This window comes from Gigantopelta aegis, chromosome 2 (genome assembly GCF_016097555.1).
Source record: "Gigantopelta aegis isolate Gae_Host chromosome 2, Gae_host_genome, whole genome shotgun sequence".
NCBI classification, from domain to species: domain Eukaryota; kingdom Metazoa; phylum Mollusca; class Gastropoda; order Neomphalida; family Peltospiridae; genus Gigantopelta; species Gigantopelta aegis.
The window spans coordinates 40458403-40530491 of NC_054700.1; the positions used below are offsets into that span (position 1 = coordinate 40458403).

General features: G+C 37.7%; 3 protein-coding genes across 9 annotated transcripts; 1 reads left to right on the forward strand and 2 right to left on the reverse strand.

Annotated features, from left to right (window-relative positions):
• Nucleotides 1-10325: 10325 nt before the first annotated feature.
• On the reverse strand, nucleotides 10326-25343 carry LOC121385520 (protein prenyltransferase alpha subunit repeat-containing protein 1-like). Of its 6 annotated transcripts, none has more exons than XM_041516243.1 (8): nucleotides 25276-25340; nucleotides 21044-21180; nucleotides 17950-18119; nucleotides 16187-16262; nucleotides 15460-15564; nucleotides 14686-14998; nucleotides 14030-14256; nucleotides 10326-10965 (listed from the first exon to the last, which is right to left on the reverse strand). In XM_041516243.1, the coding sequence occupies exons 3-8, from the start codon at nucleotides 18092-18094 to the stop codon at nucleotides 10686-10688; spliced, it is 1146 nt and encodes a 381-aa protein (XP_041372177.1). In that variant the 5' UTR covers nucleotides 18095-18119; nucleotides 21044-21180; nucleotides 25276-25340; the 3' UTR covers nucleotides 10326-10685. The 6 variants fall into 6 exon arrangements, with proteins under 6 accessions (XP_041372177.1, XP_041372184.1, XP_041372170.1 ...); XM_041516250.1 differs by having other exon boundaries at nucleotides 17950-18136; XM_041516236.1 differs by having other exon boundaries at nucleotides 20465-21180.
• A 1305-nt stretch (nucleotides 25344-26648) lies between these two features.
• Nucleotides 26649-50138, forward strand: LOC121385557 (programmed cell death protein 7-like). Of its 2 annotated transcripts, XR_005959549.1 has the most exons (10): nucleotides 26649-27607; nucleotides 28547-28690; nucleotides 31251-31337; nucleotides 40825-40956; nucleotides 41616-41754; nucleotides 42984-43096; nucleotides 44424-44547; nucleotides 46706-46793; nucleotides 47526-47703; nucleotides 47773-50138. XR_005959549.1 is itself a non-coding variant. In XM_041516276.1 (9 exons), exons 1-9 carry the CDS (start codon nucleotides 26657-26659, stop codon nucleotides 47644-47646), a joined length of 1899 nt encoding a protein of 632 aa, XP_041372210.1. In that variant the 5' UTR covers nucleotides 26649-26656; the 3' UTR covers nucleotides 47647-50138. The 2 variants fall into 2 exon arrangements, 1 of the variants encoding a protein (XP_041372210.1); XM_041516276.1 differs by having other exon boundaries at nucleotides 47526-50138.
• Nucleotides 50139-64307: 14169 nt separating this feature from the next.
• On the reverse strand, nucleotides 64308-64856 carry LOC121388558 (cold-shock protein CS120-like). Its single transcript, XM_041519944.1, has one exon. It carries the CDS (start codon nucleotides 64854-64856, stop codon nucleotides 64308-64310), a length of 549 nt encoding a protein of 182 aa, XP_041375878.1.
• Between the last annotated feature and the right edge of the window lie 7233 nt (nucleotides 64857-72089).

Sequence of the window (72089 nt, forward strand, 5' to 3'; positions counted from 1 at the left end):
AATGTCTAACAGATAATTGTGTTGGTATATCACATGGGCAAGTTATACTTATCTGCGAGTACTAATACATGCTTCCAATTATGGAAAATCTTTTCGAGTTACTTTTAAATGTTTAAACATTTATTAGTTGGAACAACACGCAATGAATAAAGACCTTGGTTTTGTTCGTGTAATAAGGTAATAAATGTGTACATACTCTTGTAAATGATATAAATGGAAAATATTGGAATAAATTGAAAATATTTAAATAAGAAGAGGTGCCAGTATTCCAAGTTAATTAAATAAACCAGAAAGGAAACTGCTTTTCATTTTGTTTACATTTATAATTTATGTTTTATATGTACCACCGGACTTAAATTTTGATTGTCCAGGAATGCAAGTCCGACCCGGACTTAATATCCTGGCAGTCAGACCAGTATTCCTAAGGAACGTAAGTCATAGGACTTGCATTCCTAGGTATATTAGACCTAGGACCTGCATTCCTAGGAGACTAAGTCCGGCCAGACAACTATTCCTACGGACTTGCATTCCGTTTACACCGGCTTAACCCTGTTGGTGATGATATAGACCGTTTGTGCTTACTGGTAATACGGTTAATTGGAGCAGTCTTACGAAGTAAAATGAAAGGTGATTGCTACAATGTCATGCAGAAGCACATGACTACAAACACATTTTGGATATACACACACTGGTATTGTAAACAAGAAAAGCTATTGACTATGTAATTGTAGTCGCCGAAAAGGTTCTGTTGGACGCAAACATCTTACAATGGTAAAGCGTACGCATGATTCGCTGTCGGTCTAGGATCGATCCCCGTCGGTGGACCCATTTGGCTATATCTCTTACCAGCCAGTGCTCCACAACTGGTGTAACAAAGACCGTGGTATGTACTATCCTGTCTGTGGGATGGTGCATATAAAAGATCCCTTGCTGCTAATCGAAGAGTAGCCATTGAAGTGGCGACAGTGGGTTTCCTCTCTCAATATCTGTGTGGTCCTTAACCATATGTCTGACGCCATATAACCGTAAATAAAATGTGTTGAGTGCGTCGTTAAATAAAACATTTCCTTCCTTCTTTCTTTTAATAACGAATGAGGTTATTTGACGCAATCTCCTTTTATTTATTTTCTAAATGGAAGGAAGGAAGGAAATGTTTTATTTAAATACGCAATCAACTCATTTTATTTACGGTTATATGGTCATGTGCTACTCTTTTCGATTAGCAGCAAGGGATCCTTATATGCACCATCCCACAGACAGGGTAATACATACCACGGCTTTTGACATGTCAGTCATTGTGCACTGGCTGGAACGAGAAATAGCGCAATGGCCCCATCGGCGTGGATCGATCCAATGGGTCCACCGACGCACATCGGGCGAGCGCTTTACCACTGGGCTACGTCCTGCCCCCTTTCCAAATGGAAGGCAAGATTCAATCTTGATGGTGCAGATATAACCAGTTCCGTGTGTGTGTGTGTGTGTGTGTGTGTGTGTGTATATATATATATATATATATATATACACCCACAAAGTTCATTTATACACACATGGACGCACACACACACACAATATATATATATATATATATATATATATATATATATATATATATATATATATATAGTCAAACCTGTCCTAGCGGCCACCTGTACTCAGCGGTCACTTGCCTTCCGAACGATTTATAATGTAAATGCACCTGTAATAAGTGGTCACCTGTCTAACGCGGCTAGCGGCCACCTAAATCGGATCCCAAATCGTTAAAATACCTGTATTGAGCGGCCACAGTAAAGTTTTACTATTATATAAAAGGGTTATTTTAACAACAGCGAAAAGGTGCAGAAAATAACCGATCTTCACACTTTCAGGGATACTAGTACCCATTCAGTCCCGACATCTCCACTGTGTATTAATTAAGAAAGTATGACTCTGCAACACATCTAATTAGCTCTGGGCAGGCTGTGCTTGACATTTGTAGATTCACTTACTATGACAATACACCGCATGGAGTAGGAATTAAATAATTAAATGGAAAAAGAAAATAAACTTGTTGAGAACGGTTAATTTAATGCATTCCATTTGCATGTCAAATGTTGATTTATAGTCAACTGTGAAGCACACATTCGTTGATTAGCAGTACAGACGATAAAACAAGAAACAACAAATGTTTTAAAGACTATATATGTGGCAACCTGTACTCAGCGGCCATCTGTCTTCAGCGGCCACTTTTTCCTACTCCCTTATATGACCGTTTAAGACAGGTTTGACTATATATATATATATATATATATATATATATATATATATATATATATATATATATATATATATAGACACACACGCACGCACGCACGCACGCACGCACAGTGGGCTCTTTCCAAACCGGCATCTATCTAAACCGGCATTATGTGTAAACCGGCACAGTTTTAAAGGCATACTGTCACGGATTTAAGGACCTTATTTCTCTAAAAATGGATAATAAATAAAAATTACATTAATTGTTGGAAACCAGATCTAGCTATCGCATCTCCTTAACTGAACCATGATGGAATGAAATCCATGTCAACCCTCTTAGGAATTTTAGTTTTTGAATTATGAACCATTGCCATAATTCAGTTATTTTCACAAAATATCATTAATAAATAGAGTATGGTGGTTATGATGATGGTTGAATAAAGTACATTTAGGAACAAATCAAATAATTTTTGTTCAGGTAATACTTTGTTAGACCATTAAATAGGTCACTAGTCTGTGACATTATGCCTTTAAAGTCCCGTTCAGCTACCGTTAATTTATTAGGAAACAAAAAATCTGTCGACACCGGATGCCTTCTATTCCGGACTTCGGATGCAAATTCAAGAACAAAAGAAACTTTCATGTAGTAATTAGCTCTGTCTACACCGGCATGCAATCATACCTACTGTCTGCCAGTGGTCACATTTTAACAATGACGGCAGGTTCCCAGTAATTAGGATACCTCAGAAAGTGTCATGAAATAATCGCGCCTCTTTGAAAGCTTAACAAACAATGAACAACACCTGTAGTAACGGGTGTAGGTAGCAAGATAAATCGTATTATTATTTATATGTGTTCATACCTATATTGCCTCATACCGATCTGTCTAAGACACTAAATTCAGATCTCTATTTTATGTGATATTAATCAATAAAATAATGTTATTTATTCTGCTTGTTGTTTTAAAATGCGTTCTGACCTGAACACATATTTTCTTTACAGTCAAATGTTAATATCCCACTTTCAAAAGTCGGGACAGAACGTGTGTCCTGTTGTTCACAGGTAGGTAGGTAACTAGGTTAACGTGCTTACAAACCACTTACTCGCCAATCGAGGTACCATTAGAGTAGATGTACAAATGTGTTAAGACCAAAATGTCTAAACTAGCGTCTGTTAAGAATCAGCTGTTTTTCGAACAATCATTTTCTGCTGTCGTGTCGGCATGTTGACCTACTAACTGAACGCCTGATGCTACGTCACAGGTCTGATGCAGGACAAATCGACTGAGCAGTGGGGTTTTTCCCCAAGCGTTTTACAAAAAGTCACTTTATTAATAACTGGGATGATATTTTTGTTTTTTTATTGTTAATACTGTAATATTTATGTGGGTTTTTTTAATATACTGTGTATTAATAATGTGCCATAACTGTGGACCTGCAATGGTACCCAATGCATGAAAACAGTATTAAATAGTTGACAATTTGTATGCTAAATGTCAATTTTGGACTAATATCTTGTTTCTGGTTAGGACACCTAATGTGTGAATATCTGGCTCAAAACTAATAGCGTTGGGGACTCTAGCGTCATGGCAACGCCATACAAAAATTCGACCGGCCTCGGTGGCGCAGTGGTTATGCCATCGGACTACAGGCTGGTAGGTACAGGGTTCGCAACCCGGTACCGGCTCCAATCCAGAGTGAGTTATTAAGGGCTCAATGGGTAGGTGTAAGGCCACTACACCCTCTTCGCTCTCATTAACCACTAACCAATTAACCCACTGTCCTGGACAGACAGCCCAGATAGCTGAGGTGTGTGTCAAGGACAGCGTGCTTGAACCTTAATTGGATATAAGCACGAAAATAAGTTGAAATGAAATGAAATAAAAATTGGAATCTAAACTGAAAGAGCCCACCAAAAACAGACCTTAGACATAAAATCAGAACTTAAACGTTGTGTTGTTTAAAGGAACATACCCTAGTTTGAACCCATGAAAATTAACACTAAGTTTAGTTAATCTACAAACCTCTAACACATTTGGATAAAGTTACAATTGAGTAAAACATGAGTCTGTGACTGTGAAATGGTGAAATACCCTCTAAAAATAAACTAAAACTCGACTCCATAACTGTTTCGTGATATTAAAATCACCAGTATGACAAAAAACACTCCAAATGTACAAAAACGGATGATCCAAACAATAAAATCTAAACAAAGTATGATTTCAGTTAACAAAAGAGGCTCTAATGGTCAAAACTATGCCTTGGTGTTTAAAAACTAGGGTATGTCCCTTTAACGACACCTCTACAGCACACTGCTTTATTAATCATCCGCTGTTGGATGAACAAACATCTGGGCTTATTATAACTGCATACAGCAAAAATAAATAAACACTGGTTTAGATTGTGGTAAATCTATACAAAGTAAAACTTTATTATACTTTCCAATTAAAGACATGTCTTCACTGAAGAAACAATATATTGCATATGTTGAACATAACACAAAAGTAGGACTGGCAAGTTATTTCTTCGTTCGACAAGGGCATGTCCCGACCATGGCATGATCACGTGGTGGTTAAGGGTTGGTGGGAAGGTGTGAGAGGTTGTACCTAAAGGGATGACATTTTTGAGGGATTTTTTTTCTTCAAATTATTTTATATAATGGTGGATGGTAGGGTCAGATTCAGCATTTTGTAAGGGATGCATGTGTGTGTGTGTGTGTGGGGGGGGGGGGGGGGGGGTCTGTGTGTCTGTCCACAAAATTCTAAAAATTGTTTTAGCAATTTGAGTTTGTCAAAAACAAACGGGGTGAGATTTGTAGAGGGTTCGAGAGCATGCTCCCCCGAAAATGTTGAAATAAAGATGTTCAGAGAAGAGTTTTCAGGGCAATTTAGTTTCATTGTGGACGATGAATTTTTTAAAAATCATAAAAAGGGCACTTCAAAAGGGCTGGTGGTGGCGGGGGGGGGGGGGGGGGGGGGGGGGTCACAGGACCCCTCTGGATCCGCCAATGGCTGGGATTAAAAACGTTTTCCGACAGCCACCCAAATCCATCAGGTGTTATTGGTGGAACAACCACAGGTTTTTATAAAAGTGTCGGTACATTGTAAAAACATCATATATTTGGCACGCAAAAGTGCATCCATGTTATAAACAGTGTGTCATTCATGTGAAGCATACTCGTTTAATCTGTGTTACGAAGTCGGAAAACCAATTAGAGAATAAAATGATAATAGCTAAAATAACAACATATTTTATTTATTAAGAATCCATCCGAGATCGTCAAAAACTACCAATACTACAGAGCAATGGATGCCGTGTTTGTTTGTTGAAAACAACAGACTTGACAACTACAGGCTGTGCTCATGATGTGTGACGCCAGTGAAAAAGTTAAAAGTTTGTTTTATGTAACCACACCACTAGACTACAATACTTTATTAATCATCGCCTTCTGGATGTCAAAACATTCGGTAATTGTGACTTGTAGTCTTTAGAGGAAACATGCTACTGATGGAAAGAAACGAGGAATCGCGCCAACACAAACAGGAAAGAAAGAAAGAAATGTTTTATTTAACGACGCACTCAACACATTTTATTTACGGTTATATGGCGTCAGACATTATGGTTAGGGACCACACAGATTTTGCGAGGAAACCCGCTGTCGCCACTTCATGGGCTACTCTTTTCGATTTGCAGCAAGGGATCTTTTATTTGCGCTTCCCACAGGCAGGATAGTACAAACCATGGCCTTTGTTGAACCAGTTATGGATCACTGGTCGGTGCAAGTAGTTTACACCTACCCATTGAGCCTTGCGGAGCACTCACTCAGGGTTTAGAGTCGGTATCTGGATTAAAAATCCCATGCCTCGACTGGGATCCGAACCCAGTACCTACCAGCCTGTTGACCGATGGCCTAACCACAACGCCACCGAGGCCGGTAAACAGGAAAGAATGACTGCGACCAGAAGCCTCATTTATACAGTCTGGAAGTTAACCTCGTTACTTACATTGAATCTCACATTAATGACAATGAAGCCCATGTTACGTCTTTGTACTCTTATTTAAACATTACGACGTTAATGGTGACTAAAATTTGGTCTAAAATACAAAGTGTTCCCTTGTTTCTTTTTCTCTGTATATTTCCAGTAACAGAAAGGGGGTGTTTCATATGCAATTTCCCACAGACAGGACGTAGCACATACCATGATCTTTGATGTACCAATCGCAGGTCACTGGTTATAATGGGAAAAACTGAATCAGAGAATGTGTCTACCTAAGAGGTTTGATACTGTGACCAATGTATCTCAGATGAGCGCTCTACCAATTGAGCAAGATCCTGCCAAACATATTATGATCGCCATTTTGACAGTGACTCATACATGCATGCATGTAATACTTTATTGAAACACCATATATACTGATTGAAAGAAATAAGGGAACGCATGGTATTTGAGACTAAATGTAATTCGCTGCTAGTGTTAAGTCTGTACAAAATACAGAGATATATTGTGGCACTGCATGTCAGTACTGTGGGGTTGACGTCCAGTAACACCGTTAATTTCCTGATACTTGTGAGCGAGGATTTTGGTGGTAGTCAATATTTGATGTTCCTACTCGCGTGTTCTTTTATTTCTTTCTATCAGTATATTATGTGCACATAAGGATTTGATCGGGGATACTAGTTTCTTAATGAATAATATGACTGGGTCCATAACCTTTTTTTATCAACCATTTTTTGTTTGGTTTGGTGTTTTTTGTCATGAGGTATTTAGATTTTCAAGGGGTTTAGGGTTTTGTTGGGTGTTTTGTTGGGGGTGGGGGGTTGTGACCTACCTGTACTGTATAAACTAATAATAGTATAAAGTTCTGATGTACATTACCAATCTCTTCTTTTGTTGTATACTTAATGGGAAAATTATTAATTATTGACCTACATATAGTCGAACATTCCCTATAGTTTCAATCCTGCAAAATTACATTTGCAAATGCCACGACGTTCCCAGATATTCGTAACCTGTATGAAATATCGTTTATTCGTACTCATAAACTTGAGGGGGGGGGGGGGGGGGGGGGGGGGGGGGGGGTTGACTGCACTATAAATATATGTCAAAACTAGTAAATCATAAGAAATACATGGAAACACCTCTCAACCAAACACCAAGTAAAAAGTCTGGTTTTTAGAGGTTCTGGGGCCCATTTCACTAAAAGTCGTAAGTTTACGTCTGCTACTAGCAGTTGTACCGGTCTATTTCACGCAGAAAATTACATCATTACGTAAGCTGGAGTATTTAAGGCCAAGAGACAACAAAATATGTGTTCTTCAAACCATATTTGTTCAAGTATGATAGTAATAAGAATTCTGGTTTGGTCGTAGATTTACGTTTACGTGCAAAACTAGGCTTACGATCTTTTGTGAAATTGGGCTCTGTTCTGTACTGATATTTATAAAGGAATTATGCAAAACAACAGCTCTTGAGAAAATTCCAGTTTACTGAGGGTCCGGTTTGTTGGGGTTTCATTGTATTAAGAAAGAAACCAATATTACAAATGACATAAACTTTAAAATCCATATGGTCATATATTGTAATATAATAAAGTTATGTAATTATTAACCACTTAAATATTGTTGGATTGGACAACTGCAATACTATTCTGACACTTTTAAAATTTCCTTTCTATTTGCCCTGAGACCATTATCTACCACTTAAGCTGATATTAACGCTAAGATCGCTTTGTGGAACGGAGCCCAGGTTTGGTGTTTATAAAACTTTTAGAGTCTAGACTCGAGACTAATAGTCTGAGACAGTAATGTCATGGCAACGCCATACAAACTATGTGCGTGACGTCATTAGAGATTCAGTCTGGATTCTTAAAAGTTTTATAAGCACGGGCCCAGGGCCCATATTTCCAAACCCACCTTAGCGCTACAAAATCGTGAAACCATCGTAGGGTATGACGTCACCACAGCACACGCCACAGTGACGTCAGAGCCTACGATGGTTTTACGATTTCGTAGCGCTAAGATTGCTTCGAAAATATGGGCCCAGTAAACTAAAATTAAACTACTTACTTGTCCATGCTGCAAACTAATATAAAACAACTACATTAAGTCAGTGGTGTAAACTAAAATACGTGTAAAACTAAATATGTTGAAGTCTTGTGTTGTGAAATAAAACAAATTGCTATGAGGTATGTGATGTAAAGTAAAATAAAACAAACATTTGTGGAGTCTGACTGACAAGATAATAGTAGTGCCCAAGTTCGTTGTTTCTTTTACTCAAGAAACAAACTAGATATAACTCCAACTATAACTCTTAAATACATTTTCAACTTTCATACAAAACCAATCTTAAGTCGAACAGAATAGATGTTTAACAACACCCCAGCACGAAAAATACATCGGCTATTGGATCTTAAGTGGATTGCAGACAATTTTTGCACCATAGTTTTTGCTTCATACACAATTAAAAAAATAACAAATCTTACCGTAATTTCACTTCATATACATAGTTTGTAAATGATAACAAAATTTAAATGACAGTATTTTCTTCATCATGGATACAAAGTTATTAACTAGGATAACAAAAAATCTCAAATAATTTTTTTGCAATGAAACTTTTTCAGCTTTCTGAAAATGTAAGCATCATTATTATTGTAGGGAGTTGCAAAATGGCATCATTAAAATTCAGCATGTTGAGCTATGGAATGTGGTTCTTATAAGTTAGCTCCATAAGTTAACAATTGTCAGTACCATACTAAGAAAAGAATGCTGTTTACGTGTTGGTATGTTTTTATTTTCCATGTGTAGAAAAAATATTAAGTATAAGTTTTGAAAGATTAAAGAAACAAATTGTACTATTTGTCAAATACATAATAATATAACATATCAAAATAAATTATAGATGGATATCTTGTATTTAGTCTGTATGGAAAAAAACCGATGGTGCAGAAATAGTGTCATCAACCGTAATATTATGCCACAAAATTCAATTCAAATCCCATTTACCAATCACAATGGCTTTGTCATCACAACAATGCATAAACTCTTTGGTGTTATCTCATAAATATGGAGACAATCATAAGCAGATTGCAATAAAGGATTATGGTTCAAATCACAACACACTCCCCCCCCCCCCCCCCTCTCTCGCTCTCTCTCTCACAGGAAATCTACCTATTCAAGAATTCATACTAAAATGTCTTTTATAAATCCTCCCTACCCTCCCTCCCCCTCCCCCTCCCCCTCTCCCTCTCTCTCTCTCTCTCTGGAAATCTACCTATTCCAGAATTCACACTAACAGTACAGTACAGACTCTAAATTCTGTATTCTGTTTTTTCTAAACTGGGTTCATGATTGTCACAATAGACTGGCAACTGGCAAATTTCATTAGTTATTTAACTTCCACACCATCTTTGTTTTACAGTACAATGTTCTGACTACAAGAGAGATACAGTGTTTACGAACAAGCTTAACACACAGCTACCCATTTTGAGCAAGCAGCCATCTGCTCTGAAACACAATGTACACTCTTTGGGTCCGGAACATATTTCTGATTGTGAATCTTTTTGTCTGTAAAGCATGGCTTGAGACTGTAATTAGCAGTGACTCTTTAACATACACACATGTACATTATGAAGTTTTCTGTTGATTGTAATGGTGGGGAGCTCAATATCGTTCATCGAAGAGCTTCATAACAAAAGTCATATTTGGACTAAGGCTTTTTTTTGTTACCATGACAAAAGGGTAAATTCGTCGGATGGGTAAACCTGTCACAAAACTGTTGATGCATCCAGTCATTAGGCTTTATTGCTGGGACAACAGGACTTGCTTGTCATCAGACACATTTATGCATCCATCCTTTGTACTTTATTGCCATAACAACAGGAACCACAGTTTTTTTTTATATATTATTGTCATATATTATTGTCATGACAAAACGAGAGGGTTTATCAGAAGAAATTTTTTTCTGTCCAACCATTGAATTTTGTTTGCCATGACAACAGGAAAGATGGGTTAGAAAACACATTCCTGTATTCATAACATTCATTGTATATTGCTGCCATGACAACCAGAGGTTTTATAAACAACACTATTCTCAATTCAGTCTCTTGTTTATTGCCATGATGATATAAAGGGATTTTTATAAATTACATCAATTTCTGTCTCCAGTCTCTTATTGCTCTTACTTCAAGAGAGATTCGTCATAAAACACATTTCTGTATCCAGTCTTTGTATGTTTTAGCCATGTTGGCAGCCTGCCCTGTTGCTCCCTTAGGAGAGATTCGTCATAAAACACATTTCTGTATCCAGTATTTGTATGTTTTAGCCATGTTGGCAGCCTGCCCTGTTGCTCCCTTAGGAGAGATTCGTCATAAAACACATTTCTGTATCCAGTATTTGTATGTTTTACTTTTAGCCATGTTGGCAGCCTGCCAAGTTGCTCCCTTAGGAGAGATTCGTCATAAAACACATTTCTGTATCCAGTCTTTGTATGTTTTTGCCATGTTGGCAGCCTGCCCTGTTGCTCCTTTAGGAAGGAAATTGAGCTGTACTGAAGTAACCTCCTCCAGAATCAATGTCTGTCGATCGTTCTCATACTTAATTTTTTTCAGCTTAACATGGTCATTTGAAGCAAAATATTCGTGGTCATCATTTTGACCAGTGTTGGAGTTGAGTGATGTATTGCTGGAGGGACTCGATACACGTTTTAACGATACCAACGTGTGGAATACAAATCTCCTGAAAAACAAAACAAGATAATACATAAACATTATAAAATTTATTAAAAATATTCGTAATGCATAAAAATTATAAAAGTTATTAAAAAATATTCTACAGATGTCCAGCAGCTTTAATTCAAATAATGAATATTTAATTTTTAAAAAGAGGAAAATCAATAACTACTGATACTGCATTTTTAATATAGCAAACATTTTAATTTAAAGAAAGAGTGTAAACTGATGCAATGAATACATGCCCCCCCCCCCCCCCCCCCCACACAACCAGGTCCAACAAATGTTTGTATCTCCTAAATTCAAGGGCCAAAACTCTGTGAAAACAAGTTGGTAAATCATGATTAAACTCAAACTTGATCTGTAAAAGGAGATGATAAAGCTATACACAAACTTTCAGCTCATTATTCTGAGGCATTGCAAAAGACAAGTCTGGAAAACAAGTTTCCATATCTCCTAAGTTCAAGGGTCATAACTCTGTTAAAAATGGGTAAATCATCATTAAAATCAAACTTGATCAGTACATAATAAAGTTATAAACATAATTATAGCTCAATATTTTGAGGCAAACAAAATAGTCTGAAAAACTATAAACAGTAAGACAGATGGATTAATAATATCAGCAAATTTAGTGTCATCATTAGAAAGATGGGCATGCAAAGTTAACCATTCAAGAGTCTATGGTTAGATTGTAGACAGGTTTTTTTTAAAGAAATACAAGACATTCAGTTGGTAATATAATATAAATTTCTGTGGAAAAACGCTTCAGTGATCAATGGACTTGTGAAAATATTACACTGAATATGGGGCAATCGCAAACATGGACTTCAGATACTGAATGTCTTAATTCATTTTAAGGGACATAACTCTGAATAATGCTGAATATACATTGTCTTGGTGTTTTTTGTCAAAGGGAAATTATATTAAAGGGATATAACTCTGAATAACACTGAATATCCATTGTTTTGGGTTATTTTGGCAAAGGATAACATATTTGAAAATGATATTAAATGGACATAACTCATTCAATAAAATGTTTTTTCACTAGCTAAATGAGATTAGCATACATGACATACACACAAGATTTTGTTCAAACTTAACTGTCTTTCTTATTCAATCTGTGCCTACGTGTTACTGAAAACTAATTTCTTCTTTTTTTTAAAAGTAAACTAATTTATCATAAATGAGTAAGGAATAAAAATCATTAGTAATTCTTCCCAAATGTTTAACTTTAAAACTTTTTTTTAATGATTAATGCAAGATAATGTACAACAAGCTTTCTGAGAATACTGCTAAAGCAATACATGTCCCTTACTGGACCAACAAATGATTGTAGTTTCTAAGTTCAAGGGCCATAACTCTGTAAAAAAAAAAAGAGGGTATATTTGATCTGTAACACTAACAGTATATAATAAAGCTATACAAAACATTTCAGCACAATATTTCGAGGCATTGAAAAAAAAACCCATAAAAAAAACCCACCAATATGTGGTACACACCAGTGTTCTCGCTGCTCCATTTAAGCGGGGCGGCCCACCCTGCTATTGCATTTTGCCGCCCTCCTTTCACGTTCTCCGCCCTCCTTTATTTTTCTGCGCCCCTCTTTATTTTCCAGCACCATACTATATTTTACAGCACCTATCTCCACTATTTCCAAATGCACACATTTTTTCACACATAAAAAAACAACGATCAGTCTGCACACTTGACATCAAAGGAAACAATCTGCGTTGTATACGAAAAAGCAACTGACGAAACATTTACGACAGTTACCGTAACGTAATTTATCAATATCTTTAACAACCTCTATTTTGCCCCATACCTGTATCCATTTGTATGTTTTTATACACACAATAAAAGTTATATTTTATTTGAGCAATGAAAACATTTTTATTTTTGACGGATTCGGCAATCTCCGATTGAAAACCCCCCCACTTATTTGGCGGCAAATTTGTCACATGATCAGAACGGTCATTCTGTCTTTTGTTTCCACTAATTACCATCTGATATTTTGTACCCAAATGCAGATATAATTGGTTGTAACTGATTTTTTCCAGCACCTATCTCCACTATTTCCAAATGCACACTTTTTTCCACACATAAAAAAACCACAACGATCAGTGGGCACACTGGACATCAAAGGAAACAAGCTGCATTTTGTACGAAAAAGCAACTGACGAAACATTTAAGACAGTTACCGTAACGTAATTTAAAAGTATTTTTAACAGCCTCTATTTTGTCCCATACCTGTATCCATTTGTATTTTTAATACAAACAATAAAAGTTATATTTTATTTGAGCAATGGAAACATTTTTGTTTTTTATGGATTCGGCAATCTCCGACTGAAACCTCCCGCCCCACTTATTTGGCACCAAATTTGTCATGTGATCAGAACGGTCACTCTATCTTTTGTTTCCACTAACTGTCGTCTGATATTTTGTCCTCAGTTACAGATATAATTGATTGTAACTGATGATTTTTACTTTCTGTCATTATGTTTATTCAGCAGTTCTTATAACATATTGTAAACTTTTCATTTTGGGGGGATATCACCGCTTATAAAATCAACGGAAGTGGTAGTGTTTAGTATTAAAATCATTCATCTTGGTTGCCAAATAATATATACACCGCCACTACAAAAACGAAACTATGTTTTCGACATTAGGGGATCACACAATTGTCTGTTTTGTTTTTCGTATATCTTGAAATCTTTATTAAAATAATAATATTAAAACTTTGATCGGTTCAGCAAAACCGGAACTGCCAGTGAATATCAGACCGATAACATCTTCAGTTCAATTAAAAGATGAGTCTGCTTGTATTTCGTATACACTTTTTGTAATCAAAATAAGGAGTATGTCTTTCCACAAAGTCTATCAACACACAACAACATGGTAACCACGAAACTCCCCCCCCCCCTTTTTTTTTTGGTTTCGTTCTTTTTTTTCCGTTTTTTTTTTTTTTTTTTTTAAAGAACGAGAATACTGCACACAGACAGACATTAACCCAACTGTCCCCTCCTGTTGGACTGGTAAGGGACTAATAAGAAAGTGAAAGTGAAAGTACGGACCTATGATACCACAGAGTCTCGTGTTCTGGAAAACAGCTGAGGAGGTCAATGATAAAACACATTTCTTTCTGTAGGATGTCTGCAAACTTGATGGAGAACTTGGAACTCAGTGTGCTGGTCTGCTTGCGAAGCTGGGACAGCAGAAACTGGCGGTACTGGAAACCGCTGTGATCTGAGACGTGACTCGACGCCCATGACTGAGTCAAGTGCAGCTCTGAGAGAAGAATCTGCAACACACAGGTAAAGAAATTTTATGTTATAAATAATACTTTATTACCGCAAAAAGGAATTTCTCTAACATTGATAAAAAAAAAATTCCAAAGCATTAACCTTCTGACTACTGGGTTAATTTTTGACAAAAATCATGTTGGTACAAGTTTATAACTTTTACTCACAAATTTTCAGTTGAGTGCTCACTTCACATGCTTGCAACGCAGGATCGAACCACCTCGGAGGATCCATTCCAACCAGTGTACTTTGCTGTCTGTGGGAAAGTGCATATAAAAGATCCCTTGCTGCTTCAAAAAAAATGTAGCGGGTTTTCTTCGACGACTACAGGTCAAAATTACCAAATGTTTGACATCCAATAGCTGATGATTAATTAATCAATGTGCTCTAGTGGTTTGGTTAAACAAAACCAACTTTAACCAACTTACCGACACACGACAATTAAAGCAGGACTGCAGGACCCAGATTCGATGACTCCAGGCATAGTAATTACAGGCATATTTTGTGGCCGACTCAAGACACACTGTCATTTCTTCCATGAAGTGTTCGCAGGCCCCAGAGTCCGGGTGAGGTATGACGATCTTGTTACTGGGAGGGACGGAATTCGATGTGGGTAAGAAGTTCACGTTGATAAAGTCGAGGTTCACCAAATCCTCCCGTGGTTCGAGGCTGCTGTTACTGGCGTTACTGTCGTTACTCGAGACCAGGCTCTGACCGATCAGCTTCTGTAGCAGCCACCGCCTGCATAAATAGCAAAAATCAGTAAAGTAAAAACAGGAAGAAGTTTGCGTTGTTTAACGACACCAATAAAGCTAAATGATTTATTAATTATCGAGTATTGGGTGTCAAACATTTTGTAATTCTGACTCATAGTCATCAGAGGAAACCCGCTACATTTTTACATTAGCAGCAAGGGATCTTTTATATGCACTTCCCCACAGACAGGAAAGCACATACCATGGCCTTTGACCAGTTGTGGTGCACTGCTTGAAACGAGAAAGAACTCAATCAGTTGAATGGATCCACTGAGGTGGTTTGATCCTGCAACACAAGCACCTCAGGTGAGCGCTTAACCGACTGAGCTAAATCTGGCCCACGGCAGGAAGGAAGAATGAACGAAAGAGGAACAAAGAGTTTAATAATGAATGGTTCCTTATTATCAGTATATTTTGACAACCCTGGGTATATATGTACCACAATACCTGTGAATAAAAGTCTCTGCACTTTTCGGGTGTTTAGAGAGAATCAGTGCCCCAAACTTGAGGTCGTCTGTCAGAGTGAGGTTGTCTGCTTCTACCATCTCTTTCCTGAACGTAAAGTCAAAATGCTTTTTAATAGAGCTATTAATTGGAGATATACAAATAGTATTATAAATTATTTGAACAAAAACATTTCTTCTTCTTATATTTGTTCAAATAATGTAAAAAAACCCAAAAACATTGTCAGTATAATTTATAAAAATCTTCTTTTTTTTTATCACTGGTCTCAAAAGCTCTAAAAATAGTTAAACAATTATGTTAAGAGACTGGCGATTTGTATAGATCTTTAAGGTGTGTACATGTAATGAAGAGGCAATGAAGTGAATATGGAACCAATCAGATGTTACCATGGAGTGTTAGGAAATAGAAAAATAGCACAGGAAAATTTCACCAGTTAACTTAAATATATTGAATTCCAAATGAAATGTAAATCAGGGTTATAATTAGTATGTCATTGGAATATATTTACTTGATTACAAACGCTCAGTTTGGTGAAAAGATAAATGGTGCATAAACCTGTAATTCTCTTAAATCTAAACATATGTGTTAATCTCTTTTTAAAAAACTCCACTAAAATTAATGTTACAGCTGAAAAGTATATTGGTGTTTTCTTTTGTACCTATATATATATATATTAGATGATTATCAAGTATTATAACACAAGATTCACCTGATGTTCCATGCTGTATAACATTCTGGGTTAACTAACAGAACAGCTCTTGTTAGCTTAACTACATCTTCTGGTTCTGCAAAAAGAAAAGAAAATAATAATTTAAAAAAATATATATACATGTATATATGCACAATGATATAATATTAAACAAACTCATGGTATTATGCTGTCAGATTACTACTTAAAAAAAAAAACCAGTAATACCATATAGACTCCTTTATTGTTACCTTACAATATCTGTATTAAAACCATTTAACTTGACACTAGTCCAGTTCAGTTATAAACAAGTGATTGATAGCAAAAATAAAGAAGAGATGAAAGTCAACAGTGTGTATTACATTAGGTTAACCTTGTTATCAAACAGATTTTTATTTTCAATGTCAGTTAATGAAGATAACACTTTAAATACCATCACCTAAATTTCCAGGGGGGCGAGACGTAGCAACAGTGGTAAAGCACTTGCTTGGTGCACAGTCGGTTTGGGATTGATCCACAACTGGTACACCAAAGGCTGTGGTATGTGCTATCCTGTCTATGGGATGGTGCATATAAAAGATCCCTTGCTGCTAATCGAAAAGAGTAGCCCATGAAGTGGCAACAGCGAGTTTCCTCCCTCAATATCTGTGGTCGTTAACCATATGTCTGACACCATATAACCATAAATAAAATGTGTTGAGTGCGTCATTAAATAAAACATTTCCTTCCTAAATTTCCAAAAAATGGTGAGGGTGCTTTTCATTATTCATTATTTCTGTAGATGTACATGATTGGAGCAATTGTATCATGCGGTGTTATTGGCTGATACTGACCCTTTGTGGTCAATTAGAGGTGCCCAACTAATCACATCATATAGGATCATTCCTTGATTACAATTAAGGCCCGTTTCCTTGCAAACTTTTAACAGAAAATAACAACATGTAGTATATATATGTCTATCAAACACTTTGGCAGATAATGAAAAAATTATGAAATAATGAAAATTTCATACGACTGCTAGTGAACCATGTGGGTGAGTGATGGTAAACAAGGGACAATATATTAAACAAAATCTTAGGTAACTGCAAGTCAGTTTATGTGATTTTTACCTACAATGTTTAGTCCTTCGTACAGGGAACTCTTTTTTCATATTATGCAATTTAGTACAAGTTATTTATTTCGGAACCGATTGTTTTCTAAATTGCAAACAGAAATGGTATATTTTTGTTATTTTCAAAACACTTTTACTTTTCTTCTTATGTCAAACCACATTTTTGTAGGCAGATGGGATGGACTATAGGTAACCGATTGTTCAGTTGTAATGTTAATTACATTTGTGAAACCTATTCAATTAACTCAAACATGCTTTGAGCATACACTTTAATGACAGGATTTTAAACAGATACTGTAAATTTAAGCAAAATAAAATAAAAATATTTTATTGCATTTCATTAAAGAACAGTTTCTTTAGCACGTAGTAAAGTGACTTTCAGAATGTGTGACAGTTTACCACATAACTAGGGCCTAAATCACAAAGGTCTCTTAGGCTCTGCTAGACAACAAAACATCCTTTTTGCTAGTCTTTTAGCACTGTACTGCGAGATCGCAAAGTTGCGAGAGTTTAGTGAATTAGGCTCCTGATTGGCAGTTCAAGTGAATTTAAATAAGCATAACCGACATGCAAACAGAACAATGGTTCGTGTGAAATATTGTGTCCTGGTAAACTGACACCTCAATTTCACATGCCTAAAACAGTGAACACATAATATAGTTAAATGTCAAACCAATGAATTTCACAGCTCCATCTTTGTGATGCCAGTCGAGCAGCTTATCGTAGACGTGTTTGTAGAGTATTGGAATGCACCACATCTCAAATCCCAGTTTGTGATGCAAGAGAATCAGCGGGCTCTTGTTTTGACTTGGCTCCATCACAGCAATGAAGTCAAACTCATCTCTAATTAAAAAGAAAAACTAAATGTATTAAAGTTAGCTGCCATTGTGAAGATGTTGTCGAGTAACAGAGACTTTATAACGACGATAATAACATAATAAATATATGTTTCTGCATAACATATCAGTGGCTGTATGCTACAAGTGGTCATAACATACGGTAGGCTTAAGCCTGTTAACCATTCTCTACCGCTATGAAAAAAATGGATTAAATATTGCTTAAAACAAATGTGTTTCTGATCGTCTTTAGAGTTTGTACAGTGTTTCTGCCAGAAAGATATTTCTGGGTATGGCGCTATGGAATTGAATACAACCACACTCAACAGGGGGTATGGGGACCCTCCCCCAGAATGAAAATGTGTTAAGTTTAGGGTTAGGGTTAAGAAAATCATACAGTAATTATAAGAGTAATTAATTTTGTCAAAAGGTTAACTTAAAAAAACAAATCTGCAAAAATATTTGGGTTTGGCGCAATACCCATTTTACCCTCTGGCAGAAACCCTGGTCAAACGTCAATTTTATTTACTAATATATATATATATATATTTTTTTTTTTTTGTGTTTGTTTGTTGTTGTTGTATATACATACATGTAGGACAATCAGAAACACACTGAATATACAGACACTGATAATCTAAACACAAATCTATATTTAATGTGTAATTTTGGTTGTTACAAAATGTAATTAGTCAAAAATATTTTACAATTTGGTAGAAAACTCAGGAGAGTCCCGTTACAGTATTTAAATCCTTCAATACTGTAATAATTCAGGTATTGAAATTAGCATTGTGTCTGGTAACCCAGAACAGATTACACGTAATGCAGGAGTTGACATCACTTCCAACCAAAGAGAAATCAAAGATGAAGGCAATAATTACTTTAGAATAACAAGACTCATTAAGTAAGTAAACAATTCATGAAGTAAATGATTACACTTCTGAAATGAGGACAAAACATAATACATCACTGAACGATTGCTTCATTTTCTTTTCTTTTTATTTATGTTTTTGAGATGATAATAACAGTGTTCTCGCTGCTCCATTTAAGCGGGACGGCCCGCCCCACTATTGCATTTTGCCACCCTCCTTTCACGTTCTCCGCCGTCCTTTATTTTCCAGCACCATACTATATTTTCCAGCACCTATCTCCACTATTTCCAAATGTGCACTTTCTTCCACACATAAAAAAAAAAAACTATAAGTCTGCACACTGGACATCAAAGGAAACAATCTGCGTTGTATATGAAAAAGCAATTGATGAAACATTTACGACAGTTACCGTAACGTAATTTATCAGTATCTTTAACAACCTCTATTTTTCCCCATACCTGTATCCATTTGTATGTTTTTATACACACAATAAAAGTTATATTTTATTTGAGCAATGAAAACATTTTTATTTTTGACGGATTTGGCAATCTCCGATTGAAAACCCCCCCACTTATTTGGCGGCAAATTTGTCACGTGATCAGAACGGTCATTCTGTCTTTTGTTTCCACTAATTATCATCTGATATTTTGTCCCCAATTGCAGATATAATTGGTTGTAACTGATGATTTTTTACTTTCTGTCATTTTTTTTATTCAGCAGTTCTTTATAAAATATTGTAAACTTTTCATGTCACTGCTTATACAAATAACAGATAGTGTTTATTATTAAAATCATTTATCTTGGGTGCCAAATAATATATTCACTGCCTTTACAAAAACAAAACTGGCGATAATATTTTATCACAGCGATCAATTCATTCGATGAAGATGGAAATAACAAAAAATGTATCCGACATTAGGGGATATCACTTTACAAATATCTTTATTGTTTTTCGTATGTCTTGAAATCTTTATTAAAATAATAAAAATAATAACTTTTATCAGTTAACCAAAACCGGAACTGCCCGTGAATGTCAGACCGATATCATCTTCGGTTCAAGTAAAAGACAAGTCTGCTTATATTTTGTATAAATAAGGAGTATGTTTTACCACAAAGTCTACCAACACACAACAGTATTATAACCAAGCTCCCCCCACCCCACCCCACCCCCCTTTTTATTTTTGCTTTTCGTTTGTTTGTTGTTTTTTTGAAGGGTGTGGTACCGCGTAGCCGCCCTGCTTTAATTTTCACCCAGCAAGAACACTGTAATAATATAAACTTATTTGTGGCTTACACTTTTGTTTTTGCTTAACGACACCACTGAAGCACATTGATTAATTAATCATCGGCTACTGGATGTCAAACATTTGGTAATTCTGACTCGTAGTCATTAGAGGAAACCCACTACATTTTAAAAAATGTTGTAATGCAGCAAGGGATCTTTTATATGCACTTTCCCCACAGACATGAAAGCACATACCATGGCCTTTTGTCCAGTTGTGGTACACTGGTTGGAATGAGAAAAAAACCAGTCAGCTTAATGGATCCACCAAGGTGGCTTGATCCTGTGACGTACTCTCGAGTGCCAAATAAACATACAGCTATGGTTATTAAATTTGTGAAAAAATGTCGGTGTCTACGCTAATTCAGCACCCTATGTTTAATTACATCTGAATAAAATGTAATCCCCTACGCTAATTTGGCACCCCAACACTTATTACAATTCTTAATTTATCAAATGCTTACATATAGCCTCTATTAGAAATTAGCGAGAAAACTTAGGCAGAGTTACGTATGCATACTTTTAAGATCTTACTACAGTTGTATTCTGTTTTCATTACTAGTCAATTTTAGCTAAATTTCCCCAGACTCTATGCTAATTCCACTCTCTACTCTTATTGGGTTTTTAAAAAATTTCCACACCCTACTTTTAACTGATTTTAGAAAATTTTCCAGACCCTATGCTTATTCAGCCCCTATGTTTATTAGGCACTCGAGAGTAAGCACTTCAAGCAAGCACTCAACCGACTACGCTAAATCTCTCTCCCTTCTGGCTTACTGGGATGGATACTGTTACAAGACATTACGAGGCATGTCTGTCATATTTCTGGTGAACTGAAAATTTATCAGCAACTACTGTTTAATGTTGTGTAGAGATCTCAGAAACGTGCAATGCGATACTGAACAAAATGTTCCCTGCAACATAAAATGGAAATTTAGTAACAAATATATATATTATTCTGAATATGCTAGTAGCAAAAAGTATAATATAATATTGTTGGCGCCTACTGCTCGCACATTTCATAACAGGACCGTCACTCAGTAAACCGAAATTGTTTTTGGCAGACCCGATATTCAAATAACCCCACTTGTGACTCGATATTCAAATAACCCCACTTGTGTCCCGATATTCAAATAACCCCACTTGTGTCCCGATATTCAAGTAACCCCACTTGTGTCTCGATATTCAAATAACCCCACTTGTGTCCCGATATTCAAATAACCCCACTTGTGTCTCGATCAATCGGGATGAATGTGCTTGAACCTTCAGTGCATAAGCACATAAATAGATAGTTCACCAAGGTAAACATCTACAGTCCGGTTTTTTTACATTTTGACATTTATTGGACCTCCGATGTTTACAAGTTTAACAGCAAAAACAAGCGTGCGTTTTCCGTCCAGATTTCAGGCGGAATCGATACAATCATGGAATTAATTATTTCGTGGCGAAATATGAGATGTACCAATAAATATAAACACTTACTGTATAAAGAAAACTTCCCGAGTTACGTTTTACGCATAAATAACCAGTTTGTCCAAATAGTAATCCTGCATTAATCCAATTTTCAGTTACGAACAAAATCTCGAATATTCCCGCCAGCCATTATAAGCACATTAAAAATGTGATTGAAAACTGTTGGCGGAATAGGATTATTTTTATAATTATTCGTCTCAGGTTCACGATTTTCTTCCACAATATACAACATTTAATGGAATATCACGTTTAATAATAATAATAATATAAAATAAATAATAATAAATAAACTAATTAATTAATATTTTTAAAAAATCAATTAATAAATAATAAATTAATAATAAAAACTAAATAATATCATAAAATTAATTAATACTTAATTGATAAATAATAAAATAACAATAAATAAATTATTGATTTAATAATAATAATAATAAATTAATTAATTTAATTATTAACTAAATAAAAATGTGCTTTTTTCATTTATAAATGTTTCCTTCACACACACACACACACGCGCACACACCTTTTCCCAGAATTCAAATATTATGAAAGACTAATGAAACTATTATAATCAAAGATTTTTTAGGTTGTGGGGTTGGTTGTGCAGGTTTATTAAAAAATATTTATAATAATATATTTTTTAAATTGACTAAAAACCTTAAAATAAGTTCTAATAACCAGTAATTATAACTAAAAAAATTAAAACAAAAAAGAACAAAAATTAATAAATAAATAAATAAATAAAACCCTTAAAATAACCAATGACCTGCAATAATAATTTAAAAAAGAGAAAAAAATGGAAGAAAAACCTTTGAAACACATGTAACCAATAACCTATAATAATAATATTAAAAAAAATTCTAAAGGAAATAATATGTTTTAAAAAAGTAAATAAATGAAAGCCGTAATGACCTGTACTGAAAATAATTTTTATTTTTTTTATAATAATAAAAAAGAATAATCTCCCCCCACCCCCCCAAAAAAACCTTTAATGGTATAAATATTAATAATGCATATAATGCAACCCACACAAAGCACATATACTGAACAAAATAAGAAACTTCCGCTAACTTTGCTTGAACATAAATTGATGAAATCAAACCAGGGGAATAATTGTTATATATGCGTTTAAAGAGTGTTCCATGGTGCATTGTTTGGTGCTAAAATCATGGCCATAGGTTAACAGAAACTGGGAGAAATTTTGACCAAGTGTCGTAGGGGTTAAAAATAAAAACACCCACTTAATAACGGGTATGACCACCTCTTGAATTGACCACTGCAGTACATCGCAGGCGCATAGAATTTACTAAAGTGTTGATTTCTGCCTGTGGAATATTGTTCCATTCCTGAATGACCGCTTGACGAAGTTCGTTGACGTTAGCGGGTGGGTTGGGATGATGCCTCAGTTGTCTGTCCAGACTATCCCAGACATGCTCGATGAGGTTGAGATCAGGACTTTTAGCGGGCCAGTCATCAATGAAATCAATGTTATTTGTCCTAAGAAAATTTACAGTGTCTCTAGCTGTATGAGAGGTGGCATTATCATGCTGAAAAATCGAGATGTTGGCGTTGTTATGGAACAGAGGAATGATGTGATGAGCGAGAATGTCATCGTGGTAACGTTGAGCATTTAAATGGCCATCAATGACGATCATTTCTCCTACGGTAGACGCGCACCCTGCCATCACCATCTTGTAAAAAAATCTGGATTCGTCCGAAAAAAGAACGGTATTCCAGCATCGCCGTATCCAACGAGTGTGTACACGTGCCCAATTAAGACGATTTAGACGATGACGTTGTGTTAAAATGTATCTGACGTAAGTTGTGCATGTAAACCGTTCTCCCGCAGACGATTACGAACAGTTTGCCCACTGATTCGGTTATTATGAAGCCCAGGTGTGTTAGCAGCAGTAGCAGTTTGGAATTGATTGCGCAAATGCGTGTTCATGACATAGCGGTCTTGACCACGCGTTGTAACACACGGACGTCCACGACATGGCAAGTCGTTGGTGCTTCCTGTCATTCGAAATCTCACGCGAAGATTTCGTATCCAGTGTTCGAGATTAACAGTATCCCGATATCCCGGGGATACCAGAATTTAATTTTGGATACCAGACTTCAAGAACCCGGTATCTCACCGGGATACCATATAATACTAAATTCTCTGGTGGGATACCAGATTTTGAAATGTTAGTATCCAACTGGGATACTGGCCAAATCTTTTAATCTCAAACACTGGTATCGCTTGACTAAAACTCCCAACATGCCTTGCAATGTCTTCTGTCGACATCAAGCATGCCAATCGCCCATTCGCGTAAATTATTGGGTATTCTTGGCATACTAAAAATGCTACAATGTAAAAAACTTTATTTAGTTTTTAAAAAATTTGAAGCGTTTTCATTCACTTGACAACAATGTCAGTAAGACAAGTAAAACAAATTGACAGAATACTACACGGGACATGTCGAACCATGCATGCATGTGCAAGTTGAATTTCACGTTGTTGACGATTAACAGTGCAAAAATAATCGATAAAATTCATGAATCCTGATAATACAGCTCACGGCTAATACTACCTATATAATTTCATTACACAATGAATTCTTTAACACAACAAATACTATATGTACAAATCGGAAGTTTCTTTTTTTGTTCAGTATATGTAGAAACAAAAATAACAAAATGAATAATCAGTTCCATTCAGTTCCGAAATATTTCTTTTTATTGGCTGTACGTAAAATGTTTGATACGAATAATTGTCGTTCCGCCATATTTTCATTCCGCATTTTCGATGTGCCAGGATAAAAATAACTTTTAAACATCTAATCCTGGAAAGGTTACCAAAGGTATTGTAATTAAAATTTTAGTCTAAAATTTATTAAAATATGTTGTATGTGTTGAGGCTCTTAAATAAAGCACAAATGTCTGATTTTATTAAATCGTGATTGCAAATGGAAAATTCGATCCAATGGATAAACGTTACGGCACAGCAATAAACATCACAATAATAAATATCGTGCTGGAGACGTTTATCTTGATGAACTAATAAACAGAAAGGTGGGTTTTTAAACAGAGTTTAAACAAGTACTTGCACTCAGTATTTCTACACTTGCACTCAGTAGTTCTCAGTTGCTCTCCGTAACCCTTGGTTAAGCTCGGTAAATAAGACCTCTAGAAAATTGTAACAGTAACACTAATTTGTGACTAAACTTTCAGTAATAATACTGCATTGTAGGGCAAAATAATCCAGATTCATTGTATCCCCATGTAACATAAACAACCGTTTTTGACTTGTTTTCTACAAATCTTTGAAACTGTAACTTTCAATTAGTTTTTAGCAATTACTGTGACTTAGGAATCGGATAAATTACCCAAAATGAAATTGAATGTCAAAACTAAAAACTAAAAAAAGGTGATGCCAAATGGTTAATTGTTCGAATCAAGTATGCTTTTGCACCAAACTTTAAGTGCATGGATTATTAATGTAAAATGTTATTTTTTACGTTCAAAGTTGACAGAAAATTAACACATACATCAGTGGATCCTTTCTGAAACAGCCATTTAAATCTGCAAGAATTCTTGCTCCTCTCTGGTCAGCCATTTTATTTGTTTGTATCACGTGATAGCATATATTTCCGGGACATTTAATCACCGTTAAGTTCCGTCTAAGAAATACAAAATAAAGTTTAAATGTTTATTGTTTAGCGACACTATTAGAGAACGTTGATATATCAATCATCAGCTACTTGATTTAGTAATGTTTTACTCGTCGTCTTAGAGTACATGTATCTTTCCCTCAGCAGCAAGGTATCTTACTTGACAGGACAGCACATACCACGGTATTTCATATACCAGTCGTGGGGCACTGGTTGGAAGTAGAAAAAAAGAAAAGAAAATGGGTTCAATGAGGTGGTTCGATCCTACGACGCAAGCACATCGGCTTCCTCCAAAGATCTATCCAGTCCAGTAGTCATCTGTGCTTTCCCACATCCTCGGGTCTGTTCGTCTTTTGTCTACAGCTAACATTGTTTGGCTGTCTCACGTCACTAACAACCACCGGTAGTGAGGTTATGAGTTTTGTGAGTACTTGCATATGTCACATTAACGAGGCTAGACGTAAGTCCATTGTTAGAATGTGGAAAACATTACGATCCACTCCTTAAGGCAAAACAAAAGAGAAAAGGTGGCACAGAAAAACGTTTCACTAAATCTGAATACTATTCACTGATGAGTCAGTCTGAGAGAGAGAGAGAGAGAGAGAGAGAGAGAGAGAGAGAGAGAGAGAGAGAGAGAGAGAGAGAGAGAGAGAGAGAGAGAGAGAGAGAGAGAGGAGGGAGGGACGGACGGACAGAGGGTGTGTGTGTGCGTGTGCGTGTGCGTGTGGTGTGTGTGTGTGTGTGTGTGTGTGTGTGTGTGTGTGTGTTGTCTGTGTGTGTATGTTTAGACCCATGTATGTCTGCTATGTTCAGTTATAAATATATGGACACTGTCCTTTTCCCATTCTTTCTGGGCTTTTGACTCTGGCTGTTCAACTCTATATTCCAATCCTTGTTTGTCCAATTTTTGCTTGACAGATTTGCCAGCTCAGAAATAGAAATAAAACTACACTTATGCTTTTATAATTGTGTTTTACGTTTATATATTTGGAACTACCATATATTACATAATTTACACCTACTCAGTATTGTTAACAGCTAGTTGATTAAAGTAGACCCTAAATAGTTGTAGAAATTAGACCAAAGTTGTTCAAGCATCGTTTTTCTACATATTTATATTTTTTTCTTATCTGTATGAAAGTAATAACAATAAAATATGCTAGTAATAAAAAAAAGAAATAAAATAAGTTGAAAAACGTATTCTGTTGTGTCGATGGTGCTCCAACTAAAAAGAGGAAAGAGATTAGCAAACGAACAAATGGAGGATGAAAGACGGTTTAATCATGAGAAGCGGTTTCCAGGAATGCAAAATGCCAGAGAACAGTTTAATGAAACACATGACACTCATTTTGGTTCGCATACTTCAAGTAACACCCCATGGCCAATGAATCAAAATGTGACAAGTGGTAATTTAATGGGGCAGCAAGAGATGAATGCTCCAAATCCGAGATGGAGAAATGAGTCCCACGTAAACCCCACAACCGACCATTTTAGTCCGACAAATTCGGAGCATGTGCCTTTTCAGGCTTTTGGACTACGACCTCCTGATGTTCAAACTCCTTCCCTTGATGTCAGAATGCCAATGAATAACACAAGGCAATTAAGTTATTTTCCCAAGCAAACACATTTTGAGCCGTTCAACCTCCGTTTTCCACATAAAGCCCCGAATTCCAACTTTCCCGTTCCGCCAGAAGATAGAGGAAATGCAGCTGAATATGAACATCCATTTCCACATCAATCTCTATCCCAGACAGGTCCTCCTCCATTGGATGCCCACAGAATGAACCCTATGCAGCCACCTGTTAATTATTCATCAAGGCATTCTGGTCCAACATCTATTCAAATGATGCACGCACAACCACCTGTACGTCCCCCACCATCTCATCCACCACCTCTTCCACTACCATTTTCTTTACCACCACCAAGACAGGCATCTCAACAACCACCACCACTCCTAGTTGGCCCAAATGTTATGTGTGCGCCCCCAGCAACACAAAGTGTTGGTCACCCAGATGTGTTGTATTTTCAACATAACAAATTAGCGGGACAGTCAAATCGGACCTCTATTGATCATCATCAACATGATCAAGGGATGTTATTTTCCAATAAGCCGACTGGTCAATGTCAAAAGGACATTGATGAAAGATGGATTGCAAATTGGCTGATTGGAAGATTGGGTAAAAAAGCTACAGACGCTAAAAAGTTGAAGGTACATACACCGTGAAACCCTCAAAACTGGACCCTTTGATCAGTATAGATTTAGAATCTCTACTACATCCAGCCAGTGCACCACGATTGGTACATCAAAGGCCATGGTATGTGATATCCTGTCTATGGGATGGTGCATATAAAAGATCACTTGCTGCTAATCGAAAAGAGTAGCCCATGAAGTGGCGACAGCGGGTTTCCTCTCTCAGTATCTGTGTGGTCCTTAACCATATGTCCAACGCCATATAACTGTAAATAAAATGTGTTGAGTGCGTTGTTAAGTAAACCATTTCCTTCCTTCCTCTGTACTAGACTTACTACTTGATTACATAAATGTCCAGTTTAGAAGGGTTTCACTGTACATATAATATCTTACCATACACAATAATAAAATGTAACATATACATAAAAGACCAGAAAAAACTAAATTCAAATGATCTGGAATTGGTGTTGGTCTTTCAGACAGGACAAAACAATTTGTACAGGGTAAACAGGAATTTGTGCTGTAACTGAATAAAAAATGTAACTATCACTATACTTGGGTTTGTCAAAATAAGCCAGCAATGAAGCAGTCTTTAACATTTGGATCACCTCACACGCATAACCACCTTATGGGCTTACGGTGATCTTAATGCTTAGTGAAGCATATGATATTCAAAAACATGAAGCCCTGTATATATGGTACATGTCTTATTTGTGTGGTACATAAACTTTCTTGTACTTGTAGATCAGTGAGAAACATGAATTTCTTCAAAACAGCATGGTCTTAATATATAATGTATGCACTGGCACAGGAAGTGGGGAGGGCAAAGAGGGGTATGTAGCAGCAGCAATGTTTTTATATATATTTATATATGTGTGTGTGTGTGCCCCCTTCCCCACACTTTTTGGCACCTTCCTATGCCAGTGATATACCGGTTGTATACACATTTTTTTGTAGATATATGAGGCCCATGACATAATTCAAAACAGCATGGTTTTGCTGGCAACTCTACAGAAACAGAAGAAGCTCCTCCAGACCATTTCCGATTCAGCAGACCCAGCAACGTGGCAGCATGAAATGATGGTTGCCGAGGCAACTAAGGTGAGTCTATATATATCTAAAATTGTTTTCACTGTATAAACCGTTTTACAGGCATTGGAACAAACACATGTCAGGGCTTCTAGATTATGGTTGCCCCACTCCCGTGGCTAGTGATATTCAATGTTCGGCTAGTAAATAACTATTATTGCCATGCCCGATGGCTAGTGATTTGTTTTTAGGTCCAATATTGCAGTTAAGTCTATTTTGTAAATATGAATATCCTGCCCCCACCCCACCTCCCAATGTTGGTGGTTTTAAGCTCTACGTCCCTCTTTAGGTGACATATCTGACTATTACTATTATTTAGTAAAACTGTATTAACTAAAGTAAAGTAGGGCTAGTGAATTGTTAATCGTGGCTAGTAAATTTTTAAAAGCACTGATCCCATGGCTAGTGGATTTTATAAAAAAATTCTAGAAGCCCTGCACATCTATTGTATCATAAAACATCTACAGCACTTCATCTTGATAGACCCTCCATTTAAGGTGAGGTATAACTTTCGCTCACCATCACTCCCCTGAGACTAGTTCAAGGGGAGTAATTTTTAACTCCTCTTAGCATGTGAAATTATATTGTATCATGTCAGTATTGTAAAATATTAAATGGCTGTCCACGATCTACATGTAAGTTAGTTAATAACTCCTCAAATGTTTTTCATAGCGACGTCTGTTGTGACTACAGTATGAACAAAACATCTTTATTTTGCTCAAGGCCACCAACCGGTAGCATTAGAAGATTGTATACATACAGGGAACATTTTGTTTTCCAAATCTTGGTCAGCGATATTTCTAGTCCTGAACTGAGTTGAAAATTGATTAGCATCTACTGTTTAATGTGTTAAAATTGTATAACGATCTCTGAAACTTGTGTAGCGAATCATGACGTGATACTGAACAAAGTGTTCCCTAACATATAACTATTAAATATATATATACATACGCCAAGATTGCAATATTCATATCTCTATATTAAATATATGAACATAAATAGATACCATTTTAAAAAAATCAATAACTTAAAATAAAGGCAAATGAAATAGGTTTTCAGGAGGAAAAGTTGCTATTTATAATGTTAATAAATTCACACTGTTTTAAAGAGTACTGACACGTTTGCAGTTGAAGAGTTCGTTAATTTTAATCACGTTAGGTATCACAAATACTATTTATTGACAATATGACAGTATGTATTCTACACTATTTGGTCTAGATAATGGGGTGAGTTGTCATGATGTTGTCTTCTACCAGTGGTTTGTACAGGAAGATGCTCAGTGCTCGCAAACGACTTAACAGCTTGACTGGTACCATCATCTTGTATCATATCACATTCATCTATGCTCAAAACCCAACCTAGCAAGTGACTGATTGAATGGCGTCTTGAACATTTAGGGCTAGCTCTGGCACTCGCCAAATTCGCCAATTGTGAATTTCAAAAATAATTGGCAAATTTGATTTTAATTTGGCAAAATAGTTTCTTGTAGTAATTGCAATTTTTAAAGTTTAATACATAATTTGGCAAAATAGTTTCATGTAGTAATTGCAATTTTTAAAGTTTAATACATAATTTGGCAAAATAGTTTCTTGTAGTAATTGCAATTTTTAAAGTTTAATACATAATTTGGCAAAATAGTTTCATGTAGTAATTGCAATTTTTAAAGTTTAATACATAATTTGGCAAAATAGTTTCATGTAGTAATTGCAATTTTTAAAGTTTAATACATAATTTGGCAAAATAGTTTCTTGTAGTAATTGCAATTTTTAAAGTTTAATACATAATTTGGCAAAATAGTTTTATGTAGTAATTGCAATTTTTAAAGTTTTATACATAATTTGGCAAAATAGTTTCATGTAGTAATTGCAATTTTTAAAGTTTTATACATAATTTGGCAAAATAGTTTCTTGTAGTAATTGCAATTTTTAAAGTTTAATACATAATTTGGCAAAATAGTTTCATGTAGTAATTGCAATTTTTAAAGTTTAATACATAATTTGGCAAAATAGTTTCATGTAGTAATTGCAATTTTTAAAGTTTAATACATAATTTGGCAAAATAGTTTCTTGTAGTAATTGCAATTTTTAAAGTTTAATACATAATTTGGTAAAATAGTTTCTTGTAGTAATTGCAATTTTTAAAGTTTAATACATAATTTGGTAAAATGTTCTGCTGACCCAGAGCTAGCCCTGATTTCATGACTATTCAGGAGTTTGTCAAAGGACAAGTTATGTGTATGTGATGCCTTGTCCTTGGGAAAGTGCATATAAAAGATCCCTGGAGTTGATGATAATGGGGAAAATGTAATGGCTTTCCTGTGAATTACGGATGTATGATATCCAGTAGGCTTATTATAACTGATGATTAATAAATGTTTAGTTTGCAGACAATTATCTTAATAGATAAAAATATTAATCTCTGGTTAGGTGTTTTTCTGATGTATGTATACAGTATATGGGACAGTTGATGAGTGGATAAACTGTATTAAATAAATGTGTGTTCAAGTTACGGATGTCCTAATCAGTTAAAATAGTATAATATAGTTAAAATACTTGTTTGTTTGATGATGTAGATGCAGTTGTGTAATGAACAGAAGAAGTTAACAGACGAAGCCGTAGACAGCTTAGAACTGAAACTTCTGGCAAGATCAAAGAAAAGGGTTTGTTTCTTTCTTTCTCAGTCATTCAAAACTAGGAATTAATTGACACCTGGAAGATGTATTTTGATTAAATTATAACCATAAATCTTCTAATGCAAATTAATAAACTATGGAAAATACCTAGAGCCATGACGGAATACAGTGAATAATTAATCAAGTTGATATTCATTACAACGTCTACTGAACTTCACTGAAAACACAACACCCAATTTTAAGTTGTTATTGTATGTGTGAGATTGCTATAAAACACAATAACCGTAACACTTGTACACAATTTTAGGGTTATTTATTTCCCACCAGAATCCATCCATTCATACAAAGTCAGTTAAAGGCTCCTCTTATTATTTTCTTCTAGTATTTATTTTGCAATTGCAAACTTGACTGGTGCATTTTCAGTGGAATTCAGAATATTTTGTATAATTAACCCTTTCCAGATGATAAATGTAAATGGTCCCTGCATTTAGCATACAATTTGTACTGGTAGCATCTTCACCAGAGTTACATCCCTTTACTCAGAATTGTATCTCTTCACAAAAATCTCATATGTGTTAATGGTTATACAGTGAAAAATGTCAGGATTTTTTCCGATTGTCAATTGTGGCAAGTAAACTAAAGTTATGTAAAATTCAGGGATGTGAGAGCTACGCATAAATGTGCTTTTCCATTTCGTCTAAAACAACAAAAACATGATGTTCAATACTGTTGACCACACAAGGTTCATTTGCATGTTTTCACGGTTTCAAGTTTATGATGTGTGCCTTATATTACAGTGTTCGAACTTAACGGTCGCCCGATCGCCCCATGCGACTGAAAACGACGACGGGCGACTGAAAACCCACAGTAAGGTTGCCCGCCTGGCGACCGATTTAATTTTTTTAAATTTAAATCAATAATTAATAAATAAATAAAAGTACAGCTATGTAGCCTACTTTGCACCATGAAAAAGTGTAGGTCTGCTTTTACATATAAACATATGCCCAATATAAGAATAGGTGTACGGTAAGTTAAGTGGCATGTAAAATTGGGCACAAATTCATGTTGACAAGATTCAGCCCTGGTTATGTGTACACGTCATAGATCGTATTCACTGAACATTATATTTTAGGGGTTTTTTTAAATTATTATTTCATTGAGATGGGGGGGGGGGGGGGGGGGGGGTTATACCAGTGCTCAACATTTGGTGAACGCAAGCATCTTTGTTTGTTGGAAATTATATAATCGGAAATACCACAAATGTATTGCCAGTGACAGTGGGGAGTCACAGTGGCATGTCTGTTATTTATTTAAAGAGTGGGTTGGTTGTGCAGGAAAATACTCAAAATAAATGTTTTCTCTTATAATCTGTTGCAATATTGTTGTTTTTTTTAGAAAATATTATTCGGGCAAGTGAAAATAGATCTGGGCAAGTGAAATTGCTTTCACCACTTGCCCGGATGGCAACTCAAAAAAAAAAGTTTTAAGTGCAGACACTGATATTATATGTTATAACCAGTTTAGATTTGTTAGCATTGAATGCAATTTTTTGCAGTTCCAGGGGTTGCAAATAACAATTTTCCTTCAGGGGCCCTCCCTGGACCCCGGCCACAGTAAGCTTTTTTGTTCCAGCTCCTCTCACATCCTTGAAAATTACACCCCAAGTCTCTGTCAGGTTTTCTCAGCAGTTATATAATGAATGAAATGATGGTGAAAGGTCTGACGGTTGTTGTGAATTAACAAAGGATAAATTTGTTTGATTGCTCTGAAACACTGGTGAAATTACCAAAACTGTTAATGTATGTTAAAAGTCTTTAAATAAGCACTGTCTGGGGAAAAAAATAACTTGGTCTTGAAAGGGTTAAACAATCTTGACTTAAAGGTGCAGTCTCACCTCCCTATCCAACAACATGTACTTCACTAAATTAATTTAAACACAAAGACAACTACAGTTTTAATATACTAATCCATATGTACAAAATATATGTATGATTTAATTATCAGTGGGTATTGTCAACTACATTTGAAGGCTTATTGTCACATTTTTTGGTGTTTACTACATTTTGTGTATTTTTTGTGTTTTTGTCTTGCAACGGCAACAACATGAACATTGCTTTTATCCCCAACATTACGTTGTAAACTATAAATCCTAGCCCAACGAAACTTGATTAAACTTTATAGTTGCACATCACCTGTTTATCTTCATCTCAATGCAGGTTCATAATGCAGCTGTAATTGAATATGTAGCTGTCAGTTCATTCATGAAGGCTATTATAGGCACCACACCTTCATTTCCCAAGTTGTTACTTTGTATAGTGGCACTGGCCTAATACATGTATATAGAGAATACGACTTGAGTTATTATTTTCTATCACTTATCTTCTGAGTTGTTTTGGAAAATATTGAATGTATCTTAATGAGCTGGAATCTAAGATTGACGACAGTCAAACTTTGCACCCTTGTTTTGGCTTCGTACACAACAAATATAACCTTCAAAATTTACAGTTGGATATGTTTTATTTATTGTACACGAAGCCAAAACAAGGGTGTGAAAAGTAATTTTGTTGACCTTAGGATATGTTTTCAAAACAAGTTATATAACTTATACGATAAATTGTATTCAACAGCCATGAAGGTGTTTTGGGGTTGGGTTTTTTTTCCCCACATATCCCCAAAAACTGGTTTAAAATAAATTTGAACATTTTTTTAAATAAAATTTATTTACTGTGATTGCAGTTACAAGTAGCTTTTCATCACACCTTGCTGCCTGTTGCAAAAAGAGTAGCCTATGTGGCGACAGCGGGTTTCCTCTAAACAGTGTCAGAATGACCATATGTTTGACGTCCAATAGCCGATGATAAGATAAAAAATCAATGTGCTCTAGTGGCATCGTTAAATAAAACAAACTTTACTTTGATGAATGGTCGGTCTGGGATCAATCCCTGTCGGTGGGCCCATTGGGCTATTTCTCGTTCCAGCCAGTGCACCATGACTGGTATAACAAAGGCCTTGGTATGTGCTATCCTGTCTGGGATGGTGCATATAAAAGATCCCTTGCTGCTAATTGAAAAAGAGTAGCCCATGAAGTGGTGACAGCAGGTTTTCTCTCTCAATATCTATGTGATCCTTAACCATACATCTGACGCCATATAACTAAATAAAATGTGTTGAATGTGTCATTAAATGCTATATAAGTAATGGCTGTGATGTCCAGGTCATAGCCATGGAGCATATATCCACAGGTCTCTAAAGTGATCTCCAACATATGTTGCTATATAAGTAATGGCTGTGACGTCCAGGTTCTAGCCGTAGGGGCATATATCCACAGGTCTCTAAAGTGATCTCCAACATATGTTTCTGTATAAGTAATGGCTTTGATGTCCAGGTCATAGCCATGGAGCATATATCCACAGGTCTCTAAAGTGGACCTCTAAATGTGACATGTCATATAAAAACATATTTTATGTCAAAAGTGTGTCGGATAAGAATATACAGTATTTAAAATGGTTCAACTTAAAGGAAAGCTATGCATGTTTTTGGTCATAACCTATTTCAATCAAATGAATTACCAGTACCATAACTCATGATTCTGAGTTAAGACAATCTAACAGGTGGGATAAGTCAACTCGGACTGAGTTCCCAGCCATAAAACGGTTTGCCTTTGGTCAAGACATACGTTTCCATGGAGCAGTTATTACATCTGGTCTTGGAGGGAAAGTTAGTTTTTTTTTGGGGTGGGTAGATGGAATTACAGATTTCCAGATATTTTTACATTGAACTTCATAAAGATTTATTATAATTACGTGATGGTATATGCAAATTTTAAGCACTTTTATATATTATGTTCGATATTTTCTTGCTTTTAAAAAAACAAAATTAGTGTAATATATAGTCTTTATATAGTGTTACTAGTTCTGTAATTTGTTTAGTTCATTGTTAAACTTAAAACACTCTTAAGTTTTTCATCTATCTCTATTTAATTTATTTTAACACTAATGAATCAACCATTAGATTTTACATTACATATTTCTTCCTATTGATTTTTCAATTACATGCATTCATTTCAAAGGACCAATTACAGACGATCTTTAGATAATGGATTCCGTTTATAGATTCCTGATCTAGATAATTCAGTAATGTTCAAGGAAGTTACAAATACCAGTAATATGATGGAAATGAAGTGGAGCCTTGAAACGATATGACTTTTTCAATACAGGGGCGGGATGCAGCCCAGTGGTAAAGCACTCGCTTGATGCGTGGTCGGTTTAGGATCGATCCCCGTCGGTGGCCCCATTGGGCTATTTCTCGTTCCAGCCAGTGCTCCACAACTGGTGTAACACAGGCCGTGGTATGTACTATCCTGTCTGTGGGATGGTGCATATAAAAGATCCCTTGCAGCTAATCGAAAAGAGTAGCCCATGAAGTGGCAGCGAGTTTCCTCTCTATATCTGTGTTCCTTAACCATATGTCTGATGCCATATACCGTAACTGTAAATAAAATGTGTTGAGCACGTCGTTAAATAAAAAAATTCCTTCCTTTTCAATACAATAAAAACATCAGAGATGGCATCGTGGGAGTTTCTTGATCAGAAAAGGCATGTTGGTTACTGAATTAATAAACACTTGTATATGAATCAGTAGTTTAGTCCTTTGATTAATATTAAGGTTGTAAAAAGAAATTACCATTATGGCTTGTCAGTAAGGATGAAAAACATTTGTTCTAACCAGAAGTTTGGTTTGTTTAATCATTAATGACACCACTAGAGCACATTGATTGATTTATCAGCTATTGGATGTCAAACATGTTGTCATTTTGACGTATAGTGTTAAAGAGGAAACCTGCTACATTGTTCCATTAGTAGCGAAGGATCTTTTATATGCACCATCCCACAGACAGTATAGCACATACCACGGCCTTTGATATACCAGTTGTAGTGCACTGGTTGGAATGGGAAATAACCCAATGGGCCCACCGATGGGGATCGATCCCACACTGACCATGCATCAAGCAAGCTCTTTACTACTGGGCTATGTCAGTCCACTGCCACTAGGCTAGACATTTTTCAAAGCAGTCGAGCTGGTCACCAGATTAAACAGTTGTTGACAATAACATCATTCTTGATGAAAGAAAGAAGTGTTTTATTTAACGACGCACTCAACACATTTTATTTACGGTTATATGGCGTCACACATATGGTTAAGGACCACACATATTTTGAGAGGAAACCCGCTGTTGCCACTACATGGGCTACTCTTCCGATTAGAAGCAAGGGATCTTTTATTTGCGCTTCCCACAGGCAGGATAGCACAAACCATGGCCTTTGTTGAACCAGATATGGATCACTGGTCGGTGCAAGTGGTTTACACCTACCCATTGAGCCTTGCGGAGCACTCACTCAGGGTTTGGAGTCGGTATCTGGATTAAAAATCCCATGCCTCGACTGAGATCCGAACCCAGTACCTACCAGCCTGTAGACCGATGGCCTGCCACGACGCCACCGAAGCCACCGAAGCCGGTTCATTCTTGATGAGGAAGCTATCCAAATATTACACTCCAATTAAAACAAAGGACCCAGAATTTGCAACTGGTTACAATCATTGTCTTGTTAACACCTGTGTACCCTGTCGGGTCGAGTTGCCTAAGTCCAAGGCAAGAGGCTTTTGTGATATACAAACTGCTTTAAATAGCATAAAATGTACTGTAATAATCTATAAATGTATTAAATATATTTGTTGTTGACTGTTCAATGTTTTGTATCCAGTAACTATGAAAGACTGTAAAATTAAAAAAAAAAGTTTCAACCTTTTTTGTTGTGGGAGTTAGCAGAATACTAGTAGCTACCATACACCGGTTATTTCTAGAGCCAGTAGAGGTCAAATTCATCCAATCAGCGACGATGTTATTAATCATTTTGTCTAAACGTGTGCCAGTTCAGGCTGTCAAACACTTCAGCGGTGTCATCTTTTATTAATTTTCAGGACACAGTACTGAATACTCATACTTTTTATACATATATGGGACTTGCTAACATTTATTCCTTTTTCAATATTATTTATTCCATTAAGTAAAATATACACAATTTGTGGGTTTTTTCGCTGATGTGTTCATTGATTCAAGATAAAACATACAAACGTGCCACTATGATTTTTAAAAACACTATTTAGCAAATATCACCTTTTAAATGTTTTTATATTTGTTTAGTTTTATTCCTTTCTCCCCACCCCCACCCCAGGTAGTGATGATATCACGTGGGACCGATTGACAACTTTATTTCCACCCACCCCCCACCCCCACCCTCGGTAGTGATGACATCACGTGGGGCCGATTGACAACTTTATTTCCACCCATCCCCCACCCCCACCCTCGGTAGTGATGACATCACGTGGGCCGATTGACAACTTTATTTCCACCCACCCCTGCTGGAATTCATCAGTAATTACAACCACAATGCACATGTATTTGTTTTCTGTTTCAGTACACACAACAGGACTTACTGTTTTCGTAACTGTTTGTCAAGTTTTGCAGTGTCTGCCAGCTGCAGACATAATGCACACTTACTATATGTATCCTTGCTTTGTATCCTTTATTACTTCTTCACAGTTATACCTTGTATTGGCAAATATATATACATTCCAGGGCCGTAGCTAGGATTTTTTGTTTGGAGGGGCAACTGAGTAGTTAATAACTAATCTAAAACTCCGTAAACAGTTAATAAGAGAATTTTTCTTTAAGTTTCTATAATTTTTTCTGCTACCCCCCCCCCCCCCCACACACACACACACACACACTAGGTATGGCCCTTGGATTTCCCAGAAACTATTGTTTTCTGTACTGTGTTGGTAGCCTGTTAGTAAAATCATGGAATCAAAATTTTGTTTCTCATTATTATAATTATATCAAGTACGACTATTCAATGGAACCTTAAAACAGTTTCCGATTGGTTCCCATGATCACAAGGCACAGAACCGAAAAAAGAGTTTCCCAAGAAATTTGAAATCCTATGGTCTGACATGTACTAATTAAACATTAACAAAGATGAAAGTGGGTTAACTACGAGAGAAAAAAAATCCAGAACGTTTAATATTATCCGGTACTGAGATTTGTCCTAGGGTTAGGGTTGCATAATGGTCTACATTGGCAGCCTCCATTCAGAATGTCTTATTTGTTTGCATTACCATAGTTTGACACCCAATAGCCGATGTATTTTTCGTGCTGGAGTGTCGTTAAACATTCATTCATTCATTCCATTCAGAATGTATGCTAAGCATCAGCCAAAACCTTATCGTAAGTTTTGGACAGAATATAGAACATTTTGGACAAACACCAGAATACTGGGAAATGTTGTACAGATGATTAAAAATCCAAAATTACTGAACATCTTTCATCTGTGTTAACTTTTGGATAAAATAAAGTTAAAATCATTAAAAAAATGCCAAGCTGTAGTCAAATATCAGGAGATGACCATATATATTATGTTTTCATTTCCAATAAAAGGCTATTTCAATTTTATATAAAATTATTGAAAATCCTGCATTAAAATTGCTTTTTGGCTAAAAAAACAAAAAAACAATCCTAGAATTTAGTATTAGTGATGTAATTTGGTAGGGATTTCCTCAAGTGGAACTGTGTAATGATGTACTGTAAAATGATCAGGAATGAGGTCTTGTAATATATAACAATGTAATCTTTGTTTTCGAATAAAGTTTGGAAAGTCATGTGTCAAAGAATGTATTTGAAATATTTTTTGACAAAACACAAGAGACAAAATGTTACGAGCTAAATCAGACTTACCAGTGTTCACTCCAACTACCCTCCATATTCGCATGGAAAATTTTAGAAGAGCAGGGAATTGATTGCCTTGCAATAAAATGTTTAATAAATTTTATTAGAAACTTCAGGTGATTGCTCATCTAGCACATTTCAGGAGACTAATTTTCAGCTCACTTTGATTTTACTCATGGCAATCCAATAAATCCTGGTATGGACCAAACTGTTGAATCAAAATAGTGACCTTAAAGGCATATTGTCACAGGCCACTTACTTATTACAGCGTTGAAAATTAACATGAATACCATGGTCGCCAGCAGGGCCAGTTGAAGACAAATCTTACTGGCCCTTCTCAAATTCAACTAGCCCTTCAATTTAACTGCACAGCGAAAATCAAAACTAGAATTTTCTTTGTTGAAGAATAACCATGTATTATAATTGCCATGTATAGAGTCAGTTTGCGTCAAAAGGAAAACGATGAATTGGCATGCAACTTCATAATGAATAAAGTTCAAATTCATATTTAAAAAACAACATTAAGTTTTAAACCCATACCAACCCAAATAACATTTTTTGAAAAAGAAATCCATTATATATAGAATACTAAACGAGCTTGCCTGTCGTATCATTTTTATGAAATGAGTTTACAGTTTTGGTATCTGACAAGCGTTGCATTGTCTCTGAAGTAATCTAGAATGCAGTACAAAGAGACTAACGCCTTAAAAGATAGAAATGCCCGTGTTTTGGTAAATTAGTCTGGGAATAGCAGTCCTCTTTATGGCGGTGCAAGAGGGATGAACTTCTCAGGAGTGGCTGTCCTACAGACAAGGCACTAGATAAAGATTGATAGAATCATCCACCATTTTGTGCAGAGATACGGCCCTGATTTCGTATTATGGTTTTGTCGTTCAGATTACCATGGATGTTTCATGAATTGCCTTAAAACAGTTAACCTATGCAGTTTTATATAAAAAAAAACTAAATTTTTTTTTTTTTTATTTACATTAAACTTCAAAAAAGGTTATTTCACATGGTATGGGTTTACAATTTAATAAATTAATATGTTTGTATATGAATTTTATATTTACATGCCAATTAATTAACGTTTGGAATAATCCTTGTAGTAATTGAAATTTTCATTGTTTGTCTGAGTTAAAACTACAAGATAAATTTTGATTTTGTCCCAGACTAAAATACTAGTAAGCTAATTAAATATGATTAATTTGTGCCATAACATTTAATAATGTCAAAAAGTAGGTCTATTAGATAATTATGAGGTGTTCATTCCAATAAGCTGATATTTAAAAAACAAAAACAAATTCAAGTGTCTGCAATACGTTTTGAGCTATTGAGCTAAAATAATAGAATTTTGGCAATGATCCATAATTGAAAAACTAATATTGCCAAGATGGTTGATTTGAATGGTTCAGTTAAGATTATGTGATAACTACATTGTAGATTTGGTTTCCAAGCATTAATGTAATTTTCATTTATTATCCATTTTTAGAGATATAAGGTCCTTAAATCTGTGACAGTATGCCTTTAAGAAACCAAGTATAGGTGAGTAGTTAGTTTTGTTGTTAGGTCACATACTGTGTTCTTTATAAAGGGCTTGGTACATGGACGGTTGTTACTTCTGAGGTGATTAAATCATGGAAATAAACATAACTTAGTATCTTTTTGTTATGAATTCTTTATTTTCTTCACACCAGTACCTGTATCATGTCAACTTTCCTCCCATTGTAGGAACGGATAAAGAGGAAGAGAAAAGCGGATTATGAAAACAAACTGAGAGAGGAGGAGAATCGCGAGTTAAAACACCAGGCCATTGATAAGTGGAGAAGACAAATAATACAGAAAAACCTTGAAGAAAAGCAGGTGTGATATTTTACTTTTTTTATTACCTTATTATAATTTATAATTACCTGTTTTCTCTGTTTTATTATATTTCAGTTTTGGACCAGGTTAAAGTGTTTTTTTCAGCACCATTTCTTTTTTAAATTACATGATTAAAACTTATTATTCAGTTGCTGTGTCTAACTACATGTAATGAACTGGAAGAAACTTTTTTTTTTGTGTCTGTCCCTCTCTTTGTCTGTCCCATATAAATATTTTTGACTTTTTTTGGTAATGGCTCTTTTTTTGGTAATGGCTCTAAGATATTCAGCAGAAATTTTGTGTATAGTTACAAATCAGGTTTGACTTCAGTGTTCGAGATTAACGGTATCCCGATATGCCGGGGATACCAGAATTTAATTTTGGATACCAGACTTCAAGAACCCAGTATCCCACCGGGATGCCATATAATACTAAATTCTCAGGTAGGATACCAGATTTTGAAATGTCAGTATCCAACTGGGATACTGCCCAAAATTTTTAATCTCGAACACTGGACTTTCATAGCAATTTACTCCTTTAGCACAAAGTTATGGCACTTGAACTTGGGAGATAAAAAGGTTTTTGGGCCTGGTAGGGGACATGTATTGCTTTAGCAATAGTCTCAGAATGCTTGTTAATTTAATACAATTATTTTGTAGAACAAGGAGATTAAAGCGTCAGCCGATGTGTTCTTGAGTGAAGTGCGGAAGAAGTTATCAGATGTTAAGAAGTCAACAGATCTGTTACACACACTTCAGAAGTTGAGGAAGATTCGAAAAGATTTTGCAGAAAAACAAGGTGAGCTGTTTTAACTTGATATAAACATTGAGCATTCAGTTGTGACAATTGATAAGAGAATTGGTTACATCAGTGTGCATTTCATTTTAATTGGGGGGGGGGGCGAGATGTAGCCCAGTGGTAAAGCGCTCACTTGATGCACGGTCGGTTTGGGATCAATTCCCATTAGTGGGCTTATTGGGCTATTTTTAGGTCCAGCCGTGGTATGTGTTATCCTGTATATTGGATGGTGCATATAAAAGAATCCTTGCTGCTAATCAAAAAGAGTAGCCCATGAAGTGGCAACAGCAGGTTTCCACCCTCAATATCTGTGTAGTCCTTAACAATATGTCCGACACCAATTAACCATAAATCAAATGTGTTGAGTGCGTCGTTAAATAAACCATTTCCTTCCTTCATTTTAACTTGATGAGTGTTACACCCACCAGTTAAGGTTCAACAGGCTATCGTGGGCATCAACATCTCAGCTCTCTTTGTTAATTGTTACTTGTGAACAAAAAATGTATGTGGTCTTGCACCTTCCATTGAGCTGTTAAAACTCACTTTGGTGAAAGAAGAAAAAATGTTTTATTTAACGATACACTCAGCACATTTTAATTATGGTTATGTGGTGTAGGATATATGGTTAAAAAAAAGGTAAAAAAAAGTTTGTTTTGTTTAATGACACCACTAGAGCACATTGATATATAGTTAAGAACCAGACAGATATTGAGAGAGGAAACCTGCTGCTGCCACATCATGAACTACTGTGTTCAGTTATATACAACATGCCACTGACAGGACATACCACAACCTTTGTTACACCAGTTGTGGAGCAGTCACTGCACACAAAGAAACTGCAAGAAAATAAATCTGGTTATATTAAAATACACTGTATATAGCTGTGTTCCTAAGACAACAGTATTTATATGATATTTCGATTAATAAGTTTATCTCCTTTTCTGCACCAACAGTGTTCTGGTTTGTTTGTTAGTTAGTTGCTTTCCTTGCTGAAGTCTTCAGTTTTTCTAACAAGACTAAGTCCATTCATTTTAAATATTACTGCAGATATAAGTAAATATTGATGTTTATATTGTATAATTAGCATACAAAACAAAAATGTACATGCATACCCTTGAATGCATACAGCCATGACAGATGTCACTTTGCATGTTTGCCATCCTTGTAAAGTAAAATGTCTGACGTCGACACTGATTGTCACTGACTGACTTTTATACAATGTATTCCAGGTCGCTATTCCTCGGTAGTCTATGATGAAGATTTTCACAAGACAGTTGACAATTTGACAAAACTGCTGAAGAAACAACAAGACTTGTATCTGGAAGAGGAGAAGACACTGAAGGTGAACATATCTGTGTTATAGAGAGGTGGACTGTAGCTCAGTATAGGGCTCTGTGTTATAGAGGGGTGGACTGTAGCTCAGTATAGGGCTCTGTGTTATAGAGGGGTGGACTGTAGCTCTGTATAGGGCTCTGTGTTATAGAGGGGTGGACTGTAGCTCAGTATAGGGCTCTGTGTTATAGAGGGGTGGACTGTAGCTCCGTATAGGGTTCTGTGTTATAGAGGGGTGGACTGTAGCTCCGTATAGGGCTCTGTGTTATAGAGGGGTTGACTGTAGCTCCGTATAGGGCTCTGTGTTATAGAGGGGTTGACTGTAGCTCCGTATAGGGCTCTTCTGGGAGGCAGTGGGTCTCGAAGAAAACACCCTTGGGTTTTTCTCCTGTTTTATGCAGTGCTTCAGGACTGGAACATCAAAGGCCATGAAGTGTGCTATCCTGCTTATGGAAAAGTTCATATTAGATTCATTAGGTAGTTTTTTTCGGTAGAGTAGTTATATACTAGCAGTGGGTTTCTCTCCCCCCCCCCCCCCTCCCCCTCTCTATCTCTGTCTCTCTCTCTCTCTCTCTCTCTCTGTATTTTGTCTTTCTGTCTGTCTCTCTCTCTTTTATCTCTCTCCCTTCTCTGTGTTTTTGTGTCTGGCTCTCTCTCTCTCTCTCTGTGTGTGTGTATGTATTGCTTTATAAATATATCCCAATGGTAATGCATTCTACTATTCAAGCACCAATCTAGCAGAAGAAAGGCAGGGGGTGGGGTCTCAATAAATTGCCTCATGAAGTTTCAGTAATATTTTAGAACTAATTCAATTAGACAGAATGTCACAAAAGCTGTCAAGAAACCAATTTGTTTATGGCCAGCACTTGATCAGTCAATCTTTGTTTGGTTTTCAGCTGGCTTTATTTTACTAATGCCAGAAAATATTTATTATTGCTTTAATTTTGATATAACAATAACACGCGAGTGTTTGGGACAGTGTGTGTGGTAAACTAGGACCTCTGAGATTTATTTTAGAGCATTATAAAATTAAAATATAACATATATAATATGGCCTGTATGAAATAATACAGCACGGGGTGAGTGGAAGGTTTGGGACAATGTGTGGGGAAAACTAGGACATCTGAGATGTATTTTAGAGCATTATAAAATTAAAATATAACAGAATCACGAGCTCAGCCTCAACTAAGTGGAAAATGAGATGATCGTACATACGTCTGTCTCTTGAAAAATAATGTGCGATATTTTGGTAATTTTATAGGTGTATTTTTATTTAATCTGCAGGCTGCTATTTCCAGTCCTGAAAGTGACTTGTGATTATTATTTGTGTTTTTCAGATTATGTTAGAAAACGACTGGGTTGAAGCTCTCGAGAAGGAGAAAGAAGAAAAGGAATACATTGATTTGGAGAAGCAGAGGAGAGAACGGAAGAAACATCAACAGATGTTATTTGGAAAACAAGGTCAGTATAGTTTTACCGGTTACAGTGTTACCTGTTACAGTGGCTGGTCAAATGTTTGAACTAATCATGTGACCATTTTACATCAACAGTGACTGGGAAAATATGCGAAAGTAATCATGTGACCATTTTACATCAACAGTGACTGGGAAAATGTGCGAAAGTAATCATGTGACCATTTTACATCAACAGTGACTGGTAAAATGCATGAAACTAATCATGTGACCACTTTACATCAACAGTGACTGGTGAAATGTATGAAACTAATCATGTGACCACTTTACATCAACAGTGGCTGGTGAAATGTACGAAACTAATCATGTGACCACTTTACATCAACAGTGACTGGTAAAAGTATGAAACTAATCATGTGACCACTTTACATCAACAGTGACTGACTGGCCTCGGTGGCGTAGTGGTTAGGCCATCGGTCTACAGGCTGGTAGGTACTGGGTTCGGATCTCAGTCGAGGCATGGGATTTTTAATCCAGATACAGACTCCAAACCCTTGAGTGAGTGCTCCGCAAGGCTCAGTGGGTAGGTGTAAACCACTTGCACCGACCAGTGATCCATAACTGGTTCAACAAAGGCCATGGTTTGTACTATCCTGCCTGTGGGAAGCGCAAATAAAAGATCCCTTGCTGCTAATCGGAAAGAGTAGCCCATGTAGTGGCAACAGCGGGTTTCCTCTCAAAATCTGTGTGGTCCTTAACCATATGTCTGATACCATATAACCGTAAATAAAATGTGTTGAGTGCGTCGTTAAATCAAACACTTCTTTCTTTTTTTTCAACAGTGACTGGTAAAAGTATGAAACTAATCATGTGACCACTTTACATCAACAGTGACTGCTAAAATATACGAAACAATCATGTGACCACTTTACATCAACAGTGACTGGTAAAATGTAGGAAACTAATCATGTGACCACTTTATATCAACCGTGACTGGTAATATGTAGGAAACTAATCATGTGACCACTTTACATCAAGTGGCTGGTAAAATGTACAAAACTAATCATGTTACCTCTTTACATCAACAGTGACTGGTAAAATGCATGAAACTAATGTGACCACTTTATATCAACAGTGACTGGGAAAATGTAGGAAACTTAATCATGTGACCACTTTATATCAACAGTGGCTGGTAAAATGTATGAACTAATCATGTGACCACTTTACTTCAACAGTGACTGGTAAAATGTATGAAACTAATCATGTGACCACTTTACATCAACAGTGACTGGTAAAATGTACGAAACTAATCATGTGACCACTTTATATCAACAGTGATTGGTAAAATGCATGAAACTAATGTGACCACTTTATATCAACAGTGACTGGGAAAATTTAGGAAACTTAATCATGTGACCACTTTATATCAACAGTGGCTGGTAAAATGTATGAACTAATCATGTGACCACTTTACTTCAACAGTGACTGGTAAAATGTATGAAACTAATCATGTGACCACTTTATATCAACAGTGATTGGTAAAATGTACAAAACTAATCATGTGACCTCTTTACATCAACAGTGACTGGTAAAATGTACAAAATATACAAAAATCACTATTGTATGGCTTGTGGGTTTGAAATGTTTTGAAATTGGAAATTGATTTCCCTGCACATTAACAAATTGTAAACAGTGGTTCTCTTACTATAGTCTACAGGGCCGTAGCTAGCGGGGGGGGGGGGGGGGGGGGTGTTATCCGGAAAGCATTATAGAAACTTAAAGAAAATTATTTTCTGAACTGTTTAAGGAGTTTTAGACTATTAACTACTTAGTTACCCACCTCAAACAAAAAGCCTAGCTACGGCCCTGGTCTATCTAAACATTACAAAAATGTATCTTTTAAGTTAATGTTTTTAGGGTAAGTAATTTTACTCTCCAAACTCTAAGGCAAAAACCCTGTACAATTTCAATACTTATTCTTACTTTTAATATCTGAATGTAAATTTAAATTCCTATTTTGTAAAGATTTGTTTTCTAAAATATCGACAATCATAATGATTAGAACACATAAAAACTAATTAAAAGCAACTCATATGGGCTTACTACATGGCAAAGAACTTTATTAATTATTAACTATCATTAATTTCAGCATTCAATAAAAGCAATATATTTACACATTAATACTTATTTTTGTCTTTATGTTGCAGAAGTCCCATCACCCAGCGATGATCTGTATCCATTTTATCAGTATTATACTCAAGCCAAAAAGAACTTTGATGCCCTAGTTCAAATCAGGTTGGTCAACTTTTTTTATAGTTGTATTTATCAATTTTATGTGTAAATAAACAAGAAAGTGATTCTTTTTCATATATTAATTTTATGCATTGTCACCTCCTAAGTCATAAGCTATTTCTCATTCCAGCCAGTGCACCACGACTGGTATATCAAAGGCTGTGGTATGTACTACCCTGTCTGTGAGATGGTGCATATAAAAGATTCCTTGCTGCTAATCGAAAAGAGTAGCCCATGAAGTGGCGACAGCGGGTTTCCTCTCTCTATCTGTGTGGTCCTTAACCATACATCTGACCTAATATAACCATAAATAAAATGTGTTGAGTGCATTGTTAAATAAAACATTTTTCTTTCTTTCATCTTGATCTGACCCTACTTTGACTCCAGGGTTAGAATTTGAATTGGATGTGTCTGCATGTGCGTGTACATGTGAGTGTAAAATGATATAAGATAAGAGGTCATGATAATTGTTTTTTAAGAGAGAAAACTCAGTTTCTTTCATATTGAGCAGTTCTAACATACAGTAGAGTTTTTAAACACATTCACATTCCAATAATATTTTCATTGAATATTATAACATTTATTTGTGACACGAAATTTACAAAATATAATAAAATTAGTTTCATACGGTTTTTTTTTTTACTACACACAGTTTTAGGTAATGTGTTAATAGTTGTTTAACGTTCATTTTGCAGTCATTGTGTTAATTGTTTTGTGATATTGTTTGTTTTACAGACATGGCTGGGATATGTACCTGGTTCCAGAATCATTCCCAGGACGTAGCAGGATCCCAGATGGCTGGGTGTTACCATGTGACCCTTCCAGTGACACATGGGCGTCGGCTGTCAAACACTGATAGTACTAAACATTGAGTGACATTACAGTCTACTTTCACTTTCATATTGATAATAAAATTTCAGTGATTGTGAACACTGATATTAGTGACACTACAGTCTACTTTCACTTTCATGTTGATAATAAAGTTTCAGTGATTGTGAACACTGATATTAGTGACACTACAGTCTACTTTCACTTTCATGTTGATAATAAAGTTTCAGTGATTGTGAACACTGATATTAGTAACACTACAGACTACTTTCACTTTCATATTGATAATGACAATGTTTCAGTGATTGTGAACACAGATATTAGTGACACTACAGACTACTTTCACTTTCATGTTGATAATGACAATGTTTCAGTGATTGTGAACACTGATATTAGTGACACTACAGACTACTTTCACTTTCATGTTGATAATGACAATGTTTCAATGATTGTGAACACTGATATTAGTGACACTACAGACTACTTTCACTTTCATGTTGATAATGACAATGTTTCAATGATTGTGAACACTGATATCAGTGACACTACAGACTACTTTCACTTTCATGTTGATAGTGACAAAGTTTCAGTGATTGTGAACACTGATATCAGTGACACTACAGACTACTTTCACTTTCATGTTGATAGTGACAAAGTTTCAGTGATTGTGAACACTGATATCAGTGACACTACAGACTACTTTCACTTTCATGTTGATAATGACAAAGTTTCAGTGATTGTGAACACTGATATCAGTGACACTACAGACTATTTCACTTTCATGTTGATAATGACTAAGTTTCAGTGATTGTGAACACTTGATATCAGTGACACTACAGACTACTTTCACTTTCATGTTGATAATGACAAAGTTTCAGTGATTGTGAACACTGATATCAGTGACACTACAGACTATTTTCACTTTCATATTGATAATGACAGTGTTTCAGTGATTGTGAACACTGATATTAGTGACACTACAGACTACTTTCACTTTCATATTGATGATAAAGTTTCAATGATTGTGAACACTGATATTAGTGACACTACAGACTACTTTCACTTTCATATTGATAATGACAATGTTTCAGTGATTGTGAACACTGATATTAGTGACACTACAGACTACCTTTCACTTTCATGTTGATAATGACAATGTTTCAGTGATTGTGAACAATGATTTTAGTGACACTACAGACTACTTTCACTTTCATGTTGATAATGACAATGTTTCATTGATTGTGAACACTGATATTAGTGACACTACAGTCTACTTTCACTTTCATGTTCATAATGACAAGTGTTTGTGATCGTCAGTTAAACATTGATATTAGTGACACTACAGACTACTTTCAGTTTAATATTGATAATAAAATGCAAGTGATTAGTTGTCAGACACTAATTAAATATTAGGTGAAACTACTTTCACTTTTATATTGATGTAATGAAGTGATACTGAGGTGTCATGTTATAAAGCATGTGGCATGCACCAATTTCGAATATGAAAAGGGTGTACATTGCAGACTAATTTCACTTCAATATCAATATACTCCAGTGTCAAAAACTGATGATAATGAACACAGGCAATGGATTGACATCTCTCGTGTTACGGAGGGTGAAGGTCACCTCTACATTACATGTACTTTATTACAGCCCACCACTCACCCTATGCCACCACACTCTCACCATACACCCACCACTCAACATTCACCACACACACCACTCGCCACACATCCTACCCCACCCCCTGTTATTATTAATGTGCTCCGAGCACTGATAATATATTATTTGAACACTTGAAATTCAGAATATTCTAGAGGGAAGCATGCTCCTAAACCCCCGTAACATCTTCAGGCTCTCAAATTGCCATCCTCTGGCCAATTCCACTGGCATTGCTCCCACCCCACCCACCCCCACTTATCAATAAACTCTGAGGCCCCTGAACTGATCGGGTGATCTCTCCCCATGTATCATAGTGCATGCATTGTTTTTGATAATTAAAAACAAAAAATGTCATACCCTACAAAGGCATGCATTACGTAGGAAGTAGGAAACTGTTTTTCTCAAAGTACGTTAAGTGTCCATTATAAACTTGCTTCCTAAACAATACATTAATTTCATGTGGAAAAAAAGAAGAAAAAAAGTACGTACTTTGGTAACTAGGGTGTGTGGCTTTAACCAGGCGTGGATTGAGAGAGCCCAAAACCCGTTGTTTTTGAAAGGTCCATGACAGGTGGACGGGATAAGCGTCTTACAACGAGTTTTAAAAATATCTAACTAGCGAAAGCGATTTGATACGTTTTTAAACAACGAGTTGTAAGATAAATGGTATTTAACGGACACGAATGTTGTATTCTATTTCTTGCACTACATATCCAGATAAAACGATTTTAAAATAAATTTAAATGCCATTTCCAACGAAAACCTATTTACGACCCTTGCGCTTATAGCTAACTTGAGCATGCGTCACAAACAAGTAAATTTACGGTTATCGTGTACGTCACGAAGTCGTCGATTCGACCGGTTTTTTGTTTTGGTTTTTTTCATTGGATGGTATGGCATTGCTGATCTGGTCATCACCGGGAGCAACCAGTCGTATGTCTTTAAAATGTTAGCGCACGTATATATATGTCAACAAGTATGTGTTATCAAAAATAAAGACAACGGGTGTGTAAGGAATATTGTTTAACCACAAATAGGAGAGGGGAGCATGGCCCCCGCCTCAATCAGCACCTGTTAAGCTTGCTAATTAATCCATACGAAACCATCAAAAGGCTATTTTACCAGACGTGCATAGCTCTTGTCACTTTTCATCAAAGCTGGTTTTGTCAAAATCACGATCTACCATAGTTGCTTGTGAGTGAGTGTGTGGTTCGATATTTTAATAAAATATTCGTGAAACAGTGTGGTACCATGTATATATTTCATGGTATATTATTAGACCGGGAGCCAGGTGAGATTTAATTGTTGCGAGAGTTCCAAAAGGTCTGAGGGTGGTTGAGGTGTAGAGGGACTCCAACTGACTACAGAAACCCAATTCTTAAGTAAATATAGTGCGGGAGTAAATCAGGGGACGCTACTGAAATTGCCCCCAAAATGGGATTTAATTGTTGTGAAAGTTCCATCCAAAATTTCTTTGCTACTTATTAGAGGACATCTCACTGAGCCCAAATCCACAATTTAAGTAACAAATATTTTGCGGGAAAGGCTACCTAAGAAAGACTCTAATTAGGGATTTAATTGTTGTGAAAGTTCCATCCTTGGAACCAAATGTAAAATGTAGAATATGCTCACCCGATTCAGAATTACCAATTTAAGAAAAAAAATATTTCGGGAAAGTGCACTTAAGAAGAGGTCAAATGCTAATTAGTGCTAATTAGGGATTTAATTGTGAAAGTTCCATCCGAAATTCCTTTGCTATTTGGTAGAGAACATGTCACTGGGTCCAAATCCACTGCTTAAGAGAAAATAGTTCGCGGGAAAGGTTACTTAAGAAAGACTCTAATTAGTGCTAATTAGGGATTTAATTGTTGTGAAAGTTCCATCCTTGGAACCAAATGTAAAATGTAGAGTATGCTCACCCGATTCAGAATTACCAATTTAAGAAAAATATATTGCAAGAAAGACAAAATAATGACTTATAGCATCAATGTGAAAGGTGTTTTATTTTCTTTAGAACGTGGACATGTAGTATATCAATGGATAGCTTGTGGTGAGTATTGTACAGCTAAGTCAATATTATGTTTGAAATAGCAACATTGGAGATTTATTCGGTGATTGTTGTGGCAGCCATTTTCAAAATGGTCCATTTTGGCTGCAATGGAAGCCAGTGTAGGTGTCAGAATTGAACATACGAGTATGTATTGCTATATACACACTTAATAACACAGATTTACATATATAAGTCCGTTACACATCTTGTAGATTACTGCTTAATGACAATTTCATGTTGTTTTTTCGTTAAATAGCTAACATAGTTTATACTACATTTGTATTTAAAGGGCAGGATCAGAATTAATGACACTATTTATTGAAGAACACCTCTTGGTCAATACTGATACACTTCAGAAACAATCTATGGGGAACCAAATGTGCACTGATCAACACCACACAATTCATCGGGAACATACAAATCCTGATCTAAATTAAGAGCCGTAACCAACAGTGTTTGAACACAGAAGAAGAAGAAGAAGAGAAGGGTTATGTCCACCATATCTCTGGGGAAAGTGACTTACATATTTAATTATGTTGCGAACATGAGGAGAATAATGCTTCTATGAAAGGTGATAGCAGAGCTGGAGTCATCTATGAAGACTGGTCATAAGTTGAAATATTTCAGACACCATGAATAGACCAAATACACATTGAAGACATTTCTGAGAAATATCAGATTGGGACATATGGAAAATATATTTAAAGAAAGCGGCAAATAGATGAGGCATTGAAGTCCAAGCTTTCAATGATATGATGAACAGACTTATTAAGATGGGAAATGGCAAGTATGGTATATTTATGAAGGAATGGCTTGTTTCTTAGATCGTTTCGAGATGAATAATCTTTTTTTCAAATGACTTCTAGTTTATAATAAATCCAAAGAACAACAGCATCTGTCTTGAAGGAAGACTGTTCCAGGCTTTATTACATTTCTTGTCAAATACAGACACATTTTGCTTTAAGTAGCAGATGTCAGTGAAGGACATTCTAAAATTCAAATACACACAATGGACAGTTTTCTTGGTTCTGCGTTGGAGTAACATAGAGCTAGAAAGTTTGTTTTGTTCAATGACTGGCTAGTGGATGTCAACCATTTGGTCATATAAGCTAAGAGTAAACCGCTGTAAGTTTTTGTTTTGGGAACTAGGCGCAGGGCACTGGCTGGGGCAGGAAAAACCAATCAGAGCTTGGGTTAACCTAAGGGATTCAATCCTTCGACTCAAGCATCTCAGGCGAATGCTGTACTTACTGAGTTAGATCCTGCCCCCAAGGAGAGGTAGAAGTCAGTGTGGACAATTCTACTGTAGGCCATTAATGCATGTCAAAAAGTACATTTAAGTCGCTGCAAGAAATGGTGTTGAAATGTTTTAAGGCTTTTCTATTATGCAGATACATGTCAGTATGTTACACAAGCAGATCCTGGTGGTACAGGGGGTGTAACCACTTTTATGACATACTAGTATTTGCTGTATTGTGACAGGCTGCATGATCGAAAACTATTTGTTATTAACTCTTTTTAAAAAATCTTTAATATATTTTGCCTTGCGACAAGGGGCCGATTATAAAAGTACATTTGCCCAGAAAGGGGGGGGGGGGGGGGAGGGGGGGCATTACAAGGGGAGGGGTACATACGTCAAAATGTATTATTTTATTGGTGTCAGATGGATGCAGTCCATGCTCCTAATCCCCGATTTTGAAAAAAACAATAACACTTTATGGATGGTCTCCAATTAGCAGTCTGAAATTTTTTTTTTACAGTGACAAGATGGCGCACATCGCTCGGCAAACAAAATGGCTATTAACATGTTTTATGACTCTGTATACCATATTCATACATAATATTGACTTATCTGTACAATACTCACCAAAAGCTATCCATTGATATACTACATGTCCATGTTCTAAAGAAAAAAATCCACCTTTCACATTGATGCTATAAGTCATTATTTTGTCTTTCCCGCAATATATTTTTCTTAAATTAATAATTCTGAATCGGATGAGCATACTCTACATTTCACATTTGGTTCCAAGGATGGAACTTTCACAACCATTAAATCCCTAATTAGCACTAATTAGAGTCTTTCTTAAGTAGCCTTTCCCACTAAATATTTTCCGAAGTAGTGGATTTGGGCTCAGTGAGATGTCCTCTAACAAAGAGCAAAGGAACTTCGAATAGAACTTTCGCAACAATTAAATCCATAATTAGCACTAATTAACATTTGACCTCTTCTTAAGTGCACTTTCCCGCAATATTTGTTTTCTTAAATTGGTAATTCTGAATCGGGTGAGCATACTCTACATTTTACATTTGGTTCCAAGGATGGAACTTTCACAACAATTAAATCCCTAATTAGCACTAATTAGAGTCTTTCTTAAGTAGCCTTTCCCGCAAAATATTTTTTTTCTTAAGTTTTTGGATTTGGGCTCAGTGAGATGTCCTCTGATAAGTAGCAAAGGAATTTTGGCTGGAACTTTCACAACAATTAAATCCCATTTTGGGGGTAATTTCAGTAGCGCCCCCTATTTACTCCCGCACTATATTTACTTAAGAATTGGGTTTCTGTAGTCAGTTGGGGTCCCTCTACACCTCAACCACCTCAAACCTTTTGGAACTATCGCAACAATTAAATCTCACCTGGCTCCCGGTCTATATAGTTCAGTAATTTACTCAGTCTTAATTCGTAATCATCCCTATACGGGCTTGGTGTATTGGATAGATTACATTCTTAACTGTAAAGTGAAGATGTTTAATATGATTTGTAGATATTGTTTTTATAATCAATGTTTTTGTATCTTAACTAACAATCATGTTATGTATTTACATTAGTGAAAAGATGCGTTTGTTTTGGACTCGTTTACAAAATGAAAGTTTCTCATCTAAATTTTATATTTTGTTAGCCGCTTAATAGATAGTAAACGGATGTCATACGGATGTCATTTAACACTGAATCATTCAAATTTTTTTTTTTTTAAAGCAAATGCATTTGTATACACAATTCTGTGTTCTGGAGTCGCTTTAAAATATGTGTCCTTGCTTATTTTCTGATTCACATTCAATTCTTTTTCGCAGCTTAACAAGGTTGTAACTGAAAGTACATTATGCGATTTTTAAATTATTATTTATGTTCCCTCCACAACTCCCTCTTTTTTCAGCGAAATCAAATTGTTTAAACGTAACTTTTGATATTTTGCATAATCTTCAGCATCCCACTAATTGTTTTCTACTTTTTTTCTTCTCAGTGTTTACTTAACGTGGCGCTTGTTATAATAGTACTTGAGCTCGATGACCTTTTCCAAATAGTTTCGTCGACTATCTGCTATTATATAAATATATTGATTAATCCGAGATTCTGCCGGTTTCTGTAATACAATGTGAGGAAGGTTACCCTTCACCTTCTCTTACGACCACAAGCCTACATGTACATGTAGCTGTGTGCCAACTGCAGGAACTCCCAAGGACTAGCCTGATTGAATGACATAATAACTTTGCACTGAAACCCGTTTTAAAGACATTTGACCTGCTAAGTGGCGGGACGTAGCCCAGTGGTAAAGCGCTCGCTTGATGCGCGATCGGTCTAGGATCGATCCCCGTCGGTGGACCTATTGGGCTATTTCTCTTTCCAGCCAGTGCTCTACATCTGGTGTAACAAAGGCCGTGGTATGTACTATCCTGTTTGTGGGATGGTGCATATAAAAGATCCCTTGCTGCTAATCGAAAAGAGTAGCCCATGAAGTGGCGACAGCGGGTTTTCTCTCTCAATATCTGTGTGGTCCATGACCATATGTCTGACGCCATATAACCGTAAATAAAATGTGTTGAGTGCGTCGTTAAATAAAACATTTCTTTCTTTTCCTTTGACCTGCTAACGCCAGTCACACTTTTACGTGACTTGAAATATACACTTCCTATTCATCTAACGCTCGCTATCTTACGCATTTTTTAATTATTATTTTTTTGAATGTTTTTTTTTAACGACACCACTGGAGCACATTGATTTATATTATTCAGCATTTGATAGTTTTGACATATAGTCTTAGAGAGGAAACCCGCTACATGTTTCCATTAGTAACAGACATGATAGCACATACCACTGCTTTTGATATACCAGTCGTGGTTTATAGACTTGAACGAGAAATATCCCAATGGGCCCACGGACGGGAATCGATCATATGGATATGGGAGCTCTTTTAACGTGTCCATATCCCAAAATAGGTTCAGGCACGCTCATCTCGGATCCGACCTCTGACATCTCCAGGGACTAGATGGGGATTGATCATAGACCGACCGCGCATCAGGCGAGCGCTAAATACCACTGGGCTACTTCTCGCCCTATATTTGTTTTCAAATTACCAGCTAGAAATGAGTGAAATGATTGGTTTTGATTTTCGGCTACGTAGTCGTATATACTTAAATTCTAGACTCTCACAATCTGAACGACAAAACTGTATCTCTGCACGATGCAGAGGCAAATGGGTATTTGGAAAAATAGTTGTAGATGCTGTACTGCCCAATACATGTACATCGTTCCTGCACCACTCGAAAGAGGACTGCCACTATAAATACCATTACCGATAACTATCCATCTTCACATCGGAGATCAAGCGCCAAAGATGGTGGATTGGCCATGTCATCAGAATGCCTCAGACAACCCTACCAAGAATGGCACTGCGATGGACTCCTCCTGAAAAAGGGAAACGGGTAAGACCGAAAGAAACACGGAGGACCGTAGAGAAGGAAATCCGATAGGGCAGTCTGAGCTGGGGGCTGCTGGAGAAGCTGGCAAAAGTCCGGCGGCAGTGGCGATCTCTGGTTACAGCCATATGGGCTTTTCAGCATGAAATGGATTAAGATCCATCTTCACAAGCCATGGTACTGCATTTCGTAAATGCAATATACTATTCGGAATGGTACATTGACTTGCGAAGATGCACGACCCTTGATTCACGGCGTTTTCCTAGTAAAAGAAGAGCATTAAGCTTACATAAAACGATTTTAAAATAAAAAATAAACAGTAAACATGATAAAAGTAAAAAAGTGATTAAGTACCGTTTTAATATAGAAATGCCACATCGTAGACCTATTTACATAAGCAGGCGCATATTCTCTTGTCCAGTCGCTGTCTTTCATTAAGGGAATAACTTGTCAGTAGGTAGATATCAAGACATATTGGTGTTGCGGAAATACAGAATTAAAATGAAAATCAATACATTGTCAGAATATTAATTGATAAACAAGCAAGGGCATCGTGTATCGTATCGTCAACAGTAGTATCGTGATGCATCGGTGTATCGTGACTCCCTAACTATTAATACATGGAGGATATTGAGTGAGAATCTTGGTAGACTGGATGCTTCTATGAGAAATTTCTATATACATGTCTACACACTAATGTATGTTAGTTTACTTGGAATACTTTAGGTTTTTAAGTTTCCCCCTCCCCTACCCCTTCTTCCTGGAACAAATTCTGCATCCTTAATGCATAACCCCTGCGCGTGCTGTAACCTCACCGTGGTGCAGGAGTGTAACATTCTCTTGAGAATGGCCAATACAGCACACAAATCCCCTTGTTTTCTTCGAGATACAACTGAAATTTTGAATAAAAATCAGTATCTATCTGTGATATTTGTATTTTTTGCAGTTCTTTACACTGTTTTTATTTAAAACTTGAATTTTTATATTGATTTTGATCATCACTTTATTTGTTTCAATTATCTTAGTTTGACACCCAACAGCCGATGTATTTTACGTGCTGGGGTGTCGTTAAACATTCGTTCATTCATTCATTCATTCATTCATTCATTCATTCATTCATTAATGCATAATGATAGCCTAATAGTTTTTGCTTTGAAATTTTATAGGTCTTCTTAATTACTAATGAAAATAGGCTCTGTAATTTTTATGTATATCTGTTCTATCTAGACAGATCAGTCCCTAGAATAGTGCCCTTGGAAGCTATAATTTACAAATGCCCCTTTGTATTGTGTTTATGTACATCTGACCTACCTAGACAGAGCCGTCCTTAGAATAGTGCCCATTAAAAAAGTGATCAAAGTCAAATTACGATAAAATATATGATAGTCATACTTATATACGAAGCAAAGTTGATTCTATGGCTTTTCCCCGGGTCTCCCTCCCCCGTTCTCCCGCCGTCGGTAATTTCAACGGCGATCAACGCTAAAATTCACGATTTAGTGATTGAGATCTAAGAGTAACGAGTTTGAACTCTTCTGTATAATAATTTTTGGGTTACAAAACTCCAAAAGAGGAACTGATCAATGTAATTTTGCGATTCAGACGCCAAGAAAAGGCGTTTAAAGCTATACAATTTTAAAATTCCCCCGTGGAAGCATGCAGACCCCCTATACCTAATTAACAACGACCCTCATCATTAGCCCACCCCGACTTTTAAAAAACAAAATGCACCGACGTGCCTGCAAGCTCATATACTAATTTATTAATGCAGCTGGCGGTACAGAAAACCGCAGCTAGTCATTTAGTGTACACTTCCGTTCGTACATTGTGATATAACATGTATACACAAACGCAAACTGCAAATAGTAAATCTTTTAAGATGCCCTTTTAACGAGTCAATATGCCCCTCTTTTTTTTCTTCTTGCCCCCCCCCCCCCCCCCCCCCCCCCCCCCCGAAAATATGTCTTGGGTCCGCATATGGTCCCGCCTTTTCAAAACAAATTAATGAATATAACACTCTGGGGGTTGAGGTATTCAAGTGTTCCTCCTATGTGACTGAGCCAATTCGGTTGCTTCCTTAAAGTTGGCTTTTAACTGCCAACGGAGTTACTGCTGCTAAATGTGCTTAATTTTGACGCTCGATTTAATGTCTGTGTTAAAACGGTTAAGATCGCACTAGGCAGTGCGCTGAACGAAATATCACACAGTTTGTTTCCCAAGACGTAATTACAGCTACACAGTTTTGAACATTCAACCTATCTGTTACACTTTTTTTTTTCATTCCGGTTCGATGCACTAGTTCGGCGAAAATACCACACGCATATTAACATCCAACAATTTTATTATGCGATCTTGTGCCAAAACCTGTGCACATATTTTAAAAGAAAGAAAAAGTTATTTATTTGTAAAGTTGTAACTATTATATTTGATTTTTTTATCTTTCATTTTAATTGTATACTATTATCGTCTCTCATAACTGTATTAAGTGGCTTTTAAAATATTATGTATATTGTTTTATATTTTTATATAACATGTATGTAATTTTTTAAAAGGTGAGACGGGAATAAAAAAAAAAAAAAAAACGTGTGCTATGATTGTTTTCAAAGTAAGGGTCAGATTTACCTTTCCTATCGCCATTTGATCTTTTATAAATTGACTAATCTAAACGACAAAGAAAGAAATGTTTTATTTAACGACGCACTCAACACATTTTATTTACGGTTATATGGCGTCAGACATATGGTTAAGGACCACACAGATTTTGAGAGTAAACACGCTGTCGCCATTTCACGGGCTACTCTTTCCGATTAGCAGCAAGGGATCTTTTATTTGCGCTTCCCACAGGCAGGATAGCACAAACCATGGCCTTTGTTGAACCAGTTATGGATCACTGGTCGGTGCACGTGGTTTACACTTACCCACTGAGCCTTGCGGAGCACTCACTCAGGGTTTGGAGTCGGTATCTGGATTAAAAATCCCATGCCTCGGCTGGGATCCGAACCCAGTACCTACCAGCCTGTTGACCGATGGCCTAACCACGACGCCACCGAGGCCGGTCTAAACGACAAAAACATTAACATATATTCAAAATCATAATTTAACTGCACAAAGCGTTGTTGGAGTATCCCCTAGGCGTAGTCTGTATATTTATGTGAAATTACGCCTAGAGTACGCTTATGTTATATACTGTCAATTTTTAATGTTTCGATGACCAAAGGATCGTTAAGTTCTCTGTCATACACAGAATGACACTTGGTCTATGTATAACACAGAGTCTAAAAGAAGTTTGACAAACTGGCTTTATTCTCCGTTATAAAATCAATGCTGGTTATTTGTCTATAAGAAGACTGCCACTCTCAGGATGATATAGCTTTCCTACTCCGCCTGCAAAGGTGGCCTATTGTTTCAAAGTTTCTCGCTATAAAAAAAGTATGCTAGCTCCCTGCTATCAATTATCACGACGGAGTTGGCCAATTCGACATTGGCGTTGTAATTTCCCCCACAGATACGCTCAGATTGACAACTAATCGGTCGTAAGAGTTGTATACGACGGGAATCGATTTGTGAGATCATCGATTTGGCCAACTTCGTCGTGGCAGTTGGTAGTCTGAGTTAGCATTAGTACAGTTATATTTTGTTTGGCATTCTGGCGGATATCGAGATGTGGATTTCCTTCCAGTTCAATTCCTTCATTGTTCGAATCATTATCAACTTATAAATACAATATACATACACTTTACAGCTTATAAATACAACATGTGTACACTTTGCAGCTTATAAATATAATATACGTACACTAAATACCGCGTATAAATACATTATGCGTACACTCTGCAGCTTATAAACACAATATACGTTCACTTTGCAGCTTATAAATACAGTTTTCGTGCATACAGTGTACCTATGACAAATTGTTGATTTCCGTTTGGGGTTGTTGGTTTTTTTTTTTTGGGGGGGGGGGTTTCAGTCTCCCATTGTGTTCTGACAATAATAATATAAAAATGTATTTGTTTAACGACACCACAAGAGCACATTGATTAATTATAATGAATTATCGGCTATTGGATGTCAAACATGGTAATTCTGACTCGTAGTCATCAGAGGAAATCGGCTACATTTTTCCTAATGCAACAAGGGATCTTTTATATGCACTTTCCCACAGACAGGATAGCACATACCACGGCCTTTGTCCAGTTGTGGTGCACTGGTTGGAACGAGAAAAAAACCAACAAGCTGAATGGATCCACTGAGGTGGTTCGATCCTGCGACGCAAGCACCTCGAGCGAGCACTCAACCAACTGAGCTAAATTCCGCCCCTTCTGACAGTAAGGGAAAGGAACATACTTTTGCTCTTACGACATTCCAGCACATTTTAAAACGACAGCTGTCTAACACGGTTATTTCGGATGGCTAAGGAAATTATCAATCCGATATATATTATTTTGGCCAAGTAAATTATAAATCGGACATAAATTATTCTGGCTAAGCAAATGATCAATTCGATATACATATATTATTTTTATTTATAATTTGGAGAGACTCATCTTAAAAAAAAAAAACCCACAAAAACCAACAATAAACAAACAACATGAGCAAAAACAAACACATAAAAAAAAAAAAATCAAAACCAATAAAGCCAAATGTAAATTTTATTAAGCATATTACAAATAACTGGTAACAGGTTTTTTGTGGCATTCTATCAGATACTTATTTAGAATTCGATCACACCCATGGATTTTATTGCGCTTTAAATCTTTTGATAACTTGTAATATCGCTGATTCTGTCGCATCTGTATTTATTTCGTCAGTGTGGGCTTTAAACGTGGGTGTGTCATTAAATATTTATTGCACGATATCCGAGATCAAACTGTGGGATGTGATATTTGTTAGTCAATATGAAGCTTTGTCAGGATTTAATAACCATCTGAAGACGAATCACGATTTTTATTATTACCGTTATATTATTAAAGTCACACACCCCAATTTGTAAACACTACCGCGAATTTTTCGCTGAATGAATGAATGAATGAATGAATGTTTAACGACACCCCAGCACGAAAAATACATCGGCTATTGGGTGTTAAACTATGGTAAAATGCAAGAAAAGTGTGATGATCATCATCAATCTAAAAATTCAAAATTTGTCGCTGTTACAGCTGTTTCTTAGAATTGAAATGAGACAAATTACTTGTATTTTGTTGTTTAGAATATTGTTTTCTGTACATCCGAAGTGTTTATGGTCATACTGGTGTTTGTAATTCCACGAACTGCGTTTTTCGTAATTTTTAAAAGGCACGTACCTTTGAGAAGTAACAGTTTTGGAGGTGAGCTCTAGTCTATTTTTAGAGGGTATTTTCCCCCGTTTCTACGTCTCGAGACTCTAAAGCTTGTTTCTCTCTATTGTAACTTTATCTAGGTGTGTTACATGCGTGTAGATTAACCAAACTTAGTGTCCATGTTTACGGGTTTAATCTGTTTTGTTTAACGACACCATTAGAGAACAATGATTCATTAATCATCAGCTATTGGATGTCAAACATTTGGTAATTTTGACTTATAGTCTTAGAGAGAAAATGCGATACATTTTTTCCATTAGGAGCAAAGGATCTTTTATATGCACCATTTCACAAGCAGGATAGCACATACCACGGCCTTTGATATAGAAGTCGTTGCGTAATGACTGGAACGAGAAATAGCCCAATGGGCCCACCGACAGGGATCGATTCTAGACCGACCCCGCATCAGTCAAGCACTTTACCTCTGGGCTACGTCTCGCCCGTTTAATCTTAAAGAAAGGCCTAGTGTATAGGCAAGATACTTTTTTTAATAACACGTCCGGTTGCTATTTAGTGTCCAGTTGATATTGATTCATTCGCAATATATTCAATAAGTTAGAAACCAAATGGTATGATTTTATAAACATTTCCTGCGATCTTCGATTTTTCGCGACAACGAACCAGTTCACAATTTCGCTTCATTTGATTAAACACTTAACCATACTCGAAACCCGGAAACAGATTAGCATGGTACGAAAACTACGAAATCAAAAACTACGCTACGGTTAACTGGATTTCCGTAGGTTTTCATCAACGTAGAGACTTCTAGTTTCCACTCTGGTGTCTCGGTGCACTAGCTTTGACACAAACGGAACTCCAGCATTGATCAATTTGAAATGATATCATTAGTAAAGTGCGGCCTGGAACGTCTCGGCGGTGTTAGGGTTTTAACTTCTTAAGTCGACTACAATGGTCGGTTAATTCCCATGTATTCATACAGCATGGAAAAGGGGGAGGTTATTCATTAGTCCGTATATGTTGGTGCCATATCGTGGCCAGGTCCTATTTTAATTTCATTGCGAAAGGTCTGTAGTCCAGTGGCAAAACCTGCTTGTAACTCACGCTTTGTTCAAAATTGAATATATAAAGACCAAAAAAAGAAGTTCTAGAATTGACGCGCCATCGCGGCTTTTTTAATGTCCTCCTCATCTGCCTTGATCCCTCCTTATTGGCCATGGTGCCCTTCATGCCTTGATCCCTCCTGATTGGTCACGGTGCCCATCATCTGCCATGATCCCTCTTGACTGGTCAAGGTGCCCCTCATCTGCCTTGATCCCTCCTGACTGGCCAAGGTGCCGATCATCTGCCTTGATCCCTCCTGACTGGCCATGGTGCCCATCATCTGCCTTGATCCCTCCTGACTGGTCAAGGTGCCCTTCATCTGCTTTGATCCGTCTTGACTGGTCAAGGTGTCCCTCATCTACCTTGATCCCTCATGACTGGTCAAGGTGCCCATCATCTGCCTTGATCCCTCCTGATTGGTCAAGGTGCCCATCATCTACCTTGATCTCTCCTGACTGGTCAAGGTGCCCTTCATCTACCTTGATCCCTCCTGATTGGCCATGGTGCCCTTCATCTACCTTGATCCCTCCTGACTGGCCATGGTGCCCCTCATCTGCCTTGATCCCTCCTGACTGGTCATGGTGCCCCTCGTCTGCCTTGATCCCTCCTGACTGGTCAAGGTGCCCTTCATCTGCCTTGACCCCTCCTGACTGACTGGCCATGGTGCTCTTCATCTGCCTTGATCCCTCCTAACTGACTGGCCATGGTGCCCCTGATCTGTCTTGATCCCTCCTGACTGGCCATGGTGCCCCTCATCTATCTTGATCCCTCCTGACTGACTGGCCATGGTGCCCCTGATCTGTCTTGGTCCCTCCTGACTGGCCATGGTGCCCTTCATCTATCTTGATCCCTCCTGACCAGTCATGGTGCCCCTCATCTGCCTTGATCCCTCCTGACTGATTGGCCATGGTGCCCTTCATCTGCCTTGATCCCTTCTGACCAGTCATGGTGCCCCTCATCTGCCTTGATCCCTTCTGACCAGTCATGGTGCCCCTCATCTGCCTTGATCCCTCCTGACTGATTGGCCATGGTGCCCCTCATCTGCCTTGATCCCTCCTGACTGATTGGCCATGGTGCCCTTCATCTGCCTTGATCCCTTCTGACCAGTCATGGTGCCCCTCATCTGCCTTGATCCCTTCTGACCAGTCATGGTGCCCCTCATCTGCCTTGATCCCTCCTGACTGATTGGCCATGGTGCCTCTCATCTGCCTTGATCCCTCCTGATTGATTGGCCATGGTGCACTTCATCTGCCTTGATCCCTCCTGTCTGATTGGCCATGGTGCCCTTCATCTGCCTTGATCCCTCCTGACTGACTGGCCATGGTGCCCTTCATCTGCCTTGATCCCTCCTGACTGACTGGTCAAGGTGCCCTTCGTCTGCCTTGATCCCTCCTGACTGGTCAAAGTGCCCATCATCTGCCTTGATCCCTCCTGACTGGTCAAGGTGCCCCTCATCTGCCTTGATCCCTCCTGACTGGTCAAGGTGCCCCTCATCTGCCTTGATCCCTCCTGACTGGTCAAGGTGCCCCTCATCTGCCTTGATCCCTCCTGACTGGTCAAGGTGCCCTTCATCTGCCTTGATCCCTCCTGACTGGTCAAGGTGCCCTTCATCTGCCTTGATCCCTCCTGACTGGTCAAGGTGCCCATCATCTACCTTGATCCCTCCTGACTGGTCAAGGTGCCCTTCATCTACCTTGATCCCTCCTGACTGGCCATGGTGCCCTTCATCTACCTTGATCCCTCCTGACTGGCCATGGTGCCCCTCATCTGCCTTGATCCCTCCTGACTGGTCATGGTGCCCCTCGTCTGCCTTGATCCCTCCTGACTGGTCAAGGTGCCCTTCATCTGCCTTGACCCCTCCTGACTGACTGGCCATGGTGCTCTTCATCTGCCTTGATCCCTCCTAACTGACTGCCCATGGTGCCCCTGATCTGTCTTGATCCCTCCTGACTGGCCATGGTGCCCCTCATCTATCTTGATCCCTCCTGACTGACTGGCCATGGTGCCCCTGATCTGTCTTGGTCCCTCCTGACTGGTCAAGGTGCCCTTCGTCTGCCTTGATCCCTCCTGACTGGTCAAAGTGCCCATCATCTGCCTTGATCCCTCCTGACTGGTCAAGGTGCCCCTCATCTGCCTTGATCCCTCCTGACTGGTCAAGGTGCCCCTCATCTGCCTTGATCCCTCCTGACTGGTCAAGGTGCCCTTCATCTGCCTTGATCCCTCCTGACTGGTCAAGGTGCCCCTCATCTGCCTTGATCCCTCCTGACTGGTCAAGGTGCCCCTCATCTGCCTTGATCCTCCTGACTGGCCATGGTGCCCTTCATCTGCCTTGATCCCTCCTGACTGGTCATGGTGCCCTTCATCTGCCTTGATCCCTCCTGTCTGACTGGCCATGGTGCCCTTCATCTGCCTTGATCCCTCCTGACTGGTCATGGTGCCCTTCATCTGCCTTGATCCCTCCCTCCTGACTGGCCATGGTGCCCTTCATCTGCCTTGATCCCTCCTGACTGACTGGCCATGGTGCCCTTCATCTGCCTTGATCCCTCCTGACTGGCCATGGTGCCCTTCATCTGCCTTGATCCCTCCTGACTGGTCATGGTGCCCTTCATCTGCCTTGATCCCTCCTGTTTGACTGGCCATGGTGCCCTTCATCTGCCTTGACCCCTCCTGTCTGACTGGCCATGGTGCCCTTCATCTGCCTTGATCCCTCCTGTCTGACTGGCCATGGTGCCCTTCATCTGCCTTGATCCCTCCTGTCTGACTGGCCATGGTGCCCTTCATCTGCCTTGATCCCTCCTGACTGACTGGCCATGGTGCCCTTCATCTGCCTTGATCCCTCCTGTCTGACTGGCCATGGTGCCCTTCATCTGCCTTGACCCCTCCTGACTGACTGGCCATGGTGCCCTTCATCTGCCTTGATACCTCCTGTCTGACTGGCCATGGTGCCCTTCATCTGCCTTGACCCCTCCTGACTGACTGGCCATGGTGCCCTTCATCTGCCTTGATCCCTCCTGACTGACTGGCCATGGTGCCCTTCATCTGCCTTGATCCCTCCTGTCTGACTGGCCATGGTGCCCTTCATCTGCCTTGATCCCTCCTGACTGACTGGCCATGGTGCCCTTCATCTGCCTTGATCCCTCCTGACTGACTGGCCATGGTGCCCTTCATCTGCCTTGACCCCTCCTGACTGATTGGTCATGGTGCCCCTCATCTGCCTTGATCCCTCCTGACTGACTGGCCATGGTGCCCTTCATCTGCCTTGATCCCTCCTGACTGACTGGCCATGGTGCCCTTCAACTGCCTTGCCTTGGCCATGGTGCCCTTCATCTGCCTTGATCCCTCCTGTCTGACTGGTCATGGTGCCCTTCATCTGCCTTGATCCCTCCTAACTGACTGGCCATGGTGCCCCTCATCTGCCTTGATCCTTCCTGACTGGTCATGGTGCCCCTCATCTATCTTGATCCCTCCTGACTGGTCATGGTGCCCCTCATCTGCCTTGATCCCTCCTGACTGGTCATGGTGCCCCTCATCTGCCTTGATCCCTCCTGACTGACTGGTCATGGTGCCCCTCATCTGCCTTGATCCCTCCTGACTGACTGGCCATGGTGCCCTTCATCTGCCTTGATCCCTCCTGACTGACTGGCCATGGTGCCCTTCAACTGCCTTGATCCCTCCTGACTGGCCATGGTGCCCTTCATCTGCCTTGATCCCTCCTGTCTGACTGGTCATGGTGCCCTTCATCTGCCTTGATCCCTCCTAACTGACTGGCCATGGTGTCCCTCATCTGCCTTGATCCTTCCTGACTGGTCATGGTGCCCCTCATCTATCTTGATCCCTCCTGACTGGTCATGGTGCCCCTCATCTGCCTTGATCCCTCCTGACTGGTCATGGTGCCCCTCATCTGCCTTGATCCCTCCTGACTGACTGGTCATGGTGCCCCTCATCTGCCTTGATCCCTCCTGACTGGTCATGGTGCCCCTCATCTGCCTTGATCCCTCCTGACTGACTGGTCATGGTGTCCCTCATCTGCCTTGATCCCTCCTGACTGATTGGCCATGGTACCCCTCATCTGCCTTGATCCCTCCTGACTGGTGATGGTGCCCTTCATTTGCCTTGACCCCTCCTGATTGGTCATGGTGCCCCGCATCTGCCTTGCTAACCTTAATGCTTTCTTTCACATTTTCCATATAGCCAAAGCTTTTATGATTTCGACTTTGCCATGTCAGAACTGACGCGTGCGCTGACCAGACTATTTTGGCCTATGTTTTAAGTTATTGGGTTACTCCTAGTTATATTATTTCAATGAATTATTGCGGATAGAACTGCTGGTAACTTGTTTTATACTTGGCAAGTCGGTGGGATCTCTATCATTACAAAGGCAGAACATGGCACCAAACGTAATCAGGACAATTTAATCTGCAAGTGAAAAACTATATATTATTTAAAATTGTCTTAAAATCACTGACAATACTTGTTAGTGCTTAAACAATAATCCAGTTATTTGTCGTGTTTATAGTCATTTGAAATTCAAGCACTTTGTCATGGCCACATAGTTTGACATCCTCCATAGGACAAATGTTAATGGAAGCGAGAGAGAGAGAGAGAGAGGGAGAGAGACAAAGAGAGAGAGAGAGACACTAATGGAAACAAAGATAGATACAGAGAGAGAGGGGATAAAGAGGGGGAGAGAGACAAAGAGAGGGGAGATACAGACAGGGGGGAGCCAGAAGGAGACAGAGAGAGAGAGAGAGAGAGGGGGGGGGGGTGGAGAAGGAGGGAGGAAAGGACATTGATTTAGCAACCATTGGCTATTGGATGTCAAACATTTGGTAATTTTGACATAGAGTCCTAGAGAGGAAACCCGCTATATTTTTCCATTAGTAGCAAGCGATCTTTTATATTCACCAAAAACAGGATAGCACATATCACGACCTTTGATATACCAGCATGAACGAGAAATAGCCCAATGGGTCCACCGACGGGGATCGATCCCAGACCGACCGTGCATCAGGCGAACACTTTACCACTGGACTATGTTTCGAGAGTCAGTGATTTACACCAGAACAGGGGTGACGCATTCAATCCCTACTTCATCCCAATCAGTTTGTGTAGTATTTTAGCTTTTCTTTTTTAAATACATTTTGCCTGTTCTAGCTATTTTATTTCCGACAGAAAATGTTCGATCCTCACTGCTGTATTGCCTTGAATAAAAACATTCTTCAACACACAAAACAAACCAACTGCAAACGTCATTGGAACGACCTTAGTATGTCGAACAAGCACGTTCTAAATCCAAACCAACGGTGTCTGTAAATACTCATTATTAAAACATTTTGTAATGAAATGTTGTTGTTGTTTTTTTCAAATCAATAAGAATGTGCGATGTATTCCAGGTCATGAAGACACAATTTCAATTTCTAACGTCAATCTTTATTTAAATTAATATATATATTTTTATAAATATTTTTTTCTCTCTCTTTTAAATTAGTTAAAGAGATTTTTTTAATGAATAAAAAATCAATTTGCTGTGCTGATGATTGCGATTATTATAATAGAAGGCTGGAATAATAATTTTAAAACCCGCAAGTGTTTACCGGATCTGAACTACATGAGATGTTTAATAGTTTAATAGCCCATCCGTCTGTAAAGGTAGTTATATCAACTGAAATTTGTTTTGATCATATGACTTTAATCAACCTTTTTGCCAACTGACAAGAGAGAGAGAGAGCGTGTTTTCAGCTTCACTGAATAAGCTACAACATACAATCGAAATAGAAACTTCATTATCGCACTGGTAATCATCAGCGATTTTAAATTACTACGTGCGCATCCATAATGTCCTCTTTGTAACACGACTGTCGGATCTATATATATAATAGAAAATATGTATATTAATGAAACATTATCATCCAGTAACGAAAATGCATTGTTGAACACTCAGCTCTGTTCCTTCTCAGCATATTTTAATATCAAACACTCGATTGATTAATAAAATATCCATCCTTTAAACACAGGTGTCACTCAGTTCTATATAAGTGCCACTAATATATGCGGATGTATACATTAATGCAGATATGATTTTGCGATAATGCGAAGTTTATCACGGTAGATCCAGTAATGTATATGGGTGGGGTGGCATGTGTTGGTAGCATCTGTCAGTAACACTCTGAGATGGGTCTTTGAAGTATTCCTACTTTGACATCCAATAGCCAATTATAATAATCAATGTGCTCTAGTGGTGTCGTTAAACAAAACAAACTTTAACTTTTTGAAGTATTCCATTGACCTTCAACCATCATCATCTTCAGCTCCGGGGCGGGACGTAGCCCAGTGGTAAAGCGCTCGCTTGATGCGCGGTCGCTTTAGGATCGATCCCCGTCGGTGGGCCCATTGAGCTAATTATCGTTCCATCCAGTGCACTACGACTGGTATAACAAAGGCCGTGGTACGTACTATCCTGTCCGGTGGATGTGTCCAAAACAGGGGGTGGGCGGTTGGAAGTTTAATTGCTACATAATGTTTGCATGTTCGTCTTATGTAAAAACAATACTGGTGAGATACCATTAACAACTCCCCTGATGATACCCTCTCCATTGTTTTTCTTTACCCGTTCCTTCACATTATTTCTAAACCGCGGAAGCTGCACACTAGCTTATTACAGTGAAACCTCTCAAAACCGGACCCTCTGTAAACAGGAATTCCCTCAAATCCTGACCCCCTTTTAAATATATGTACAGAAGTGAACCTCTCTAAACTAGATACCTCTTAAAACCGGACGTTTTTCTTGGTCCCGAGGATGTCCGGTTTAGAGGAGTTTCACTGTATATCATTCCAGTCGTTAAAGCAGTCGGCGCTATTCTGAACGTGTTAGTGAGTACGTTGTGAAGCAGTCGGCGCTATTCTGAACGTGTTAGTGAGTACGTTGTGAAGCCGTCGGCGCTATTCTGAACGTGTTAGTGAGTACGTTGTGAAGCAGTCGGCGCTATTCTGAACGTGTTAGTGAGTACGTTGTAAAGTTCACTGTGGATATTGTTTCACTTTTTTTAAATGTAGACAACAGTTTTATGCATGCCAGGAACCTAAATTAGCATGCACACTTGGTGTTAGCAAGTCCAGAAACACGGTGCAGGCGGCCAGTTAACGTGGAATTCGCTGTATAAACGTAAGTAGCTCTAACGATAATTAATGCTGTGTGTTTACGTGTTAGGCAGACGCAGAATACATACAAAGATGGACACAAACAGCACAGGATATGCGAAGATAAACACAAGCCATGTGACTACGAGAACACATATATACATCATACTACATACACACATAATAGTTGTCATAAATTGATCAATACTACACCACACCATATCACACCACACCACACCATATCACACCACATCATATCACTCCATACCACACTATATCACACCACACCACACCATATCACACCACACCACACCATATCACACCACACCATATCACACTACACCATATCATATCACACCACACCATATCATACCACACCACACCATATCATACCACATCACACCACACCACACCATATCACACTACAACACACCATATCACACAACACCATATCACACCACACCATATCACACCACACCACACTACACCATATCACACCACACCATACAACACCACACAATATCACATCACATCACATCACATCTCATCACATCACATCTCATTACAACATATAAGTACATATCACCACATCACATCACATAAATACACAATACATCACAACATATCGCATCACAATACATCACATAAATACACATCACAACACATCAAATCACACCATAACACACCAAAACATTACAAACCACACGACTCTATCAAACCACACCACACCACACCACACCCACCATGCACACTATAAAACAGCAAATCACACATGTTCACACACACGCACGCACGCGCGCACACACACACACACACACAAACTCTCTCTCTCACACACACACACACACACAAACACACACACACATATACATACTCACACACACACACACACACACACACACACACATACGCGCACACACACACACACACACACACACACACACACTTAACTTTAGGCGCAAAGACCAGTCTAAACAATACCACACTCACCTCTGGCTTCATCGTCATTTTCCTTTTGTTTTCTTTCTTTCTTTAAAGAAACTAATTATTCATGAATAAGGTTCAAGAATTATTGAATGTTTAACGACACTCCAGCACAAAACTATATAGGTTATTGGAAACGTTCAAAATAGTTTCCAAGTAAAACATTGTTTAAAATTTTCATGTAAAAATTACAGTTAGGAAGTTACTATCATTATTTTGTCACCCATGAGCTTCACAGTGATTCTGTATGAAAAGAGGAGGCGAGAATTAGCTCAGTCTGTTGAGTGCTCGCTTGAGGTGCTTGCGTCGCAAGATCGAACCACTTCGGTGGATCCATTCAACTGGTTGGGGTTTTTCTCGTTCTAACCAGTGCACCACAACTGGTCAAAGGTCTTCGTCTGTGCGTTCCTGTCTGTGGAAAAAATGCATCCACAAATGTTAGACGCCATATAACCGTAAATAAAATGTGTTGAGTGCGTCGTTAAATAAACCATTTCCTTCCTTCCAATAGCCGATATTAATTAATCAATGTGCTCTAGCGGTATCGTTAAACAAACTTTAACTGTATAAAAAGATTAAAATGTTAAGAGAGGATCCAGGTGAAGGAAGAGCCAAATTTTCAGACGCCTCTTTTGGCTGCCAGGAATTTCATTTCTTTGTGTCAAAACCAGTGTCATTACGTTATATATATATATACTATTAATAGTATGTTAAAAGACCCATTTTCGGGAGATCCCTGAATAATGTTTCGCTCGCATCTGGCGCATGATATCTGCTACTGAAATATGAAACTGTTAACATAATTTATTTACCGTATGTTTGTTTCTTCACTTTGCTCTTGGTGTTGGTGTTGTTGGTGTTGTTGTTGTTGGTTGGTTGGTTATTTCCTTCTATATATAATCGCGAGATTTTATTCGTGAAAGATAACCTTACCTTTTTCGCTAGTTACATGATATTTTATCATAAACTTAACTCGACATGAAGCGATACGAGTGCCTCGTACGAAAACAGCCTTGGGAGGAGTTTATTGTGACATGACAAACATTACCATTTCATCGGTTGCTAGACAGTCGGCTATGACCGTACAATGCACTCGTATCGTGTGGCGTCGCCTTTAGCAAAAGCTTAAATTTCAATTGTTTGACATTCTGTTCTTCGGTCAGATTAGTGAGAATCTGTTTCCATTAGTGTGTTTGATATGAGCCAATGCCATTTCGTGTCCACAGGCGTATTCACGTTGCGAAGAGCTTTCGCCACGCGATACAAAAACCACACAGCATACAATGTACACCACTAAAGCGCGAACCACACATTGACAAAAACACACATGTATACACTACACCACACCATGACATGCCACACCACACCACACTACATCACACCACACCACACTACATCACACCACACCACACTACACCACATGTGTATGTTTGTTTGTCTGCTCTCTCTCTCTCTCTCTCTCTCTCTCTCTCTCTCTCTCTCTCTCTCTCTCTCTGTCCCTGTCTGTCTGTTTCTCTCTCTCTGTCCCTGTCTGTCTGTCTGTCT

What these genes read in the sequence shown, in the direction of transcription:
- LOC121385520 (XM_041516228.1), bottom strand. Translation starts at nt 25,343, where the DNA reads ATGGCTGACCAGAGAGGAGCAAGAATTCTTGCAGATTTAAATGGCTGT. An exon ending in GCAGAGACTTTTATTCACAG is followed by an intron (nt 14,999 to 15,459) that starts GTATTGTGGTAC and finishes CTATTTATGCAG; the next exon opens with GCGGTGGCTGCTACAGAAGC. An exon ending in GCTTTAATTGTCGTGTGTCG is followed by an intron (nt 14,257 to 14,685) that starts GTAAGTTGGTTA and finishes TGTGTGTTGCAG; the next exon opens with ATTCTTCTCTCAGAGCTGCA.
- LOC121385557 (XM_041516276.1), top strand. Translation starts at nt 26,657, where the DNA reads ATGGAGGATGAAAGACGGTTTAATCATGAGAAGCGGTTTCCAGGAATG. An exon ending in AGATTTTGCAGAAAAACAAG is followed by an intron (nt 41,755 to 42,983) that starts GTGAGCTGTTTT and finishes AATGTATTCCAG; the next exon opens with GTCGCTATTCCTCGGTAGTC. An exon ending in GATGCCCTAGTTCAAATCAG is followed by an intron (nt 46,794 to 47,525) that starts GTTGGTCAACTT and finishes TTTGTTTTACAG; the next exon opens with ACATGGCTGGGATATGTACC.
- LOC121388558 (XM_041519944.1), bottom strand. Translation starts at nt 64,856, where the DNA reads ATGACCAGTCAGGAGGGATCAAGGCAGATGAAGGGCACCATGGCCAGT.